The sequence below is a fragment of the Aegilops tauschii genome, chromosome 2 (genome assembly GCF_002575655.3).
Source record: "Aegilops tauschii subsp. strangulata cultivar AL8/78 chromosome 2, Aet v6.0, whole genome shotgun sequence".
Lineage (NCBI taxonomy): Eukaryota > Viridiplantae > Streptophyta > Magnoliopsida > Poales > Poaceae > Aegilops > Aegilops tauschii.
In genome coordinates this window covers 563025545-563097633 of record NC_053036.3, presented here as the reverse complement: position 1 = coordinate 563097633, position 72089 = coordinate 563025545, and the positions used below count along the sequence as shown (strand labels likewise).

Below are 72089 nucleotides of genomic sequence, written 5' to 3'. Positions count from 1 at the left end.
ATCAAACGAGTAGTTAAGTAAATAGGTACTATTTGAGGACTCTCTCTTATTAAAAACTTTCAGATCTAAGTAATTTATTAAAACAGCAAGCAAAACAAAACAAAATGACATTTCAAGGATAGCACAACTCATGTGAAGAAGCAAAAACTTGGGTTCAACCGATACTAACTGATAATTGTTGATGAAGAAAGGTGGGATGCCTACTGGGGCATCCCCAAGCTTAGGTGCTTGAGACTTCTTGAAATATTAGCTTGGGGTGCCTTGGGCATCCCCAAGCTTGAGCTTTTGTGTCTCCTTAATTCATCTCATATCACGGTTTTCCTAAATCTCAAGAGCTTCATCCACACAAAAACTCAAAAAGAACTCGTGAGATAAGTTAGTATAAACCAATGCAAAAACCTTATCATACTCTACTGTAGCAAATCACAAAAATTATTATTCAACATTGCATACTAAATACCTCTGCATATTTAATACTCCCATCCTCAAATAGAATAATTAAACAAGCAAACATATGCAAACAGCGCAAACATAACAACAATCTTCCAAAACAGTACAGTCTGTAAAGAATGCAAGAGTATCAATACTTCCCTAACTCCAAACATTATGAAATTCTACCACATTGTAGAAAATTTATCAGAGCTTATTATGCAAAAAGTATCAACATTATATCACATTCTGACTTTCCTCGGGAATTTTTGCAACATCGATAAACTTTGTGTTTTCAAACAGCAACATGTAGACTTGTAAAATGAGCATAGTAAAGGCTATCCTTGACATTTTTATTGAAATAAAAGATGGAAAACATTATTATAAATATCAGCAAGCAAATCCTAACAAAATAAATTGACGCTCCAAGCAAAACACATATCATGCGACGAATGAAAACATAGCTCCAAGTAAGGTTACCGATAATGTTGGAGACGAAAGAGGGGATGCCTTCCGGGGCACCCCAAAGCTTAGTTGCTTGGATCTTCCTTGAATATTAACTTTGGGTGCCTTGGGCATCCCGAAGCTTAGGGTATTGTCACTCCTTATTCTCCTCATATCGACATCTCACCCAAAACTTGAAAACTTCAATCACACAAAACTTAACGGAACTTCGTGAGATAGGTTAGTATGATAAAGAGCAAACCATTTCACTTTGGTACTGTAAAGGACAAGATTCATAATTGTTTCCACACAATGCCTACTGTAGAATATCATTTCCACAATTTATATTGAGCAATATAAGCCATAGAAACTAGAAAGCAAGCAAACTATGCATGAAAAATAGAATCTGTCAAAAACATAACAGTCTGTAATGATCTGGATAACTACCATACTTCTATTACTCCAAATATTATGAAACAATTAGGACCACATGAGAAATTTGCATATTAAACTTCTGAAAAAATAAACAACTCAAAATCACTCTTCTGTTAAAAATGAGACTCATTTTCGTGAGCACAAAAGTTTCTGTTTTTCAGCAGGGTCAAATCAACTATCACCCAACATGATCCCAAAGGCTTTACTTGGCACTTTATTGAAACAAAAGCAATAAAACATGATCATTACAGTAGCATAATCATGTGAAAACACAAAAACAGTAGGTAAAAGTGTTGGGTTGTCTCCCAACAAGCGCTTTTCTTTTATGCCTTTTAAGCTAGCCATGCTGATTTCAATGATGCTCGCATAAAAGATAAGAATTGAAACATGAAGAGAGCATCATGAAGCATATGACTAGCACATTTAGGTCTAACCCACTTCCTATGCATAGGGATTTTGTGAGCAAACAACTTATGGGAACAAGAATCAACTAGCATAGGAAGGCAAAACAAGTGCAACTTCAAAACAATCAACACATAGAGAAGAAACTTGATATTATTGAGATATGTAAGAGCATAAGTTCCTTCCTCATAATAATTTTCAGAGACATCTTGAATGGATTCAAAAGTATAACTATCACAAACAACACTCTTTTCATGATGCACAAGCATAGAAGATTTATCACTCTTTTTGGCATACATGTCATCATAATAATCATCATCGATAGCAACTTCATTGTCGTAATCAATTGAAACCTCTTCCAAAATAGTGGATGTATCACTAAATAAAGTCACGACCTCTCCAAATCCACTTTCATCAATATTTTAATAAGATTCAACACCCTCCAAAATAGTGGGGTCACTACTACCTAGAGTTGACACTCTTCCAAACCCACTTTCATCAATGTAACCATCATAAATAGGAGGCATGCTATCATCATAATAAATTTTCTTGTCGAAAGTAGAAAGAGTCAAAGATCATATTCATCAAGCAAAGCATCCGCAAACTTAGGACAAGCATTATTTCCAGCAAATAAATCTTCAAACATGTCATACTCATTAAACATATCATCCCCAAGCTTGTGGTATTGCATATCATCACAATCATTCTTATCAATAGCATGAATGGCACCAATAGTATAGCAAACATTATTATCATATTCTTCCAAGCAAGTGCCAAAAATATTTCCAAGATTATAAGAAGTATCATTATCTTCCACAATAATTTTTGATTCATTTTCATGGGGCACAGCAATAATAGGAGCAACATTATTTGGGAGAGATACCTTTTTACCTCTATTCTTTCTTCTTTTCTTCTTCTTCTTCACATCATGTGTGGGTTCAATTAATTTTTTCGAGCTCCTTGTTGAAGAGATTGATTGGATAGGAAGTTCCTCCTTGTTACCTAATTCATCATAATAAACACTAGGATGGTATTGGGAAATATTTTCCCTTTCATTAGTACTCTCTTCATATTCCATTTGTTTTCTAGTCTTTAGGTAGTTGGCAATATAAGGATTCTCAACGCAATTTACCACACAAAACATATACATTTCCTCTAGATCAAAATCAAGAAATCTCTCAAGATTAAATTTTGGAATATCCTTAGTTATACGTTTCATTTCTTCATACCCCAAGAGAAGACTAAGCTCTTTATGATGCTCAAGGGTAATCAAGTTGTCACAATTTTTGGACACTATTTGATCATGAAAGAATCTGCATTGAAGATTTAAATGACCATGTTCATTGCAAAGTTCACAAGGATGGCGAAAAAATTAAATCTTTCAGCACAATCATCTAGCCTCTCTTGCAACCTTTTTATTTCTAAATATTTATGCTTCTTACAAAATCTATCTTTCCTTTCCGGTGTGCAAAGGCACTCCCAATTCACTCCACAAAAAGTGACATGCTTATAAGAAACATTTTTGTCATGACTTGTGCAATCATCATTAGCATTTTGGATATTCAAAGAATTCATACTAACAACATTGCAATCATGCTCATCATTCAAATATTTTGTGCCAACAATTTTATTGACTTCTTCTTAACAATTGAGCACAATTTTCCGAACCATCATTTTCAAGAAAGATATTATAAAGATGATCAATAATATGATGCAACCTCAATTCCATTTTTTTGTAATTTTCTTTTACAAACCAAACTAGTGATAAAACAAGAAAGTAAATGATTCAATTGCAAGATCTAAAGATATACCTTCAAGCACTCACCTCCCCGGCAACGGCGCCAGAAAGGAGCTTGATGTCTACTACGCAACTTTATTCTTGTAGACACGTGTTGGGCCTCCAAGCACAGAGTTTTGTAGGATGGTAGCAATTTTACCTCAAGTGGATGGCCTAAACAATTTTCCCTCAAGTGGATGGCCTAAGGTTTATCAATCCGTGAGAGGTGTAGGATGAAGATGGTCTCTCTCAAACGACCCTGCAACTAAATACAAGAAATCTCTTGTGTCCCCAACACACCCAATACAATGGCAAATTGTATAGGTGCACTAGTTCGGCAAAGAGATGGTGATAAAAGTGTAATATTGATGGTAGAAATATATTTTTATAATCTGAATAAATAAAAACAACAAGCTAGCAAATATTAAACGGGCATAAAAACGGTATTGCAATGCTTGAAAATGAGGCCTAGGGTCCGTACTTTCACTAGTGCAATCTCTCAACAGTGCTAACATAGTTGGATCATATGATTATCCCTCAAAGTGCAATAAAGAATCACTCTCGAGTTCCTATTAGCGGAGAACAAAAGATAGGAATTGTTTGTAGGGCACGAAGCTACCTCAAAGCTATTCTTTCCGTTTGATCTACTCAAGAGTTCGTACTAAAATAACACAAAGCTATTTTTTCTGTTTGATCTATCCTAGAGTTCGTACTACAATAACACCAAAGCAAATTCATATTCATAATACTCAATCCACACAAAGAACTATAAGGAGACACCAAAGTTTCCGTCAAAGAAAAACGTGCATCAACCCCTATGCATAGATTACCCCAATATCACCGCGGGAATCCGCGAGTTGAATGCCATAACACATATCAAGTGAATCAATAGGATACCTCATTGTCACCTCAAGTATTCATATTGCAAGACATATATCATGTGTTCTCATATCTGAATATTCAATCCGACAAGACAAAACTTTAAAGGGTAAAGATTCAATTCATCATAACAAGAGTATAGAGGGGCGAAACATCATATGATCCAACTATATTAACAAAGCCCATGATATAGATCATGAGAGAGAGAGAGAGAGATCAAACACATAGCTACTAGTACAAACACTCAGCCCTGAGGGTGGACTACTCCCTCCTCATCGTGGTGGCCGCCGGGATGATGAAGATGGCCACCGGAGATGATCCCCCCTCCGGCAGGGTGCCGGAACGGGTCTAGATTGGTTTTCGGTGGCTATGGAGTTGCGGCGGCGGAACTTCTGATATAGGTTAACCCCGAAGGGTTTCGGAATATTTGGGAATTTATAGTACAAAGAGGGGGTGCGGGAGGCCACCGAGGTGGGCACAACCCACCTGGGCGCGCCAGGCCCCCCTCGGGGCACCCCCAGGTGCTACTCTGGCCCATTGGGTTTCTTCTGGTCCATAAAAAATCTCCGTGTAGTTTCGTTGCATTTGGACTCCGTTTGGTATTGATTTCCTGCAATGTAAAAAACAAGCAAAAACAGCAACCGGCACTGGGCATTGGGTCAATTGGTTAGTCCCAAAAAAACATAAAGTTGCTATAAAATGATTGTAAAACATCCAAGAATGATAAAATAACAAAATGAATACTTAATAAATTATAGATACAATGGAGACGTATCATGCGCCGCCGCCGCCGCCTCACCACAGGGGCTTCGCTGCGCGGCGTCCTCAGCGACGGCGGCGGTAGTGGGAGGTGATGGAGGGGGAGGGCTAAGGGCGGTTGGACGGGGACTCCCCGGGGGTGGCGCGGCGCCGCCGCCTCGAGGTCGGGAGGTCAGGGAAGGTCACATATTTTAAAATGTGAATTTACTCATTTTACTTTGTATGTAGTCTGCATTGGAACCTCTGAAAAGACTAACATTTAGGAACGGAGGGAATAGCAAAAGAACGTTGTAGTTAAGTCATAGGAGTAGGGGTAAGTATGGGCATCTATAATTTACGCAAGGATCCGCTGTGCCACTTGTCCGGAACGAGGGCATCAAATCTACCTAAGGATTTCTTAAAAAGAAAATCTACCTTTGGATTAAACTAATGCAAACGTCTTAGTGCTGGTAACTAGGTTCCAGCACCTTAAGAAAGAGGTAATATCACCCGAAGTCATAGAACTTGCGTTCGCCGTTCAATTTGGTATTAAAACTTTAAAAATACGGATTTGTGGTTCTTTAACTTGCGTTCCCGTGCAAATACAGTCACTTCGCTCGTATTCAGACGTGTCCCGTGCTTACGTGGTGCACCAACGTGGCTATGGCCCACTGTAAGAGACTAGAACTGCTCAGTGCAAAATGCGCATTTTTTTGCATAATCACCCCTCTGTACTTAATTAAACAGAAGCCCCTCAATAACATGTGTGGGTCCCACTTGTCAGCATGGGTGGTATGAGAAATGGAAATAAAAAGAGGGCATTGGGGTACTCGAACAGCCGACCTCATATACAACCTCATATACAACGCATGCAGTAGCCAACCACTACACCAACTACATACAATGACTATTTAGAGATACACTTGATTTTATATTGTACGTAGTTCTTTTTCTAGATTCCTCTTTTCTCTCTTTTTTTGGAAAATCTTGCCTTTTTGCCAAAAGAATTCAAATGAAAAAAACAGCATCAAAATATATAATGATTAACCCATAACGTACAAAACTTTTCCACGAGCAAGATTTTTTATTCGATTCCCTTTTTTCAGATGGGGCTGGAAAATCCGTGATTCAAAATATCTCAAAAATTCCAGTTTTTTCACCTAAATTTTTGAATTCAATTTTTTTAATGTCTAAGTTTATTTAGTTTGACAAACAATTTAAAAAAGTTATCAGAAATTTAGTCCGGGAGAAAAAAATAGGAATACGATTAGTTATCATGGCAAAATTATAAAATTTTGTGTTTCTCTAAATATGCAGTGACAGGTATTTGGTGTTGTGGTTAGCTCGTGCACTGACACGCTCGATGTTTTTTTTAACACAGTACAGATGCAAACGCTCATATACACACGCATACACTCACCCCTATTAACGCATACACGCACACCCTATCCCTATGAGCACCTCCGAAGGACTGAGCCGGCATATCATCTTGAAATTTACGAAGTTAGCGTAGGCACCTCATCATCGACGGCAACGCCTCCTCTCACTGAATGCGCATCGTCTGAAATACTGAAATAAATTCAGAAATAAATGCGAGCACCAAGACTTGAACCCTGATGGGCTAGGGATACCACTTTCCCTCTAATCATCCAACCACAGATTGGTTCGCGACACGCTCAATGTTGAGAGATCGATTCCGTCGTTCCCCTTTTTTTCTGCCAAATTATCCATCCGCCCAAAGATCAATCTCACACACTGACAAGTGGGCCCTGCGTAGATTAGCCTAATTAACTGTTCAGCCTAACCCATTGTTAGTATCCCATTGACTAGTGGCCCCATCCCTAAATTACCCATTAGACATATGGGCCTATTTAACGGCCTTTTGTGTGTCGTTAAATAAAGTTTAGCTGTAGATGTTCAACGTGAATCGGTGGTGGTGTGGGTTGTACGGTATCCGTTTTAGTAACAGGTCGTGGGTTTGAACCTCACTGTCCCATCTTTTTAATTATATTTGAGGCCTGTTGTGCACAATTAAATAAATCGTAAGGTGTTTTTCTACAAAAAATTCCGGTGTGCTAGAGTCACCCAACGCCATGTGTAGTCTAGCCATTGACAGGCGGGCCTCCGCTAGGCTGGCGCACCATGTGAGCAGGCCATACAGCTAGATACAAAAGGAAGCACCGTATTTGCATGAGAACGCAAATTGAATGACCACAAATCCGTATTTTTTAAGTTTTGACATCAAATTGAACAGCAGACGTAAGTTATATGACTCCGTGTGATATTACCTCTTTAAGAAACATACATAGTGGAGGCACACATGGTAATGACAAGAGATGGCACAAAAGAAGTGTATCACTCGTGTCCTTTTCAGACGAAGAAAAATAAGCACAAAAGAAAAGCAGAAAATATGTGGGTGCACTTTTTCACCGGTCGGTGCTCCATACAGGAGGGACGTGCCGTGCATGCGCGCCACGGCGCCACGCAGCACCTTGGTACCACCAGCCGAGTCACTAGGAGCTTGGCACGCGTACACATCTTGTGTGCGCAATCGAACGAATCATCGTCAGCCTGTCACACAGCAGCGCCCCACATGCAATACAAGCCGTGCATCTGGCCGCTGGAGATTTGGTCCGCTGAAAACTTTGGGGAGAGGGATGCGCGTTGTTTAACCGGGAGGCCTCCGGCAAAATTTCGGTGTTTTGACCCTTTTGTCAAACAAAATCCAGATTTAATCCTAGTTTGAATTTTTTTTTAACATCTGACCTTTTTGCTATCGCCAAAGGACACGGCGGTAGGATCACGCAGGCTACCGCCAGGGCTTCCGGCGGTGGCATGGACAGCCCACTGCTGTTAGCTAACGGTCAGTGCAACACCCTACCGCCGCAGGTCTTGGCGGTAGGCTGCGTGATCCTATCGTCAAAGGTCTTGGCGGTAGGGTCCTGTGGGTTTAGATTTTTATAAGTTTTATTGAGTGTTTGTTTTGTCACAAGTTTCACATAGTTTCACAAATAGCAAAATGTGAGCTCATTGTTTCACATACAAGTTTCACATTTGTTCATCAACTAGGTTCATCACATAGTTTCACATATTAATAAAGGTTCCATATAGCAAATATCAAACAGTTTACACATAGATTCATAAGTACGAAATAGAAAATAGTAAACTTGTCCACATAGTTTGACAACCCCTACTAAAACATAGATGCATATCCAATAGACATGTTTATAGGTTGGGTAAACCTCCCCCCCCCCTCGTATGTTAGGCCTGGCTGTGGAGACAGATACGGCAGCGGATCCACCGGTTCAGGCGGAGGCGGAACGCTGGTCGGCATCCGACCGTTCAAGCACTCCCACCTTGCCTTGCCAGCTGGAGTTTTCGCCTCCGCCCTTCCCCAGCTGATGATATCGAACGCCGATGCACTTGGGGGCGGCATTTTGGCTCTCTCCTCCGCATTGCTCTCGAAGTAGATCCTCCGGCCCAAATTGTGCAGCTCCCAGTTGGAGTGTTGCTTGGCAACTTCAATGGTCGCTTCCCGGCGTTCACGGGAGATAGTTGGATCTCCCTCCATCTCTGCAATCACTCTCTTCCACTCCTTCACACTCAGCGACCAACACTTCACATCGTCGGCGATCCGTTCTGCCCTCTCGTGCCACCGCACTGCCCTCGTCTCCTGTAGGAACTCGTCTGAAAAAGCGGTCACCCGCTACAGAAGCTCGAGGAAGGACTCATACAAGTACGGAAGTGGCAAGCCGGACGGGTCGTGTTGGAGATGAATGGGCGATGGTTGCGCCACTGTTGCAGACCTAAATATATGGATGAATAACAAAAGTTCATCATTAACTAAATAAAATGCATATATCAAGATGGGTCAAATGCAATATCATATCATATCATATCATATTTACTCCACTATTTGCATCATATAAATTTTGCTTACTCCAATATTCATCATATCATAAATTTTGTTAGCACAAAAATTGAGAAGTTGATGGTTCAACATTTGTTAAAAAAATCTAAACCTAAACCTAGGGTTCATCAACTAGGGAGGGTTCCTCATATGGTAAAAAAAACTAAACCTAGGTTTCATCAACTAGGTTCATCACATTGCAATCATCTAGGTTCTAGGGTTCATCATATCAACTAGGGAGGGTTCCTCATATGGTCAAAAACAACTAAACCTAGGGTTCATCAACTAGGTTCATCACATTGCAATCATATAGGTTCATTATATTAACTAGGGTTCATCATATCAACTAGGGATCCTCATGATTTTGAACATGAACATGAACCTTTTTAGGCTATAAGAAAGCGGATTGATTTGACTCAAACTAATTGGGGGATTGGAGGAGCTTACCTTCCTCTTTCCGAAGCCATCTCGATCCGCAAAATCTGTGAATCAACGAAGAAGATCGGAGGGGGAAAGTGGAGGAGATGAGAAAATGGGCGAGAGGAAGAAGAAGGCGGCTGGGTGGGTGGGGATAAGGGGTTGGGGTGGGGTGGGCGGGGCGGTTGGGTTTATAAATGCCCAAACCCTACCACCATAGGGCGCGGCGGTAGGGCGGGAGCATGTGCTAAGTTTCTGTGACCAGAAAAACGAACAGCTCAACGGTAGGGTAGCACACCCTACCGCACCGCCGAGGGCCCCGGCGGTAGGGTGTGCAACCCTACCGCTGAGCTGTTCGTTTTTCTGGTCAGAGGAGGAGGCGTGGGGGGAGGCACCCTATCGCCGGGTGTCATGGCGGTAGGATGTACAGACCTACTGCCTTAGTGTGTGGCGGTAGGGTGGCCCAGTGTGCATTTTTTGCAGCTTCTAACTTCTTTTGGCTTCAATTTTTGGCAGACAACATTTAAACAGCATATGTATGACATATGAAGCACACAATGTATGATATATGAAGCACACACCTCAAATCTATAAATAAGGTAGGTTGGATACATAGCAAATAGACATCCATAACGGTTTTCACCAAGTTATACACAGCAAATTACTGAAACAGTTTCACGAGCAAATCCATATAGTTCACAAAGCAAATATGCAAGTTTTTAGTTCAACGACACCGCAGCAACTTCAGTCCTTCCTTCCCCTCTTCGACTTTCGGTCCTCGTTATCCTCGGATCGCTTCTCAGCCTTCGTCTTCTTGCGGGCCGTGGGACGTTCTTTCTGAAACGGGGATGGACTCTTCCAATCCTTCTTCGGCACATTCCTCTTCTCACGCTGGGTTGGCTGAGTTGCTGGAGGTCCGTCTTCATCATCGTACTCCTCCTCCTCCTCATCGTCCTCTTCCTCTTCCTCACCATGTTCTTCTTCTGCGCCCTCTTCTTCATCTTCCTCTTCGTCATCATTGTCGTCGCTCTCCTCCTCGTCATCTTGAACCGCCCTAGACGACGAGGCTGCATGGCTCGATGAAGCGAGGCTACGCATCGGTGCAGGAGGAAAAACATCCTCGATGTTTGTAGCGTGCTACCTCTTGAGAACTGCGTTGGTTTTCCCTTGAAGAGGAAAGGGTGATGCAGCAAAGTAGCGTAAGTATTTCCCCTCAGTTTTTGAGAACCAAGGTATCAATCCAGTAGGGGGCCACGCCCAAGTCCCTCGCACCTACACAAACAAATAAAAACCTCGCAACCAATGCAATAAAGGGTTTGTCAATCCCTTCACGGTCACTTATGAAAGTAAGATCTAAAAGATATGATAAGATAATATTTTTGGTATTTTTATAATAAAGATGCAAAGTAAAACAAAAGGCAATAAAAATAGCTAAGTGTTTGAAGATTAATATGATGGAAAATAGACCCGGGGGCCATAGGTTTCACTAGTGGCTTCTCTCAAGAGCATAAGTATTACGGTGGGTGAACAAATTACTGTTGAGCAATTGATAGAATTGAGCATAGTTATGAGAATATCTAGGTATGATCATGTATATAGGCATCACGTCCGTGACAAGTAGACCGACTCCTGCCTGCATCTACTACTATTACTCCACACATCGACCGCAATCCAGCATGCATCTAGAGTATTAAGTTCATAAGAACAGAGTAACGCTTTAAGTAAGATGACATGATGTAGAGGGATAAACTCATGCAATATGATATAAACCCCATCTTGTTATCCTCGATGGCAACAATACAATACGTGCCTTGCTACCCCTGCTGTCACTGGGAAAGGACACCGCAAGATTGAACCCAAAGCTAAGCACTTCTCCCATTGCAAGAAAGATCAATCTAGTAGGCCAAACCAAACTGATAATTCAAAGAGACTTGCAAAGATAACCAATCATACATAAAAGAATTCAGAGAAGATTCAAATATTGTTCATAGATAAACTTGATCATAAACCCACAATTCATCGGTCTCAACAAACACACCGCAAAAGAGGATTACATCGAATAGATCTCCACGAGAATCATGGAGAACTTTGTATTGAGATCCAAAGAGAGAGAAGAAGCCATCTAGCTAATAACTATGGACCCGAAGGTCTGAGGTAAACTACTCACACATCATCGGAGAGGCTATGGTGTTGATGTAGAAGCCCTCCGTGATCAATGCCCCCTCCGGCAGGACGCAGGAAAAGGCCCCAAGATGGGATCTCACGGGTACAGAAGGTTGCGGCGGTGGAATTAGGTTTTCGTGGATGCTTCTCCTGGTTTGGGGGTACGTAGGTATATATAGGAGGAAGAAGTACGTCGGTGGAGCAATGTGGGCCCCACGAGGGTGGAGGGCGCGCCCCCCTTCCTCGTGCCCTCCTGGTTGCTTTCTTGACGTAGGGTCCAAGTCCTCTGGATCACGTTTGTTCCAAAAATCACGTTCCCGAAGGTTTCATTCCGCTTGGACTCCGTTTGATATTCTTTTTCTGCGAAACACTGAAATAGGCAAACAAACAGCAATTTGGGCTGGGCCTCCGGTTAATAGGTTAGTCCCAAAAATAATATAAAAGTGTATAATAAAGCCCTTAAACATCCAAAACAGAATATAATATAGCATGGAACAATAAAAAATTATAGATACATTGGAGACGTATCAAGCATCCCCAAGCTTAATTCCTGCTCGTCCTCGAGTAGGTAAATGATAAAAACGGAATTTTTGATGTGGAATGCTACTTAGCATAATTTCAATGCAATTCTTCTTATTGTGGCACGAATGTTCAGATTTGATATGATTCAAGGCAAAAGTTTAATATTGACATGAAAATAATAATACTTCAAGCATACTAACAAAGCAATCATGTCTTCTCAAAATAACATGGCCAAAGAAAGTTGTCCCTACAAAATCATATAGTCTGGCTATGCTCCATCTTCCCCACACAAAATATTCATATCATGTACAACCCCGGTTTTAGCCAAGCAATTGGTTCATACTTTTTAACGCGCTTCAGCCTTTTCAACTTTTACGCAATACATGAGCGCAAGCCATGGATATAGCACTATGGTGGAATAAGGTATAATGATAGGGGTTATGTGGGAAGACAAAAAAGGAGAAAGTCTCACATCAACGAGGCTAATCAACGGGCTATGGAGATGCCCATCAATTGATGTCAATGCAAGGAGTAGGGAGTGCCATGCAACGGATGCACTTAGAGCTATAAGTGTATGAAAGCTCAAACAAAAAGAAACTAAGTGGGTGTGCATCCAACTTGCTTGCTCACGAAGACCTCAGGCATTTGAGGAAGCCCATCATTGGAATATACAAGCAAAGTTCTACAATGAAATTTCCCACTAGTATATGAAAGTGACAAAATGAGAGACTCTCTATCATGAAGATCACGGTGCTACTTTGAAGCACAAGTGTGGTAAAAGGATAGTAACATTGTCCCTTCTCTCTTTTTCTCTCATTTTTTTAATTTGGGCCTTTTCTCTCATTTTTTTATGGCCTCTTCTTTTTTTTAGTCCGGAGTCTCATCCCGACTTGTGGGGGAATCATAGTCTCCATCATCCTTTCCTCACTTGGGACAATGCTCTAAAAATGATGATCATCACACTCTTATTTACTTACAACTCAATACTTAGAACAAAATATGGCTCTATGTGGATGCCTCCGGCGGGGTACTGGGATATGCAATGAATCAAGAGTGACATGTATGAAAGAATTATGAACGGTGGCTTTGCCACAAATACAATGTCAACTACATGATCATGCAGAGCAATATGACAATGATGGATCGTGTCATGATAAACGAAACGGTGGAAAGTTGCATGGCAATATATCTCGGAATGGCTATGGAAATGCCATAATAGGTAGGTATGGTGGCTGTTTTGAGGAAGATATAAGGAGGTTTATGTGTGATAGAGTGTATCATATCACGGGGTTTGGATGCACCGGCGAAGTTTGCACCAACTCTCAAGGTGAGAAAGGGCAATGCACGGTACCGAAGAGGCTAGAAAATTGCGGAAAGGTAGGTGTGCGTATAATCCATGGACTCACATTAGTCATAAAGAACTCATATACTTATTGAAAAAAATTATTAGCCCTCGAAGCAAAGTACTACTACGCATGCTCCTAGGGGAAGGGTTGGTAGGAGTTAACCATCGCGCGATCCCGACCGCCACACAAAGGATGACAATCAACAAATACCTCATGCTCCGACTTCGTTACATAATGGTTCACCATACGTGCATGCTACGGGAATCACAAACTTTAACACAAGTATTTTTCAATTCCACAATTACTCAACTAGCACAACCATGATATTACCACCTTTATATCTCAAAACAATTATCAAGCATCAAATTTCTCATGATATTATAATTAAAGAAAATTGCCATGCTGTTTTAAGACTCTCAAAATAATATAAGTGAAGCATGAGAGAACAATAGTTTCTATAAAACAAATCCACCACCGTGCTCTAAAAGATATAAGTGAAGCACTAGAGCGAAACTATATAGCTCAAAAAATATAAGTGAAGCACATAGAGTATTCTAATAAATTCCAATTTATGTGTGTCTCTCTCAAAATCTGTATACAGAAAGTATGATTGTGGTAACCGAACAAATAAAGACTCAAATAATACAAGACGCTCCAAGCAAAACACATATCATGTGGTGAATAAAAATATAGCTCCAAGTAAAGATACCGATGGAAGTAGACGAAAGCGGGGATGCCTTCCGGGGCATCCCCAAGCTTTGGCTTTTAGGTGTCCTTAGATTATATTGGGGTGCCATGGGCATCCCCAAGCTTAGGCTCTTGCCACTCCTTGTTCCATAATCCATCAAATCTTTTACCCAAAACTTGAAAACTTCACAACACAAAACTTAGCAGAAAATCTCGTGAGCTCCGTTAGTGAAAGAAAACAAAACACCAGTTCAAGGTACTATAATGAACTCATTCTTTATTTATATTGGTGTTAAACCTACTATATTCCAACTTCTCTATGGTTTATAAACTATTTTACTAGCCATAGATTCATCAGAATAAGCAATCAACACACGAAAAACAGAATCTGTCAAAAACAGAACAGTCTGTAGTAATCTGCAACTAACGCAAACTTGGGGAACTCCAAAAAATCTACCAAAATAGGAAGACCTAGACAATTTGTTTATTGATCTGCTTCAATTGGAATCAATATTTTATCACGTTCTGGTGATTTTTAACAATTGTTTTCGTGAACAGAAAGTTTCTGGAATTTTCAGCAAGATCAAATAACTAACATCCAAGAAGTTCCTATAGGTTAAACTTGGCACAAACACTAATTAAAACATAAAAAAAATCTAACCAGAGGCTAGATCAAATATTCATTCCTAAACAGCAGCAAAAAGCAAAAAAAAAACTAAAAATAAAATTGGGTTGCCTCCCAACAAGCGCTATCGTTTAACGCCCCTAGCTAGGCATAAAAGCGAGGATAGATCTAGGTATTGCCATCTTTGGTAGGCAATCAATAAGTGGATCTCATAATAGATTCATATGGTAGTTTAATTTTCTTTCTAGGAAAGTGTTCCATGCCTTTCTTTAAGGGAAATTGAAATCTAATATTCCCATCCTTCATATCAATAATTGCACCAATCGTTCTAAGGAAAGGTCTACCAAGAATAATAGGACATGAAGGTTTGCAATCTATATCAAGAAAAATAAAATCTACGGGCACATAATTCCTATTTGCAACAATAAGAACATCCTTAATTCTTCCATAGGTTTCTTAATAGTGGAATCCGCAAGGTGCAAGTTTAAAGAGCAATCATCAAATCCACGGAATCCTAGCAAATCACACAAAGTTTTTGGAATCGTGGAAACACTAGCACCCAAATCACACAAAGCAAAGCATTCATGATCTTTAATTTTAATTTTAATAGTAGGTCCCCACTCATCATAAAGTTTTCTAGGGATAGAAACTTCCAACTCAAGTTTTTCTTCATAAGATTGCATCAAAGCATCAACGATATGTTTGGTAAAAGCTTTATTTTGGCTATAAGCATGCGGAGAATTTAGCACGGATTGCAACAAGGAAATACAATCTATCAAAGAGCAATTATCATAATTAAATTCCTTGAAATCCAAAATAATGAGTTCATTGGTATCTAAAGTTTTAACTTCTTCAATCCCACTTTTATCAATTTTAGCATCAAGATCTAAAAACTCCGAATTTTTGGAACGCGTTCTAGGTAAAGGTGACTCATATTTAGTCCCATCATTATCAAGATTCGTATTGCAAAACAAAGATTTAATAGGGGACACATCAATAACTTTTAGATCTTCATCTTTATTTTCATAGAATCTAGAAGAACACGCCTTCACAAAGCAATCTTTCTTAGCACGCATCCTAGCGGTTCTTTCTTTGCACTCATCAATGGAAATTCTCATGGCTTTGAGAGACTCATTGATATAATGCTTAGGAGGAATAGATCTAAGTTTCAAAGAATCAACATCAAGAGAAATTCTATCAACGTTCCTAGCCAATTCATCAATCTTAGGCAACTTTTCTTCAAGCAAAGCATTGAAATTCTTTTGCGAATTTATACATTCTTTAACACTAGTCTCAAATTCAGAGGGAATCTTATTAAAATTTCCATAAGAGTTATTATAGGAATTACCATAATTATTAGAGGAATTACTAGGATATGGCCTAGGATTAAAGTTTCCTCTATACGTGTTGTTACCAAAATTGTTCCTACCAACAAAATTCAGATCCATAGATTCATTATTATTCTCAATCAAAGTAGACAAAGGCATATCATTAGGATCAGAAGAAACACTCTTAGTAGCAAATAATTTCATAAGTTCATCCATCTTTCCACTCAAAACATTAATTTCTTCTATCGCATGCACTTTTTTATTAGTAGATCTTTCAGTGTGCCATTGAGAATAATTAACCATAATATTATCTAGGAGTTTAGTAGCTTCTCCTAAAGTGATTTCCATAAAAGTGCCTCCCGCGGCCGAATCTAAAAGATTTCTAGAAGCAAAATTCAATCCGGCATAAAATTTTTGTATAATCATCCACAAATTCAAACCATGTGTAGGGCAATTACGTGTCATTAATTTCATCCTCTCCCAAGCTTGTGCAACATGTTCATGATCAAGTTGCTTAAAATTCATAATATCGTTTCTAAGAGAGATGATCTTAGCGGGAGGAAAATACTTAGAGATAAAAGCATCTTTGCACTTATTCCAAAAATCAATACTATTTTTAGGCAAAGATGAAAACCAAGCCTTAGCATGATCTCTAAGCGAAAAAGGAAATAGCTTCAACTTAACAATATCATTGTCCACATCTTTCTTCTTTTGCATATCACACAAATCAACGAAGCTATTTAGATGGGTAGCGGCATCTTCACCAGGAAGGCCGGCGAATTGATCTTTCATGACAAGATTCAACAAAGCAGCATTGATTTCACAAGATTCGGTTTCGGTAAGAGGAGCAATCGGAGTGCTAAGAAAATCATTGTTGTTGGTATTGCTGAAGTCACACAATTTAGTATTGTCTTGAGCCATAGTGACAAGCAAACAATCCAACACACGAGCAAATAGGAAGCAAGCGAAAAAGAGGCGAGCGGAAAAGAGAGGGCGAATAAAACGGGAAGGGTGAAGTGGGGGAGAGGAAAACGAGAGGCAAATGGCAAATAATGTAATGCGGGAGATAAGACTTTGTGATGGGTACTTGGTATGTTGACTTTTGCGTAGACTCCCCGGCAACGGCGCCAGAAATGGCTCGTTGACGGGAAATCAAATCTTGACTTGGTGTGAGACTCCCCGGCAACGGCGCCAGAAATCCTTCTTGCTACCTATTGAGCACTGCGTTGGTTTTCCCTTGAAGAGGAAAGGGTGATGCAGCAAAGTAGCGTAAGTATTTCCCTCAGTTTTTGAGAACCAAGGTATAAATCCAGTAGGAGGCCACGCCCAAGTCCCTCGCACCTACACAAACAAATAAAAACCTCGCAACCAACGCAATAAAGGGGTTGTCAATCCCTTCACGGCCACTTACGAAAGTGAGATCTGATAGATATGATAAGATAATATTTTTGGTACTTTTATAATAAAGATGCAAAGTAAAATAGAAAGCAATAAAAATAGCTAAGTGTTGGAAGATTAATATGATGGAAAATAGACCCGGGGGCCATAGGTTTCACTAGTGGCTTCTCTCAAGAGCATAAGTATTACGGTGGGTGAACAAATTACTGTTGAGCAATTAATAGAATTGAGCATAGTTATGAGAATATCTAGGTATGATCATGTATATAGGCATCACGTCCGTGATAAGTAGACCGACTCCTGCCTGCATCTACTACTATTACTCCACACATCGACCGCTATCCAGCATGCATCTAGAGTATTAAGTTCATAAGAACAGAGTAACGCTTTAAGTAAGATGACATGATGTAGAGGGATAAACTCATGCAATATGATATAAACTCCATCTTGTTATCCTCGATGGCAACAATACAATACGTGCCTTGCTGCCCCTGCTGTCACTGGGAAAGGACACCGCAAGATTGAACCCAAAGCTAAGCACTTCTCCCATTGCAAGGAAGATCAATCTAGTAGGCCAAACCAAACTGATAATTCGAAGAGACTTGCAAAGATAACCAATCGTACATAAAAGAATTCAGAGAAGATTCAAATATTGTTCATAGATAAACTTGATCATAAACCCACAATTCATCGGTCTCAACAAACACACCGCAAAAGAAGATTACATCGAATAGATCTCCACGAGAATCATGGAGAACTTTGTATTGAGATCCAAAGAGAGAGAGGAAGCCATCTAGCTAATAACTATGGACCCGAAGGTCTGAGGTAAACTACTCACACATCATCGGAGAGGCTATGGTGTTGATGTAGAAGCCCTCCGTGATCAATGCCCCCTCCGGCAGGACGCCGGAAAAGGCCCCAAGATGGGATCTCACGGGTACAGAAGGTTGCGGCGGTGGAATTAGGTTTTCATGGATGCTTCTGTTGGTTTGGGGGTACGTAGGTATATATAGGAGGAAGAAGTACGTCGGTGGAGCAACGTGGGCCCCACAAGGGTGGAGGGCGCGCCCCCTACCTCGTGCCCTCCTGGTTGCTTTCTTGACGTAGGGTCCAAGTCCTCTGGATCACGTTTGTTCCAAAAATCACGTTCCCGAAGGTTTCATTCCATTTGGACTCCATTTGATATTCTTTTTCTGCGAAACACTGAAATAGGCAAAAAAACAGCAATTTAGGCTGGGCCTCCGGTTAATAGGTTAGTCCCAAAAATAATATAAAAGTGTATAATAAAGCCCTTAAACATCCAAAACAGAATATAATATAGCATGGAACAATCAAAAATTATAGATACGTTGGAGACGTATCATAGCGCACCCAAGCAGGCCCACAAGCCGGCGTGCTATGTTGACGTATTTCTGCAATGATAATGAAACAATATGAACTTCTCGAATGTCCAATGATAACAAAAATCAACTCCGTATTACCTTCACCGTTTCCCTCAACTTGTTCTCACTAGCTCGAGTCCCAGGGATAGCACTAAGCGCATCAGAGGCATGAAAAATGCTTTTGTTCAGCTCCGATGACTGCAAAGTAATAAAATGAGTGAATAGCACTAAAAGCTGGTTTCATCCAACCGTCGGTTCAAAAGAGGTAAAAACAACATACCACTCTGTTCATAAGGGGTCCGTACTCCCTAAACCCGCCTTGAAGCTGTCTGATGCTCTCGTTGTAGGCTTCATTCTCTGAGGTGTCATCGAACAGGTCTTCGGCATCTGCTTTCGTCCACTGGGGCCTCAGACGCAGACGATGCTTGATGCCATCATCGTACCACAACATGTGATCCTCGTACTCGTCCCAGTCAATCACTCTCCTCTCCGTGTCTTTGCGTCCTTTCCACTCGTTCCATTCCTTCATGTATCTCGCATGTTTGGCTTCCCAATCCGTGATTGATTGATTCTTCTGCCTGCTCATCCTGCAATGCATAAGAAAGAATGTAAAACACCCTTCTTGTATGAATGTAAAGCATCAAAACAAGAACTTAGAATCGATGAGGATGGCTTGTGGTACTCATTGGTGTAGGTCGTAGCCACCGGTATCGTGGCCGGCTGGTGGTGTGTGTTGCGCCTTACCAAATTGTGCGGCAATGCGCTGTGGCAAGTGGTACTCCACGGCATAGACACAAATCATGGGCACGATGCACCGGAAGAGAAGCCGGTCCTGCTTGCACATGCTGTTCAGCTCGAACCCCCACTCTCGATCATCACTATACGGCCGCCAAGTAACCTATAACCAAACAATGTTAAGCTCAAGTGAAAGTGTTATCGAAACAATGGTAAGATCAAGTGAAAATGTAGTTCTTATACCTGGAAAGGTGTGAGAGCATCAAGCTCGTTGCTGAAGACCTTGTACAAGGCCTTCGATTCGCCCGTGTAGACACGCACCACGTCCCAAGCGTATGCGACGGTCGGGTTCCGATCATCTTCGTCATCTTGGCCATAGTCTGTCATTGCACGCGAGCGCAGCTTCTCCGGACGGCCCACCGGGATTCGCTCCCACATCCAAATGGAGAGGCCCCATACACATCCGGGTTAGAGCAACTGCTATGTTCTTCATGGTGGGGGCGGCTGGGTGGGGGGAGAAGGGGGTGCGGGCGGCCGGCCCGCGGTTTATATATGTCCACACCCTACCGCCAGAGACTCCGGCGGTAGGTTCAGACATCCTACCGCCAGGCGAAGCGGCGGTAGGGTGTGATGGAGGGGGCACGCAGGCCATTATCGTTGCTGACGTGGACAAGTTTGCTACCGCCGCAGGTCTCGGCGGTAGGCTATAGGATCCTACCGATGTGCCTCGTGGCGGTAGGGAAAAGGGTCAAATCACGAAAAACTTTCAAACTGGGGTCAGATATCGATTTTTTTGACAAAAGGGTGAAAACACGAAATTTTTCCAGGGGCTACCAACTGGTCTCACCATTGGGGCTTCCTTGCACGCTTCGGACCAAGGGGGATGCACCTTGCAGGCTGCAATTAGACTTGCACACGCCTGAAGAGTGAAGATTCCACCGACGGTAGGAGTGTGTGAATATACAAGGGGAAAATGGCATCTTGCATTGCAGGTCAGGCGGGCAGGCTTCGTTGGAGGGAGCAGCTTTGTCGAGATCTGCGCCCACTTTGTTTAGCAGTGAAGCATTTGCATGTAACGTTGGAGTCTACAAGGGCGTGTTTGGTTCCAGTTTGGAACAGTAGTCGCATTGCATACCCTTCTCAACCCAGCCTGGTTGAGGAAAAACAGGCCCTAATACGCCATATGCAACTTGTTTGGTTGCCTGCATCCCTAGTCCCAGCATTAGGTAATACGCAAGTGCACTTTGTTTGGTTGGCTGCATTGGCCCTAGCGGCACATGAACATGACGCTTGGTTGCATACGGTGTACATGTTGTGCTTACCTTGTACCCTAGTTGGTGAGCTTACCCACACCTAGCACACCAACGCCACAGCATAGCAATGGTGACGAACTGGGCGAATATGATGAAGTTCTTCAGCTTCAGGCCGAACTGACGATCCACCTTAGCAGCTTCCACTTTGATAGCTCCAACCTTGGCACTGTCGACATTGCTGCCTCCGTGCTTTCGCACCCAGGCGGAGTAAGCTTGTTCTGCTGCCTGCCTAGTCTTGAACCCTCTATAGTTGCTGCTGCTATACGATGCCACTTGTGCATTTGCTTCTTCCCATGAACTATAAACCCCTGGAACCTCACTGATGAACACGGCATACCACTTGCCCTAGAAATGCACAAGAGCAAGAGTAGAAGCAGCAAATCAATGGAGCACAAGTATCAAGCAAAGTAGCACACAAAGAACAATGGAGCAGAAGAGAAGTAAAGCATGCATGATCATACGGCATAGCAAGTTCAACCTAGCACTACCTTGGTGTTAACCTACCACCACATCCAAAAGAGGGTGTCGTCCTACCACCGCAAGTTCACCATCAGCGTGAGGGGTTAGTATATACCACCTCACCAAAATATACAGACCATCAAATAGTTTTTGAGCCCTAGCTACACAAAATGTATGTCATCATCGTCATCGTCGTCGTCGTCGCCACCGCCATCGCCGTCGGGGATCATGCACACTCACAGGCAGCACTACTCTAGTAGTAGTGCTTGCCTAGCCAGCTCCTGAGCCACAACAGCCTGTGAGCGTCGGCCATGGCAACGAACCCAACACCCTGGGCCTTGTTGTCAAGCAGGTGGCTGAGAGCTGCCATGAGAGCCTCGTCGCTGAATCCGCCCTGGGTCATGACAGCGCCATACAGGTCAGGGTGGACGTCGAGGGGCTTGCACTCCCTGATGGCTGTTGCCACCTCCTTCACCGCCTCAGTCATGCTGCAAAAGACATTGATCTCCTCATCTCTTCCTCTTCCTATCATGGACGGGGTCAAATGGCTTGTCGAAGGGCTTCGCAACGGGCTTGTCAGGGCCATCAATATCCTCAACGTCCGGTGTCCCAGGGAAGTCTGGCATGGGAGAACCAAGAGGCTCACCCGAGCCCATGGCATGCTTCCCAGTTGCCAGCCCGAAGGAGAAGATGTACTGCATCAAGTTGTAGTTCTGGATGGGTGTGTTGAGGAACTCAGCGTCCCTTGGGTGGTCCTAAGAATGAAACACAAGTTTTGTAGTTGCGATTAGGATTAGGCAATGGTGGACAGTATGAAAAGGAAGAGGGCTGTGAGCTAACCGCGACATGGCCGGCGTAGTGGTCTACCTCCAGAACTATGGAGCAAGTGTTCTCATCCCATGAGGCGCCGCTAAGGTCTCTCAGCTTGGACACTTGGATCCACCGACTTCTCCACTTCCTCAGGTGGTTGTACACCTGGGTGGCAGACACCTCTTGCCCACAGAACTCGAACACCTGCTTCGCAACGGTGTTCAAGTGCACCTCCTTGAAGCCCTTGTCAGTCCTAACTCCACTAGAGATGAGCTCACATATCTTGTTCAGCACGACCGTGGACTTGAACGGCTGCCACTTCATGTTGTTTGACCTACCATCCTTCTTTGCATTTGCTGCTGCTAGCTTGATTGTAGCGGTAGCAGCAGCAGGAGTTGGCTCAACGAGCACTACTGGCACATAGAGGGAATCAGACTCGAACACCTCTGAATCAGGTGCCATCTGGGCCATAGGCTGCGAGTCCTCGACAAACGATGGAGAAAACTGGCTGTCGGACACGACAAGGGCCTGACTAAGATCTTGCGTCTGTGTGGTCATGTCCTACAATCGTAGCACACATTGACAGTGAGCATAGCACACAACATACCGGACAATCCATGAAAGCAGGAGCATACATGTACATGGTTCATCACTATCATAGCAAGCACATGCTTCATCACTATCATACTAAGCATACCAGACAATCTATGAGCAGGAACATACATCTACAACAAACACCATGCTACAAATGGACCACCAATAGCTACAAATCACAGATCTAAGCATGATTCAACACAAGCACAAGGTTCAACTTTAAACTATACTACTAATCTAGCCTACCACATGGTTGAACATCTAGCCCTACTACAAATTGCAACCGCAGCATAGCAACCAACCATATCAGCTCACAGATCAGACCACTAATCAACCATGCATCTAAATCAAACCCTAGCGGCAGCTCAGATCTAGCTAGAAGGAACAGAGAGAAAGGGGGATTGAACTCACAGAGGCCATGGCTGCAGCTTGAGGACGAGGGGGGACGGTGGTCGAAGATGAACGCCGGCTGGTGAAGGAGCTCTGACACCGTGGACCGCCGGCCGATGAAGATGCGCCGCTTACCTGCTCGTCGGTGCCGATGTGCGTCGGCGGGAAAGCGCGAACGGAGGAAGAATGGTGGCGGGAGTTGGGGCGGTGAGGGAGGGGCTAAATAGGGGTGGAGCGCCGGGAGGTAAGCCGAAATCCTCCCGCCGATTTTTCGGTGACGCGGGCGAGCTCGCGCCATCTCCCCTGCTCGCACGAGGGGAGAAGCGCGTCGCCCTCCCGTGCCTCGCTCGAGCCAGGCTCGCGAGCTACTACCTATTCGTGCGTTTCCCCTGGGCCTGGTCTGGACGTGCTTTAAGTTTCGTGCGATGCGGGCCGCACCGTGAATGCAGGAAACCAAACGGGCCAAATTCTTCCCGCCCGGGCCAGGCTGGGCCTAATGCGGGCAACCAAACACGCCCCGAGTATTCTTGCTTGACAAACCGTGACTGGTGTAGATTTTAGAATGGTTGCGCCCATGCCTACAAAATTTCTGGTAAGAATTGTTTTTCTGTAATGACTCCAGAATGGTGTTTGTTGTAGTCTCGTAGAGTGGGGATTGCTAGTACTACAGTAGTATAGTGCGTAAGAGCATATACCGGACTTAGACAAATACGGTCCCCCAAACGCCCGCGGACGCGTCCGGGCGCGTCTGCGGGCAGTGACCAGGCATCTCATACTAGATTCTCAAATCCATATAAAGACATGCAAACTAAAATAAACCTACGTACTACGTCGACAACCTAGCTCTCATCATCAGAGATGTCAACGATCTCCGTGCCCGGCTCCGGCAGCATGGGCGGCAGCTGCAGCTCTAGCTCCTCCGGCTGCTCCGCTCCGGCCTCCTCCACCTCTATCTCCGCGTCAAGTTCGGCGAAGAGTGCATCGGACTCCACCCGCTCCCGCCGGAGGAACGCCGGGTTGGCCTCCACACAGGCCTCATACTAAATGGACTCTAGGATGGCCTGCTGCTCCTCATCTCATCGGACTGGGCGATCGAGAACTCCGCCTCCGCCTACTCCATGCTGGAGCCTGGCAGCTGCAGCTCTGGCTCCTGCTGCTCCGCCGCCATCGCCTCCTCCACTACCATCGGTGCAATCTCCTCCTGCTCCACTTCCATCGGAGCCATCTCCTCCTCCTCCTCTTCCCCAGGCTGCTCCTCCTCCTCCGACTCTGGCGAATCCGGAGGCAGCCCGGCAGTGATGCAGGCGGCGTGCGTAGCTTGCCTCGTCCGGATCTCATGCTGGATCTCGTAACGACGCTCCGGCGTCAGCATGGCGTAGTAGGTGATCTTGCTCCAGACCATGGCGGAGTGCCGGAGCGTGGGCGGAGCATCGGACCGTGGGGAGAGCCCGGAGCGGGAGAGGGAGGAGGTGGATGGGCTCGGACTGGCGGCGCGAAGAGGGGGAGGTGGATGGGTTAGGGTTGCGGGACGCCAGCCGGCTTAAATAGCCAGATTTGGTCTTGGAGGTCCAGCCGGAGCGGCACCACGCGGCGTTCACACCGCGACGACGGACGCGACGTCCATCGGATACCGGGTTTCTGGGCGTTCCCGCATGGGACCCCACCGTTAGACCGACGTGGCGGGCTGCCCGGCCGTCCCGGGCTGGATATGATGGGTGCCGGTCAGCCACGGCATTTGAGGCCCGTTTGCGGCGTCCGTCTGGGTTGAAAAAACGTGACCGGTCAGTGACCAGGCGGCCCGCCCGGGCGTATGAGGTGGGTTTGAGACGCCCGAATGGAGATGCTCCAAGTTTTTCTTCGACGCGGAGAGTGTCGACACTATGGTTTCTTTAAGAAGGATGGCCACCGGCCTCTGCATCTCGGAGATCCATGCAGCCACTTTATTAATTATTCATGAAGACATTACAAAGTAATACATCAATATGTCTAAAATCGCCATCTTGACAACGTATGTCGCTATTCCGATCCTTTGATGAAGGGGTGCAGAAAATGTGACCCGTATACCCAGACTTCTCACCTAGCTTACATCTAAAGTCGGAGGGCCTGACCAAGCAACATAGCGGGCCTGGGGCACAAACCGGTTCGACACACTCATAGGTCGTCGCCATCATCTTCCATTAATCCATCTTCAGAGTAGGTAATGAAGCATCGACCTTGTCAGGTCTGCCGTCACGCCCCCATGGCGAGACAACGCCTCCTTCCTACGCGCTTTCATCATCATGCATTTGTCGCCAAGACTTTGTTGCGCCTCGCCGCTGAGACTCCACGACGTTGATGCATCACAGGGAACACCGCACAACCGCAGATGTCGTCGACTGGTCCCTCAAGCCTATGCAAACCTCCAAGAATGACCCCCTCAAGAGGGGTACGACACATGAGCGCTGCCGTCATCCGATCGACTGATCTAGGGTTTCACCTGGAGGTACCGGATAGAGGTTTAGAGCTTCTTCACGACGATGCCTTCAAGAAGAGGATGATGCAGAAAAACGCCGGCATCGCTGACATTGGCAATGTGCCAATAGTAGAGTTTTCGCCCGGATCCACTTGAAGACCCTCCATCCAGCATCGTGTGCACGGGACCACCACCGACCACCGATGCTGCGCATGGAACAGGACGCACCGGCCGGGTCAGATATGACCATAAACAGGCCCACCATGCCACCGCCGCAGTTTCGAGGTCAGGTCAGATCTGACCCGCCGCAGCCATGGGCATGCAGCCAACGTACAGCGGACCACCCCACTATCACCGTCCCGATGAGCATGCCACTGCCGTGACCCGCCGCTGATGCAGCACCGATCCCCGCGCCCGCTGCCTGGTGAGACCGCCCCCACCGGTCTTGCAGAGGCGCGAAGAACAGGGCCCGTCCGCCGGCCACCGCAAGGGGCTTTGCCCCGACAGCCCCGGCCGGCGGCGCAGGTGCGGGGAAGGTGGTGAGGAGACGAGGGGAAGGAGATGGGCGCCGCCGTCTGAGTCGCCCGCGGGGGGTGGGGGCGACGCGGGTGTCGGTGTCAAAACCGGTGGATCTTGGGTAGGGGGTCCCGAACTGTGCGTCTAGGATCGATGGTAGCAGGAGACGGGGGACACGATGTTTACCCAGGTTCGGGCCCTCTCTATGGAGGTAATACCCTACTTCCTGCTTGATTGATCTTGATGAATATGAGTATTACAAGAGTTGATCTACCACGAGATCGTAATGGCTAAACCCTAGAAGTCTAGCCTATGAGTATATGGTAATGAATCTGTCCTATCCGGACTATTCTCTCCGGTTTATATAGACACCGGAGAGATCTAGGGTTACATGAGGTCGGTTACATAAGAGGGAACCTTCATAATCGGCCGCCTAGCTTGCCTTCCACGCCAAGTAGAGTCCAATCCGGACACGGGTATAGTCTTTGGTCTTCGTGTCTTCATAGCCCATCAGTCCGGCCCACCAGATAACAGGCCGGACGCCCGAGGACCCCTTAGTCCAGGACTCCCTCAGTAGCCCCCGAACCAGGCTTCAATGACGAGGTGTTCGGCGCTCGGATTGTCTTCGGCATTGCAAGGCGGGTTCCCTTCTCCAAGTAATATATTCGGCTGTTGACTCGATATTGTTCTCCTCGGCTTCTGCGCGCTAATAACTTCGTCTTCCACGTGTCGAGCGAATGCGGAAAGTCAGGGTATTTTTGGAAATAACACCCCGCCCACACAAGGCTGAACGCCTATTTAATGGAACTGGATCTTAGATCCAAGCGATACCGTGCCGAGAAAATCCCCAGAAACTGCCAGGAGAAGCCATTCCAACATGGCTAGCATTCCCAGTTCTTCCTCCCGCTCAAGCCCAAAGAGAAGCGAGTGGGAGAAGTGTTCTGTGACTAAGAGTCAGCTAGCAAAGCTGCAAACGCATGGATTTCTTCCTCCTGCGGATTTGGTCCCTGTCCGAGCAGGGTCGGTCTCCTTCAATGGCGTGACTCAGTCGGAGGACTTCCCCAACCCATCCGGGAGGGAGCGAGTGTGCTTCGTCCCCTATCTGCTGAGGGGCGTCGGATTTCCCGTCCATCCGTTCCTCCGTGGGCTTTTGGAATATTACGGCCTCCAGCTGCACAACTTCACTCCCGCCTCCATCCTGCACATCGCCGATTATGTTGCTTTATGCCAGCTATTCCTGGGTGTTGAAGCCTATTTCGAGCTGTGGAGAAAGTTGTTTTGTCTTGTCCCGCGTAACCATGAGGGGTCAATATTTGAAGTGGGCGGAGCCAAAGTGTGGCGCATCGCCGATATCGGATACCCGTCTGGCACACCAAGGAGGGCATCTGAAGAATGGCTTTTCGAGTGGTTCTACCTTGAGGACGTTGCGCTTCCCGACCCAGTTCGAAAGGGTCTCCCTGAATTTGCAAGCGTTCCGCTAAAGAAACGCCACAGTTGGCGCCCCTGGAGCCTTGAGGAGGATGACAGTGCGGAGGTTCGTCAGCTCTTGGGTGAGATAAAGACGCTCACCTAGTCCGGATTAACAATGGTTGAGGTAATGGCGACCTCCATAATGCGAGGGGTTCAGCCGCTTCAATACAGAGGGCTCCCAATGTGGCACTACAACGGGGAGGACGACGCCACCCGCCGTGGTCGAAAAGGTCCGGGCACCCCCGCCGCTCTGGCCAAAATACTGGCCGAGCTGTTCAAAGGGGAGGAAGAGGAATTTCTTCTAATCAATCGCAGAGAGGGATATTCTATGTATAATCCTCCCAGCTGGGTAAGTCCCAATCCTTCTGCTTTACTCGTTTTGCTTCCTGGATTACCTTTGACAAGCTTCTAATCCGTTTATAATCAGCATTGGCGAAGAATCACCGAGGAGTTTTATAGCCCCGCCCCACAGCCTGAGGTCCACAAGCGAGAGCTGGATCTCGGGTATGAAGAAGATCCGGATATATTTGTGGTACTCGCGGAAGGGGTGTTTTACCAGGCGAGCTACGATGGCACGGAAGTGGCCATTATCGCTGATTACCCTGGTCTTCTTCCAGCTTCCCACGTAAGTCGTTGAGCAAAAACCTCTCTTGAAAGAGCTTCCTCGCACTGCTTTACCCATCGCACTGTCTTGTGCTCCACAGGGGAGGCGTTCGGCGCGTCACACTACTCCAGGGGCGGCTCCAAAGAGAGCGGCTCCGACGCCTAGCTTGGCCTCTAAAAGGAAGGTCGGTGAAGTCACGACCGGTCCCTCGTCAAAGAGGTAAGGATTTAAAGGTATACTTCAACAGTCACATCCAACTATAACTTGTATGCTTGTTTGACACCAAGAAAAAGGTTCACCGGACTAACTCCGAGGGTCCGGCCAGCCGTACCCCCCACGCCCAGGATTTAGACCCCGTTGGAAAGGCGGGAGCCAACATAGGAACAGTGCCGGACTGTCCTTCGGCCGAGGGTTCGGAGAATATGTCCGTCACCAACTCGGAAGTAGAGAGCGCCATGAATCATCGGCGCTGCAGGGCTGTTTTATGAGACCCTGAGTTTTCGGAAGAGGCATTCAATGCCTTCAGCTCGGCCGATGCGTATATCCAAACTGCTCGAAACGGGCTTAGTAGAGCCACGAAGCAGTATTTAACAGATGTGCGGGTAAGTTTTTTTGTCCGAATAAGATAACCATATGCCAGTAGCCCCCGGGACTGAAAGCAATTGGTACAACTGACTTAAGGACCGTTGTATTGCCAGGTTCTTACAGAGAAGAACGACCTACCACCGAACTGGAAAATTTGAAGAAGTTGTCTACTGGTAACGTTCCCCTCTAGTGAGGAATAGTGAATGTATACCAACTGTGCTTAGTACTGCCACTGATCGCATAATAGGGTCACCTGATCAATTGAAGAAGGAGTTGAAGATCGCCCAAGAGGTAGAAAAAGAGGCGAAGAGGCAACACGCCGCAGGCGAGCGTGTGCTGACCCGCGTCAGGGACGAGAAAAACAAGCTGCAGGACTCCAACACTAAGTTGGGTGAAGAATTGAAGGATGTGCGGGCCCACCTATCCGACTCACTAAAGGAGAACAAGAAACTGCGAGGTGGCATGTTCAGTATGTTTCCGAATGTGTTTATTTTTAGTGGTTCGGAGAGAAATGAAACTGATATAGCCATGCTTGCAGGTATATTAATGGGCCGTGCTAAAGAGGAGGTGTCTGGATCATCGAGTGATCTGCTGCTCAAGCGGTCACAGGTGCACGAACAGGGGAGGCTGGTGATGCGGAGTGTTGCCAAGGCTCTATGGCCCTCCGCCTCTCCTCCAGGAAGTATGGAGGAGCTTGTAGAGCGGTTCAAAGGAGCGCGGCGGCGTATCCGGTTATGGAAGATGTCAGCCTGCTGAGAGGGTGCGCGAGAGGCTTGGGCCATGGTGAAGACTCGGTATACCAAGCTTGATCCTAATCACATGGCGCGTGTCGGACCGGTAGGGCCGAATGGGGAAGAAATTCCCGTTAGTTTAGTATATGACCAGGTAGAGGTGGCCGCCAAATATTCCCAACAGGATTGTAAGTTGGATCGCCTATTGGATGGTACAGAGGAGGAAGTGTTTGAGTCCAAGTGAATATGTACTTTCCTCACCGTGTGGAATTCTAGCTGAATTGTATATCATTTGTCATGGCAGACCTTTTCGCTTCAACCTCCGGACTCAAGGGTACGGAGTCTTTCCGGATACCCTCACGGCCGAATAGGCCGGGGCATGCCTGGAAAACTAGGCGTAGGGGTCATAATTGCTTGAACAGACAAGTTGTATTCTGCTAGTTATGTTATATTACATTTGATTCGTAAGAAACATCTTCTAGAGAGAATAGTTCCGTTAAGGGTTCCTTTCCCTGGGTGTGCATGCATTAGTAGACATGTCCGAATTGTGATGTGAAAATCACAGTATGTATAACGTCTGGGGGTTCACAATAGACTAAGTGCAAAAGAGACTTTTCATCCACCGACCGAATATTCCCTTAAGAACGCTAGCTTTCGGCTTCACCCAGTCTGAGGTACACATCCGGATGACCCGACAGTAACAATCACAGATGTGCTCCCTTTACCACCTAGCTGAACAATCGGGAACGTAGGGGTAAGCACAGGAGCCAGGCAACCCAGCTTGGCCAAAACTTAAGTCATATTAATGCATATAATGGTGAAGAAAGGACATGCGGGAAAACACGCATGTGTGATGAGCTTGATGCACGGAGAATAATATTAACAAGCTTCTATTAGAGAAGCCCCCAGGTATAATGGGCGTACATATGTAAAGATGTGTACGTCAGCAGTGTTCAGTCAAGCCGAATGAGTGCTTTAAAGCGAAAAAAATTGTGTAAAAGGGAGAAAGAGTAATGGAAACTATAGGGGAGAAGGAGACTAACAAAGAGTTCGGTGCTAGGCATAGAACCTTCGGAGTCTGGCCGCGTTCCAGGGGTTCGGCTCGAGGCGATTGTCTCAGGCGTCACGAACACGGTATGCTCCTCCGGTGAGAACTTCGTCGATTATGAAGGGACACTCCCATTTGGGCTTTAGCTTGTCCTTTTTCTTCTACGGTAAGCGTAGAACGAGTTCGCCAACATTGTAGGTCTTGGCCCGTACCTCTCTGCTTTGATATCTTTGAGCCTGCTGTTGATAAAATGCTGAACGGGCTTTGGCGACATCGCGCTCTTCCCCCAGGGCATCTAGGCTGTCCTGCCGATCCAACTCGGCCTCTTTCTCCTCGTACATACGCACTCGAGGTGAGTCGTGTATAATATCGCAGGGCAACACGACCTCTGCACCGTACACCATGAAAAAAGGTTTGTATCCGGTAGTACGGTTGGGCGTGGTCCGCAGCCCCCAGAGTACGAAGTCGAGCTCCTCGACCCAATGTTTGTCTGATTCTTTTAAAGAACGCACTAGTCTGGGTTTGATGCCACTCATAATAAGACCATTGGCTCGCTCGACTTGACCGTTTGTTTGCGGGTGGTAGACAGAGGCGTAATCGAGCTTAATGCCCAGATTAGCACACCAGGTTTTCACCTCATCGGCTGTGAAATTCGAACCGTCATCAGTGATGATGCTGTGCGGTACACCGTAACGGTGTACCACATCGGATATAAATGCAATCACCGGTCCGGATTCGGCCGTTTTAACCGGTCTAGCCTCTATCCACTTGGTGAATTTGTCCACCATGACCAACAGATATTTTTTCTTATGGCTTCCCCCTTTAAGGGGTCCGACCATGTCCAAGCCCCGGACCGCAAAGGGCCATGTAATGGGGATTGTTTGTAGAGCGGTTGGGGGCATATGGCTTTGGTTGGCGAAGAGTTGCCATCCGACACAGCGTTGGACAAGGTCCTGTGTGTCTGCCCGGGCCGTGGGCCAGTAAAATCCTGTACGGAAGGCCTTGCTGACAAGTGCCCGGGCTGCGGCGTGATGTCCGCCGAGACCGGCGTGAATTTCTGCCAAAAGTTGCCGCCCCTCCTCCTCGAAGATACACCTTTGAAGGACTCCGGTGGTGCTTTTCTTGTAGAGCTCTCCTTCGTGAACTTTACAGGCTTTCGAACGCCGGACTATGCGGCGAGCCTCGTTCTGATCTTCTGGGAGCTCCTTCCTGTTAAGATAGGCCAAGAACGGTTCGGTCCATGGGGCAATTACTGCCATGATTATGTGGGCCGATGGTGTTACTTCGGTGGTTGAGTCTCCGATGATATCGGTGTGTTCGTTATCTGTGTTTGTGTTCGGAACGGGACTGTCGTTGCTATCTCCCCCTTGCCATACCACGGATGGCTTAAAGAGCCTTTCGAGGAAGATGTTAGGTGGGACGGGGTCGCGCTTAGCGCCGATGCGAGCAAGGACGTCTGCTGCCTGGTTACTTTCGCGGGCGATGTGATGAAATTCGAGCCCCTCGAACCGAGCCGACATCTTCAAAACGGCATTGCGGTAAGCTGCCATCTTTGGATCTTTGGCATCAAAGTCTCCATTGATTTGGGATATTGCGAGGTTTGAATCCCCGCGCACCTCCAGGCGTTGTATGCCCATTGATACGGCCATCCGGAGGCCATGTAGCAAGGCCTCGTATTCGGCTGCGTTGTTGGAGTCCGTGCATAATATTTGGAGTACGTACTGGACGATGTCTCCTGTGGGGGACGTTAATACGACGCCCGCCCCTAGCCCTGCCAACATCTTGGAGCCGTCAAAATGCATCACCCAGTTGGAATACACGCCGTACTCTTTGGCGAGTTCGGCTTCTGTCCATTCGGCGACAAAGTCGGCCAGTACCTGGGATTTGATGGCTCTGCGTGGTTTGTACGTGATGTCGAATGGCACGAGCTCAATGTCCCATTTGGCAATCCGGCCCGTTGCATCCCGGTTGTTAATTATATCATTGAGGGGCACTCCGGAGGCCACCGTGATAGAGCACTCCTGGAAGTAGTGCCGCAATTTTCGGGATGCCATGAAGACTGCATATGCTATTATTTGATAATGAGGGTACTGGGATTTGCATGGTGTGAGGACGGTGGATATGTAGTATACCGGCTTCTGGAGCGGGAATTTGTGTCCTTCCTGTTCTCGTTCGACGACGAGTACGGCGCTCACCACCTGGTGTGTTGCTGATATGTATAAGAGCATTGGCTCGCCGGCGTTTGGCGCGGCCAGGATTGGGTTGCTCGCCAGAAGGGCTTTTATTTCTTCTAGTCCGGTCGTCGTTGCGTCTGTCCACTCAAAGTTGTCGGTGCGCCGTAGAAGGCGATAGAGTGGCAGCGCCTTTTCTCCCAATCTGGAGATGAAGTGGCTTAAAGCTGCCACGCACCCAGCGAGTTTTTGGACCTGCTTGAGTTCGGTTGGCGTGGCCAGTTGTGACAAAGCTTGGATTTTGGCTGGATTTGCTTCAATTCCTCTGTTGGAAACGATGAAGCCCAATAGTTTACCGGTGGGGACGCCGAAGACGCACTTTTTCGGGTTAAGCTTGATGTCGTATGTGCGAAGGTGGTCGAATGTGAGACGCAAGTCGTCTATTAGTGTTTCGACGTGTCTGGTTTTGATGACGACGTCGTCCACGTAAGCCTCCACTGTTTTGCCGATCTGTTTCTCAAGGCATGTTTGGATCATGCGCTCGTAGGTGGCGCCGGCGTTCTTGAGCCCGAAAGGCATGGTGTTGAAGCAAAATGGCATGTATGGTGTAATGAATGTTGTTGCGGCTTGATCGGACTCCTTCATTTTGATTTGATGGTATCCGGAATATACATCAAGGAAGCATAGCGAGTCGTGACCTGCGGTGGCGTCAATGATTTGATCAATGCGGGGAAGAGGGAAGGGATCCTTAGGGCAGGCCTTGTTAAGGTCTTTGAAATCGACGCATAGTCGCCAGGATTTATCCTTCTTTGGTACCATTATCAAGTTTGCCAGCCAGTCCGGATGTTTAGTGTCTTTGATGAATCCGGCCTCGATTAGTTTGGCTAGCTCCTCCCCCATAGCTTGTCGTTTGGGTTCGGAAAAGCACCGCAGAGCTTGCTTGACCGGCTTATATCCCTTTAGTATGTTGAGGCTATGTTCGGCCAACTCGCGTGGGATTCCTGGCATCTCGGAAGGATGCCAAACGAATATATCACAGTTTTCGCGCAGGAAGTCTCGTAGCGCGGTGTCGACTGCAGGGCTGAGCTGTGCTCCGATAGACGCTGTCTTCTTCGGGTCTGTTGGATGGACCTGAAATTTGACTATTTCTTCTGCTGGCTTGAAGGAAGTGGATTTGGGTCGTTTGTCCAGGATCACATCGTCCTTATTCACGGTGGAGCGTAGTGCGCTTAGTTCTTCGGCCGCAAGGGCCGCAGACAATGCCTCGAGGGCCAAGGATGTGGTTTTATTCTCGGCGCGGAGGGCTATGTCCGGATCGCTGACGAGGGTGATTATTCCATTAGGTCCAGGCATTTTTAGGTTCATATACCCATAATGAGGTATGGCTTGAAAGCGCGTGAAGGCCTCTCGCCCTAACAGGGTGTGGTACCCGCTGTTGAAAGGGGCCACCAGGAAAGTTATTTCTTCGGACCGGTAATTTTCCGGCGTGCCGAACACCACATCGAGTGTAATTTTTCCTGCACACCGAGCTTCCCGGCTGGGAATGATACCTCGAAAGTTTGTGCTGCTTTTCTCGATGCGGCTCCTGTCTATTTCCATCTTGTGGAGCGTGTCCTCGTAAATGAGGTTTAGTCCGCTGCCGCCGTCCATGAGGACTTTTGTAAGTCGAAAGCCATCCACGATGGGACTGAGGACTAGGGCAGCTGGCGCTCGGACTGTTCTGTATTTAGGTTCGTCACTAGCGTTGAAGGTTATGGTCGTGTCGTTCCAGGGGTCAATTGCAGCGACCTGGCAAACTTCGGCAAGATCGCGCAGGGCCCTTTTACGCTTGTTGTTTGAAGCGAATGTCTCGAAGACTACCAATACTCTATTGCCGTCGTTTGCTGGAGGGTGTTGTTCTGGGGTGCCCTTGGTAAGGATGTCCTCGCCGCTCTTGGCTACCTGCCGGAGTATCCAACATGCTCTGAGGCTGTGGGTCGCCCTGGTATCCAGGGTCGTGTGTATTTTGCACGGGCCATTGAGCCATCCCTCCAAAACGGTGCCGTGCACCGCAATAGGTTTATGTTTTTTGACTGTTCCTCTGGGCGTGCCACGGGGGTGCACCCTTTTCGCTAGTGAGGGGAGCCGAGATGATTCCCAGCCAGCTGCCTGAATTTTCCAGGCGCTTTCCATCGCGTTGTACTTTTGTACAATGGTTGCTAGGTCAACGAACTTTGATGTGCGGCGGCGATTGATGGCGTTAAGGATACCTTTGTCCGCGCAGTTGTTGCAGAATGTTGCTATCGCGTCTTCGTCGCGGCAGCCTTTTACCTTGTTTTTGACAAGGAGGAATCTGCCCCAGAAGTGGTGGACCGTTTCATGAGGCTGTTGTTTGATGCCTCTGAGAGCATCTATGTCCGGGTGGGTGGGTGGAATTGAATCCGAATCCCGACCTGGTTTTGAATCCGGAGTTTGGAGGTCTACCGGGACGGATAGTTCGGGCTCCGGGATATCGACTGATTTTTTAGGCTCGTCATTCGACTTTATGTTCGGAGGAAGAGACATGACCTTCTGCCGGAAAGTATCCGGCTCTTCAAGATCGGTGATCCGAACATAGTTCGTCTTCAATATAGTGGAAGAGTTGCTCCGCTCCTCGACTACCGCTATCTGATGGGTGATCGGTGGAGTTTTAATTTCTCTCTGGTCGGGTTTAAGCCCGACCCGATCGTAGTCCGTAGCGACCCCCAAGGCGGCCATGCGATCCAGGAGTTCGTTCAACGACGACAACTCCACTGGATCCATGCGGGCGGAGTATTCGGGATCAACGCGGAGGTGATTGTTGATGACTTGAGAGGTCATCGTCGGCTTAAGGGCCGAGCCGGCGGTCATGACGAAGCCGCCGAGACGGAGGGTCTGACTTGGGGCCAGGGCTCCTCCGGAGATGATATTATCCTTGACAACAAGGCGAGCCATCAACCCTCTTAGCGACGTCACAGAGGAACTCTGAGTGAAAGCACCAATGTCGGTGTCAAAACCGGCGGATCTCGGGTAGGGGTCCCGAACTGTGCGTCTAGGATCGATGGTAACAGGAGACGGGGGACACGATGTTTACCCAGGTTCGGGCCCTCTCTATGGAGGTAATACCCTAATTCCTGCTTGATTGATCTTGATGAATATGAGTATTACAAGAGTTGATCTACCACGAGATCGTAATGGCTAAACCCTAGAAGTCTAGCCTATGAGTATATGGTAATGAATCTGTCCTATCCGGACTATTCTCTCCGGTTTATATAGACACCGGAGAGATCTAGGGTTACATGAGGTCGGTTACATAAGAGGGGATCTTCATAATCGGCCGCCTAGCTTGCCATCCACGCCAAGTAGAATCCAGTCCGGACACGGGTATAGTCTTCGGTCTTCGTGTCTTCATATCCCATCAGTCCGGCCCAACAGATAACAGGCCGGACGCCCGAGGACCCCTTAGTCCAGGACTCCCTCAGCGGGGGCCGGGGTCGAAAGGTGACCCGATTTAATGGTGTCGACACATGGTGTACGATGTGTTAGTGGGTCACTGCCTGCCTGTCGGTGACTGGGCACATCTTCCGTAGCACGTCCACGCTTTCCAACCAGCCATTGAGCGAAGCTCACACAATCTCCGGTGACTCGGCGATAACTAGTTACACATATGTATAATGCATCAAAGAAACAAGAGAAACACCGAAGGTTCAAAGAGTTTGCAAATTGACGTGTTATCATTTTGAGGTAAATACACATACACTGACGGTGCTAAAACTTGCGGCCAACGATCAGTTTGGTACCAAAACTAGAAGAACTTGCATAGATGGCCATTTTGGCACATCAATACCTCAAAATAGAGTGCTTTTTTGGACGAGTGGGATCTCACGAAAAGATTAAAACAGAAAAGTCCTTGGTTTAGCGACTTTGGAGAGGGCTCACATGAGGCAAGGCTTCAGTATTACCAATCTAAAAGAGGGCAATATTTTCATCTCTGCATCAACCATAGAAGAAGGGAAAAAAATATCCACCATCTCAACCATAGCCCAGGGTGGGTTACCATTCATGAACACAAGAAGGTTACCGTCCAGAGGCATTCACCACTATCATGAAGAAAAATTGGTTAATGCTTTGAAAATAGCAAATAAACTCAAAAAGTGGCCGAATTTAAGCATGAACTTTGCAACGGTGTGTATTTTAAACCTAGTAAAAGATTCAACTTTCCGTCCTTGTTTGGATGTTATTTTGAACCAAAAATGCAGAAACAAAAGTGGTGGGCCCTTAGTGTCACCACTTCGACAACACATATAGTCCATTTGGCGGTTTCTCAATTTTAATTCGACCCTTTTCTCCTCTCACGCCCCGACCCCCCGACCACTTCGCTCTTGCCGCCATCGCCAAGGTGTTCCTCGGCCTATCTGCCATTGCGACCGTCACACACATCTCCACCACCTTTGCTCGTCGTCGTCCTCCATCGTCGCTGCGCTCTTCGGCATCCCCGTGCGCCGACTGTTCTCCATTGCCTCATCTCTTCCGCCAACGTCGCAATTTTTGTTTGGCAATCCAAACGGATAAAAAAACACAAATCATCTATCTGTTTGGGTTGACCGGTTGAAGTTAGTTCTTTTTCATTGCCATGAACTGTTTACAGTGACAGTGCTCTATAGCACAGTGTGCACGCAAAAGGACAAAACCAAACAGGATCCAATCATTTAGGGGACAAAACCAAACAGAGTGGGCAGACATGCGACCCAAATTGAGGATAAACAAATTGTGAATCATGTCTGATTGCTCTCTTCAGATCCATGGTGTTTACTTTTCTGTTTTCATTTCTAATCAAATAATTCATCGGCACATGACAGATCGACCGAGAACAACTGAACAAGTACAATTTACTCCCATCCGGGCAGCTTAATTAGCTTGTCATGGACACATGCGGGAAGCTACAGGCACCTGTGCTTCGTGCCGCCTGATGCTGCCCTGCCTCTCGTAGGCGGCGCCAAAGCTAGAGCACCGGCCGGAGAGGGAGACATCAGACAACGCCTCCCAAGAGACATCGATGGTTCTTCAGAATACAGATGTTGTTTTCTTCAGAATCCAGATATTTTGGATCCAAACAATACTTTCCGGGGCCGGCCGGCTAGCTCGCGATGGACACCTTCCTGGACTGCCGCTGCCCACGGTGGCACTCCGCCTCCGCCGTGAACCGCTGCAGCCTCCGGGCGGCCTGCCTGGCGCAGACAGCGTCGAGGTGCATCTGCTCGTGGCGGCACTCCTCGCTGCAGAAGGGCGTGTCCCCTCTGTACATGAAGACGTCGCTGTCGCGCGCCAGCGGCTTGGCGCAGAGCGCGCACGCGTCCAGCGCCGGCATGCCGGGCTCGCCCACCGGCTCGGCGTCGAAGAAGAAGGCGCAGGCCACCGATGCCGCCATGGTATATGGTTGGAGACGGAGGCTTCTTCTAGCTAGCTCGGACTTGTGCTCCAGAGGGCGGGGGAAGAGGTGGGTGAGTTTGGTGCAGCGGTGCGAAGCGGGAGGCCGGGTATATATGGGGGGAGCGGAGCACGGGATGGCCATTATTGGTGCACTGGCGGCCTGCAAACCATGGTCCGGTGCGCGGTAACCATGGACGAAGTCCGGCATGCCCGGGTGTATTGCGGTGGTTGGCTCGATGGCTAGCGTGGGCCACCGCGACGAGAACGACAAGGGCGGAGTTATGCTTGACGTGGACGGGGTGGTCCCGACAAACGGAGAGGACTCGAGGCGTCTCTGCAGAGTGTCCATGTCGACCTAGAGAAAAACAGGCGATCGATTAGGACACATGAAATACTACGAGCAATTGCTCCGCTTTTTCCTGCAGAAGAACGCTGTGGATAAGTGCAAGCATTGGCGTCAATAATTACCGCACAAGCGTGAAGCCTCCATGTATCCCTGTGCCACTTGTCGGGAACGAGGGCGTCAAATCTACTCTCGTAGCTTTGGATTAAAGTAACTTGAACGTCTTGGTGTCGATAATTAGGGTTCCAGTACTAGAACAAACAAGCGCAAGCGACAGGCACGGAGACACCGCACATGGTTTAGCCACGCTAATGACAAGCTACAGCAAATGCACATACACGCACCTGGTAGCACTACTATGATTCGTGCCCTTTTCAGAAAAGAAATAAAACGAAAAGAAAACCAGAAAAGAGTTTGATGCCGTTTCCTTTTCACCCGCCGGTGCTCCATCCGGGAATCTTTGGGGCTGTGCCGGTGCATGCGCGCCACGGCGCCAGGTCGCACCTTGTGTACAGTAGCCAAGACACTGGGAAAAGGAAACCAAGACATTGGGAGCTTGGCACGCGTAAAGTTCTTGTCTGCTCAATCAAAACGAACCACCTTGTCACACACACAACACTTGAGATCCACTCCTAGTACGCTGAAAACTTTGGGGAGAAGGATGCGTTGTTTAACCGAGAAGCTGCCAGCTGGTCTCGTCGTCAGAGTCGCCGTGCAGGTCTCGGAACAAGGGGGTGCACCTTGCAGCTGCAGGCCGTAATTAACAGTCGCACGCCTGAAGATTCCACCGATAGGTTTCCATGCCACGGGTAGATGGCATCTCGCATCGCCGATGTCAGGCGGGCAGGCTCCGTCCTAGGGGGCAGCTCTGTCGAGATCTGCGCCCAGTTTGTTTAGTCCCTGGCTTAACACTTAGCAGTGAACTAGTTGCACGTAATCTCGTTCGGCAGAGATGATGGACAGTGGTAGTAGCACGCTCGCCTCCAGAATTTTCTGAAGAACTCTTTTCCCTGTGATGATGACGACTCCAGAGTTTGATTGGTGTGGGGGCTGCTAAAAGCGGTTGGGTTTTGTTTAAAGCGGCGAGTGTCGACACTCGACACAATGATACGACGTGCTCCGTATGCAACCGAGTCACGGCACATCTCTTCCGTTGCACGTCTACGTCTTCCAGCCAGGCCATTGCTCGCTCACCCTAGTCCAATTCGGTTTGGGCTTGCGGGGGAGGGGAGGGGGGCGCCTCCACCTGGCTGCTGCCTCCTCTCTTCCACTAAGGCCCATGAAGGCCCATTAGCCCCCCGGGTTCCGGTAACCTTCCGGTACTCCGGAAAATACGAGATACACTTCGGAACCATTCCGGTGTCCGAATATAACCTTTCAATATATCAATTTTTATGTCTCGACCATTTCGAGACTTCTCGTCATGTCTGTGATCTCATTCGGGACTCCGAACAACCTTCGGTACATCGGATCACATAACTCATAATACAAATCGTCATCGAACGTTAAGCGTGCGAAGCCTACGGGTTCGAGAACTTTGTAGACATGACCGAGACACATCTCCGGTCAATAACCAATAGCGGAACCTAGATGCTCATATTGGCTCCTACATATTCTATGAAGATCTTTATCGGTCAACCCGCATAACAACATACGTTGTTCCCTTTGTCATCAGTATGTTATTTGCCCGAGGTTCGATCATCGGTATCATCATACGTAGTTCAATCTCGTTACCGGCAAGTCTCTTTACTCGTTCCGTAATATTTCATCCCGCAACTAACTCATTTGTCACATTGCTTGCAAGGCTTACAGTGATGAGCATTACCGAGAGGGCCAGAGATACCTCTCTGAAACACGGAGTGACAAATCCTAGTCTCGATCTATGCCAACCCAACAAATACCTTCGGAGACACCTGTAGAGCATCTTTATAATCACTCATTTACGTTGTGACGTTTGATAGCACACAAAGTGTTCCTCCGATATTCGGGGGTTGCATAATCTCATAGTCTGAGGAACATGTATAAGTCATGAAGAAAGCAGTAGCAATGAAACTGTAACGATCATAATGCTAAGCTAATGAATGGGTCTTGTCCATCACATCATTCTCCTAATGATGTGACCCTGTTCATCAAATGACAACACATGTCTATGGTTAGGAAACGTAACCATCTTTGATAAACGAGCTAGTCAAGTAGAGGCATACTAGGGACACTTATGTTTTGTCTATGTATTCACACATGTACTAAGTTTTTGGTGAATACAATTCTAGCATGAATAATAAACATTTATCATGAAATAAGGAAATAAATAATAACTTTATTATTGCCTCTAGGGCATATTTCCTTCAGTCTCCCACTTGCACTAGAGTCAATAATCTAGATCACATCACCATGTGATTAACACCAATAGTTCACATTACCATTTGATTAACACCCAACGCTATGTGACCAACACCCAAAGGGTTACTAGAGTCAATAATCTAGTTTACATCGCTATGTGATTAACACCCAAAGAGTACTTAGGTGTGATCATTTTTTGCTTGTGAGAGAAGTATAGTCAACGGGTCTGCCATATTCAGATTCGTATGTATTTTGCAAATTTCTATGTCTACAATGCTCTGCACAAAGCTACTCTAGCTAATTGCTCCCACTTTCAGTATGTATCCAGATCGAGACTTAGAGTCATCTGGATCAGTGTCAAAGCTTGCATCGACGTAACCCTTTACGACGAACCTTTTGTCACTTCCATAACCGAGAAACATATCCTTATTCCACCAAGGATAATTTTGACCGCTGTCCAGTGATCCACTCCTGGAACACTATTGTACCCTCTTGTCAAACTCATGATGACGTACACAATAGGTCTGGTACACAGCATAGCATACTTTATAGAACCTATGACTTAGGCATAGGGAATGACTTTTCATTCTCTTTCTATTTTCTGCCGTGGTCGGGTTTTGAGTCTTTACTCAATTTCACACCTTGCAATACATGCAAGAACTCCTTCTTTGACTGTTCCATTTTGAACTACTTCAAAATATTGTCAAGGTATATACTTTGTCAAAAGTCTTATCAAGCGTCTTGATCTATCTCTATGGATCTTGATGCTCAATATGTAAGCAGCTTTACCGAGGCCTTTCTTTGAAAAACTCCTTTCAAACTCTCCTTTATGCTTTCCAGAAAATTCTACATCATTTCCGATCATCAATATGTCATTCACATATACTTATCAGAAAGGCTGTAGTGCTCCCACTCACTTTCTTGTAAATACAGGCTTCACCGCAAGTCTGTATAAAACTATATGCTTTGATCAACTCATCAAAGCATATATTCCAACTCCGAGATGCTTGCACCAGTCCATAGATGGATCGCTGGAGCTTGCATATTTTTTTTAGCACCTTTAGGATTGACAAAACCTTCTGGTTGCCTCATATACAACTCTTCTTTAATAAATCCATTAAGGAATTGTAGCGACCCGGCCCGAATGGATCGAAGTCTCTGTGCTTAAGTGTCATCCCTGGATCGGTATGCTGACACACACAGTACTCGAGGATTTATAACAGAGGTAAATCACATGTATAAAAGTAACGTAAATACTATTACCTCAATCCATATAGTGGAAGTAACTGATGATAGATTGAATGGAGTGTGACGAGTAGAACTATCAGGAGTTATGAGTGCGAATCATCTTCATCAACAGTACAAGGCTGCTACCTCTTTAGCATGCGTTGGTTTTCCCTTGAAGAGGAAAGGGTGATGCAGCAAAGTAGCGTAAGTATTTCCCTCAGTTTTTGAGAACCAAGGTATCAATCCAGTAGGAGGCCACACGCAAGTCCCTCGTACCTACACAAACAAATAAGAACCTTGCAACCACGCGATAAAGGGGTTATCAATCCCTTCACGGCCACTTGCAAAAAGTGAGATCTGATAGAGATGATAAGATAATATTTTTGGTATTTTTATGATAAATATTAAAAGTAAAGATTGCAAAATAAAATAGATTGGAAACTTATATGATGGAAGATAGACCCGGGGGCCATAGGTTTCACTAGTGGCTTCTCTCAAGATAGCATAAGTATTACGGTGGGTGAACAAATTACTGTCGAGCAATTGATAGAAAAGTGCATAATTATGAGAATATCTTGGCATGATCATGTATATAGGCATCACGTCTGCAACAAGTAGACCGACTCCGGCCTGCATCTACTACTATTACTCCACGCATCGACCGTAATCCAGCATGCATCTAGAGTATTAAGTTCATAAGAACGGAGTAACGCATTACGCAAGATGACATGATGTAGAGGGATAAACTCAAGCAATATGATATAAACCCCATCTTTTTATCTTCGATGGCAACAATACAATACGTGTCGTTTCCCCTTCTGTCACTTGGATCGAGCACCGCATGATTGAACCCAAAGCTAAGCACTTCTCCCATTGCAAGAAAGATCAATCTAGGAGGCCAAACCAAACTAATAATTCGAAGAGACTTGCAAAGATAACCAATCATACATAAAAGAATTCAGAGAAGATTCAAATGTTGTTCATAGATAATCTTGATCATAAACCCACAATTCATCGGATCTCGACAAACACACCGCAAAAAGTGTTACATCGAATAGATCTCCAAGAAGATCGAGGCAAACTTTATATTGATAATCAAAGAGAGAGAAGAAGCCATCTAGCTAATAACTATGGACCCGAAGGTCTGTGGTAAACTACTCACACATCATCGGAGAGGCTATGGTGTTGATGTAGAAGCCCTCCGTGATCGATGCCCCCTCCGGCGGAGCGCCGGAAAAGGCCCCAAGATGGGATCTCACGGGTACAGAAGGTTGCGGCGGTGGAAATAGGGTTTCGTCGTGCTCCTGGTTGGTTTCGGGGTACGTAGGTATATATAGGAGGAAGAAGTAGGTTGGTGGAGCCACGAGGGGCCCACGAGGGTGGGGGCGCGCCCAGGGGGCAGGCGCGCCTCCATGCCTCGTGGCCTCCTTGTTGATTTCTTGACGTCCACTCCAAGTCCTCTGGATCACGTGTGTTCCAAAAATAACTCTCCCGAAGGTTTCATTCCGTTTGGACTCCGTTTGATATTCCTTTTCTGCGAAACACTGAAATAGGCAAAAAAACAGCAATTTGCACTGGGCCTTGGGTTAGTAGGTTAGTCCCAAAAATAATATAAAAGTGTATAATAAAGCCCATTAAACATCCAAAACAGAATATATAATAGCATGGTATAATAAAAAGTTATAGATACGTTGGAGACGTATCAAGCATCCCCAAGCTTAATTCCTGCTCGTCCTCGAGTAGGTAAATGATAAAAACAGAATTTTTGATGTGGAATGCTACCTAGCATATTTCTCAATGTAATTTTATTTATTGTGGCATGAATGTTCAGATCCGAAAGATTCAAGGCAAAAGTTTAATATTGACATGAAAATAATAATACTTCAAGCATACTAACAAAGCAATCATGTCTTCTCAAAATAACATGGCCAAAGAAAGTTATCCCTACAAAATCATATAGTCTGGCTATGCTCTATCTTCATCACACAAAGTATTTAATCATGCACAACCCTGATGACAAGCCAAACAATTGTTTCATATTTTTGATGTTCTCAAACTTTTTCAATCTTCACGCAATATATGAGCGTGAGCCATGGACATAGCACTATAGGTGGAATAGAATGGTGGTTGTGGAGAAGACAAAATGGAGAAGATAGTCTCACATCAACTAGGCGTATGAATGGGCTATGGAGATGCCCATCAATAGATATCAATGTGAGTGAGTAGGGATTGCCATGCAAAGGATGCACTAGAGCTATAAGTTTATGAAAGCTCAACAAAAGAAACTAAGTGGGTGTGCATCCAACTCGGTTGCTCACGAAGACCTAGGGCATTTTGAGGAAGCCCATCATTGGAATATACAAGCCAAGTTCTATAATGTAAAGTTCCCACTAGTATATGAAAGTGACAACATAGGAGACTCTCTATCATGAAGATAATGGTGCTACTTTGAAGCACAAGTGTGGAAAAGGATACTAACATTGTCCCTTCTCTCTTTTTCTCTCATTTTTTTGTTTGGGCCTTCTTCTCTTTTTTTATGGCCTCTTTTCTTTTTCTTTCGTCCGGAGTCTCATCCCGACTTGTGGGGCAATCATAGTCTCCATCATCACTTCCTCACTTGGGACAATGCTCTAATAATGATGATCATCACACTTTTATTTACTTACAACTCAAGAATTACAACTCGATACTTAGAACAAAATCTGACTCTATGTGAATGCCTCCGGCGGTGTACCGGGATATGCAATGAATCAAGAGTGACATGTATGAAAGAATTATAAAGGTGGCTTTGCCACAAATACGATGTCAACTACATGATCATGCAAAGCAATATGACAATGATGATGCGTGTCATAATAAATGGAACGGTGGAAAGTTGCATGGCAATATATCTCAGAATGGCTATGGAAATGCCATAATAGGTAGGTACGGTGGCTGTTTTGAGGAAGGTATATGGTGGGTGTATGATACCGGCGAAAGGTGCGCGGTATTAGAGAGGCTAGCGATGGTGGAAGGGTGAGAGTGCGTATAATCCATGGACTCAACATTAGTCATAAAGAACTCACATACTTATTGCAAAAATCTATTAGTTATCGAAACGAAGTACTACGCACATGCTCCTAGGGGGATAGATTGGTAGGAAAAGACCATCGCTCGTCCCCAACCACCACTCATAAGGAAGACAATCAATAAATAAATCATGCTCCGACTTCATCACATAACGGTTCACCATACGTGCATGCTACGGGAATCACAAACTTTAGAACAAGTATTTCCCAAATTGACAACTACTCAACTAGCATGACTCTAATATCACCATCTTCATATCTCAAAACAATTATCAAGTATCAAACTTCTCTTAGTATTCAATGCACTTTATATGAAAGTTTTTATTATATCCATCTTGGATGCCTATCATATTAGGACTAATTTTATAACCAAAGAAAATTACCATGCTGTTCTAAAGGACTCTCAAAATAATATAAGTGAAGCATGAGAGATCAATAATTTCTATAAAATATAACCACCACCGTGCTCTAAAAGATATAAGTGAAGCGCTAGAGCAAAATTGTTTAGCTCAAAAGATATAAGTGAAGCACATAAAGTATTCTAATAAATTCCGATTAATGTGTGTCTCTCTCAAAAGGTGTGTACAGATAGGATGATTGTGGGGAACTAAAAAAGCAAAGACTCAAATCATACAAGATGCTCCAAGAAAAACACATATCATGTGGTGAATAAAAATATAGCTCCAAGTAAAGTTACCCATGAACGAAGACAAAAGAGGGGATGCCTTCCGGGGCATCCCCAAGCTTAGGATTTTGGTTGTCCTTATATTTTACCTTGGGGTGCCTTGGGCATCCCCAAGCTTAGGCTCTTGCCACTCCTTGTTCCATAATCCATCAAATCTTTACCCAAAACTTGAAAACTTCACAACACAAAACTTAACAGAAAATCTCGTGAGTTCCGTTAGCGAAAGAAAACAAAACACCACTTCAAGGTACTGTAATGAACTCATTCTTTATTTATATTGGTGTTAAATCTACTGTATTCCAACTTATTTATGGTTCATAACCTCCGATACTAGCCATAGATTCATCAAAATAAGCAAACAACACACGGAAAACAGAATCTGTCAAAAACAGAACAGTTTGTAGTAATCTGGACCTAACGCAAACTTCTGGAACTCAGAAAAATCTACCAAAATAGGAAGACCTATATCATTTGTTTATTGAACTACTGCAATTGGAATCATTATTTTATCGCATTCTGGTGATTTTTAACAATTGTTATCGTGAGCAGAAAGTTTCTGACTTTTTCAGCAAGATCAAATAACCATCATCCAAGAAGATCCTATAGGTTTTACTTGGCACAAACACTAATTAAAACATAAAATCACATCAATCCAGAGGCTAGATCAAATATTTATTGAATAACAGCAAGGAAAAATATTGGGTTGTCTCCCAACAAGCGCTTTTCTTTAAAGCCTTTTAGCTAAGCATTGATAATTATAATGATGCTCACATGAAAGACAAGAATTGAAGTGCCAAGAGAGCATCATAAAACATGTGACAAACACACTTAAGTCTAACAAACTTCCTATGCATAGGTATTTTATAAGCAAACAAATTATCAAGGTGAACAAAAATAGCATATGCAAGGAAGAAGAAAGGAACAATAGCAATCTCAACATTACGAGAGGTAATTTTGTAACATGAAAATTTCTACAACCATATTTTCCTTTCTCATAATAATTAAATGTAGGATCATAATCAAATTCAACAAAATAGCTATCACATAAAATATTTTCAATGCGATCCACATGCATGCAAAGTTGACACTCTTCCAAAATAGTGGGATTAATATTAACTAAAGTCATGACCTCTCCAAACCCACTTTTATCAAAAATACCATAAGATTGAACATTCTCCAAATATGTGGGATCTAAAGTTGACACTCTTCCAAACCCACTTTCAATAATATTGCAAACATTATTATCAATCTCATATTCATCATGGGGCTTAAATAAATTTTCAAGATCATAAGAAGAATCACCCCAATCATGATCATTGCGACAAGTAGTAGACATAGCAAAACTAGCATCCCCAAGCTTAGGGTTTTGCATATTATAAGCACAATTGAAATTAATAGAATTTATACTATCATCATTGCAATCATGCTTTTTATTCAAAGATTCATCGTGAATCACTCCATAAAGTACTTCATCACAATTTTCAGATTCACGAATTTCAAGCAAAACTTCATAAAGATAATCTAGTGCACAAAACTCACTAGCAATTGGTTCATCATAATTGGATCTCCTAAAAAGATTAGCAAGCAGATGAGGATCCATAGATCTTAGGTTCTCTGTTTAGCAATAAATAAACAACTATCCAACCAAACGAGCAAACGAGCCAAGTAAGATATCAAAGCAAACGAAAAGACGAACAGAAGGAGGGCGAATAAAATGGCAAGGGTGAAGAGGGGGAGAGGAAAATGAGAGGCAAATGGCAAATAATGTAATGTGAGGGATAAGAGTTTGTGATGGGTACTTGGTATGTCTTGACTTGTGTGTAGACTCCCCGGCAACGGCGCGATAAATCCTTCTTGCTACCTCTTGAGCATGCGTTGGTTTTCCCTTGAAGAGGAAAGGGTGATGCAGCAAAGTAGCGTAAGTATTTCCCTCAGTTTTTGAGAACCAAGGTATCAATCCAGTAGGAGGCCACACGCAAGTCCCTCGTACCTACACAAAGAAATAAGAACCTTGCAAACAACGCGATAAAGGGGTTGTCAATCCCTTCACGGCCACTTGCAAAAGTGAGATCTGATAGATATGATAAGATAATATTTTTGGTATTTTTATGATAAAGATTAAAAGTAAAGATTGCAAAATAAAATAGATTGGAAACTTATATGATGGAAGATAGACCCGGGGGCCATAGGTTTCACTAGTGGCTTCTCTCAAGATAGCATAAGTATTACGGTGGGTGAACAAATTACTGTCGAGCAATTGATAGAAAAGTGCATAATTATGAGAATATCTAGGCATGATCATGTATATAGGCATCACGTCCGCAACAAGTAGACCGACTCCTCCCTGCATCTACTACTATTACTCCACACATCGACCGCTATCCAGCATGCATCTAGAGTATTAAGTTCATAAGAACAGAGTAACACATTAGGCAAGATGACATGATGTAGAGGGATAAACTCAAGCAATATGATATAAACCCCATATTTTTATCCTCGATGGCAACAATACAATACGCGTTGTTTCCCCTTCTGTCACTGGGATCGAGCACCGCATGATTGAACCCAAAGCTAAGCACTTCTCCCATATCAAGAAAGATCAATCTAGGAGGCCAAACCAAACTGATAATTCGAAGAGACTTGCAAAGATAACAAACCACACATAAAAGAATTCAGAGAAGATTCAAATATTGTTCATAGATAATCTTGATCATAAACCCACAATTCATCTGATCTCGACAAACACACCACAAAAAGAGTTACGTCGAATAGATCTCCAAGAAGATCGAGGAGAACTTTGTATTGAGAATCAAAGAGAGAGAAGAAGCCATCTAGCTAATAACTATGGACCCGAAGGTCTGTGGTAAACTACTCACACATCATCGGAGAGGCTATGGTATTGATGTAGAAGCCCTCCGTGATCGATGCCCCCTCCGGCGGAGCGCCGGAAAAGTCCCCAAGATGGGATCTCACGGGTACAGAAGGTTGCGGCGGTGGAAATAGGGTTCCGTCGTGCTCCTGGTTGGTTTCGGGGTACGTAGGTATATATAGGAGGAAGAAGTAGGTCGGTGGAGCCATCAGGGGCCCACGAGGGTGGGGGCGCGCCCAGGGGGCAGGCGCGCCTCCCTGCCTCGTGGCCTCCTCGTTGATTTCTTAACGTCCACTCCAAGTCCTCTAGTTCATGTTTGTTCCAAAAATAACTCCCCCGAAGGTTTCATTCCGTTTGGACTCCGTTTGATATTTCTTTTCTGCGAAACACTGAAATAGGCAAAAAAAACAGCAATTTGCATTGGGCCTTGGGTTAGTAGGTTAGTCCCAAAAATAATATAAAAGTGTATAATAAGGCCCATTAAACATCCAAAACAGAATATATAATAGCATGGAACAATCAAAAATTATAGGTACGTTGGAGACGTATCAAAGGCAAGTTCACACTTTGATCATATCCCTTTATTACCCAGTTTTTATGCATTAGTTTCAATCCTCAAACACTGCATGGTTAGGATTTGATAACATGTGGGTATTGGGAAGTAGGTTATGAGGTAGGGACCTATTGTCTTTTATTCAAACCTTGGGAGTTACTACGTTATGCTTACTTTGCTATGCTATGCTATGCTCGTAGACGTGGTTTGGTTTGAGTAATTCATGACAGATGTGAGCATTACTATGAACTAAGGGATTACTTAAGGCGGCTACTTTAATACACATCTGGGTGGATTGGTTGGGGCACCCTGGAGCACCCAGTGGTTTGCCCGGGCACCTGGAGAACCCAGTGCTTGCCCAAGGGGATCCCGGAGTACCTGTGTGATTACCCTATGAGGCTCAAAGGGATCATAAGATTATTCATGCTAGAAACTTCCGTGTGCAGCCACAAGCTATTATGGGCTCTGGCATAGTTGAGTATGTTGTGTGACCTCTTTCAGTGGTAGGCTAGCAGATGTAGGGGAAAGTAGGTGGTACTGTCTACCCAGAGTAAAGAGTTAATTCTTTGGAAAGACTGTGTCTTGGTCATCCATTTCTCAAACGCCATGAAGTGCGAGAAATCCAACAGAGGAGATCGAGTCTTGCGGGGAAAAGTGTGCAAACCTCTGCAGAGTGTACAAACTAATCACGATTAGCCGTGTCCTCGGTTATGGACATCTTGAGTATCTGGTATTTGAATTATTAGTTGATCTCATCACCCTATTTAATGAAATTGTTGGGTTATTAATAATTTGGGATTGAGTTGGAGGAACCTTCTCAATAATTTTCAACGAACTTTGTAGTAAATAAAATATATTTCTTTGTTGTAGGGAAAAATTGGCTTTATGCAAAATTAAACTTAGAGCCTCCACCAGCGATATATGCATGTAGTGATAGCCATTATTCAGCATTGCTCTACAGTGTGAAATTTGCCAATACATTCAATGTATTGACCTACATGGCTGCAACGTCTCATGTTGCAGGAATCTTACGACGAGTAAGTGATACGTTAGGGTTACGTTGTCTACACTCAACTTTGCCGTTGGTGTTGTTGGGACTCCACAACTTTGTTGTTACTTCCTCTATATGGATTGAGGTAATAGTATTTACGTTACTTTTATACATGTGATTTACCTCTGTTATAAATCCTCGAGTACTGTGTGTGTCAGCATACCGATCCAGGGATGACACTTAAGCACAGAGACTTCGATCCATTCAGGTCTGGTCGCTACAGGAATGCAGTTTTGTTATCCATCTGCTAGATTTCATAAAATGTGGCAATTGCTAACATGATTCAGATAGACTTAAGCATCGATACGAGTGAGAAAAATCTCATCGTAGTCAGCACCTTGAACTTGTAGAAAACCTTTTGCGACAATTCGAGCTTTGTAGATAGTTACACTACTATCAGCGTCCGTCTTCCTCTTGAAGATCCATTTATTCTCAATGGCTCGCTGATCATCGGGCAAGTCAATCAAAGTCCACACTTTGTTCTCATACATGGATCCCATCTCAGATTTCATGGCCTGAAGCCACTTTGCGAAATCTGGGCTCATCATCGCTTCCTCATAGTTCGTAGGTTCGGCATGGTCTAGTAACATGACTTCCAGAACAGGATTACCGTACCACTCTGGTGCAGATCGTACTCTGGTTGACCGACGAGGTTTGGTAGTAACTTGATCCGAAGTTTCATGATCATCGTCATTAGCTTCCTCACTAATTGGTGTAGGAATCACTGGAACTGATTTTTGTGATGAACTACTTTCCAATTTGGGAGAAGGTACAATTACCTCATCAAGTTCTACTTTTTCCTCCCACTCACTTCTTTCAAGAGAAACTCCTTCTCTAGAAAGGATCCATTCTTAGCAACGAATATCTTGCCTTTGGATCTGTGATAGAAGGTGTACCCAACAGTCTCCTTTGGGTATCCTACGAAGACACATTTCTCCGATTTGGGTTCGAGTTTACCAGGTTGAAGCTTTTTCACATAAGCATCACAGCCCCAAACTTTAAGAAACGACAACTTAGGTTTCTCGCCAAACCATAGTTCATAAGGTGTCGTCTCAATGGATTTAGATGGTGCCCTATTTAACGTGAATGCAGCTGTCTCTAATGCATAACCCCAAAAACGATAGCGCTAAATCAATAAGAGACATCATAGATCGCACCATATCTAATAAAGTACGGTTACGACGTTCGGACACACCATTACGCTCTGGTGTTCCAGGTGGCGTGAGTTGCGAAACTATTCCACATTGTTTCAAATGAAGACCAAACTCATAACTCAAATATTCTCCTCCACGATCAGATCGTAGATACTTTATTTTCTTGTTACGATGATTTTCCACTTCACTCTGAAATTCTTCGAATTTTCAAATGTTTCAGACTTATGTTTCATTAATTAGATATACCCATATCTGCTTAAATCATCTGTGAAGGTCAGAAAATAACGATACCCGCCGCGAGTTTCAACACTCATCGGACCACATACATCGGTATGTATTATTTCCAACAAGTCTATTGCTCGCTCCATAGTTCCGGAGAACAGAGTCTTAGTCATCTTGCCCATGAGGCATGGTTCGCAAGCATCAAGTGATTCCAAGAGCCCATTGGCATGGAGTTTGTTCATGCGCTTTACACCAATATGACCTAAATGGCAGTGCCACAAATAAGTTGCACTATCATTATTAACTTTGCATCGTTTGGCTTCAATAGTATGAATATGTGTATCACTACGATCGAGATTCAATAAACCATTTATATTAAGTGTATGACCATAGAAGGTTTTATTCAAGTAAACAGAACAACAATTATTCTTTGATAAATGAATAACCGTATTGCAATGAACATGATCCAATCATATTCATGCTCGACGCAAACACCAAATAACATTTATTTTAGGTTCAACACTAATCCCGAAGGGAGTGTGCGATGGTGATCTTATCAACCTTGGAATCACTTCCAACTCACATCATCACCTCACCCTTAACTAGTCTTTGTTTATTTTGCAACTCCCGTTTCGAGTTACTACTCTTAGCAACTGAACCAGTATCAAATACTGAGGGGTTGCTATAAACACTAGTAAAGTACACATCAATAACATGTATATCAAATATACCTTTGTTCACTATGCCATCCTTCTTATCCGCCAAGTATCTAGGGCAGTTCCACTTCTAGTGACCATTTCGTTTGCAGTAGAAGCACTCAGTTTCAGGCTTGGGTCTAGCTTTGGGCTTCTTCATGGGAGTGGCAACTTGCTTGCCATTCTTCTTGAAGTTCCCTTTCTATTCCTTTGCCCTTTTACTTGAAACTAGTGGTCTTGTCAACCATCAACACTTGATGCTTTTTCTTGATTCCTACGTTCGCCGATTACAGCATCGCGAAGAGCTCGAGAATCATTTTCGTCATCCCTTGCATATTATAGTTCATCACGAAGTTCTAGTAGCTTGGTGATAGTGACTAGAGAACACTATCAATCACTATATTATCTGGAAGATTAACTCCCACTTGATTCAAGAGATTGTAGTACCCAGACAATCTGAGCACATGCTCACTGGTTGAGCTATTCTCCTTCATCATGTAGGCAAAGTACTGTCAGAGGTCTCATACCTCTCGATGAAGGAAATATGCCCTAGAGGGAATAATAAAGTTATTATTTATTTCCTTACATCATGATAAATTTTTATAATTCATGCTAGAATTGTATTAACCGGAAACTTATTAGTACATGTGTGAATGCATAGACAAAACAGAGTGTCCCTAGTATGCGTCTACTTGACTATCTTGTTTATCTAAGATGGTCATGTTTCCTGACTATAGACATGTGTTGTCATTTGATGAACGGAATCACATCATTAGGAGAACGACGTGATGGACAAGACCCATTCATTAGCTTGGCATAAATGATCGTTTAGTTTTATTGCTACTGCTTTCTTAATGACTTATACATGTTCCTCTGACTATGAGTTTATGCAACTCCCGAATACAGGAGGAACACCTTGTGTGCTATCAAATGTCACAACATAACTGGGTGATTATAAAGATTCTCTACAGGTGTCTCCGAAGGTGTTTGTTTGGTTGGCATAGATCGAGATTAGGATTTGTCACTCCGAGTTTCGGAGAGGTATCTCTGGGCCCTCTCGGTAATACACATCACTATAAGCCTTGCAAGCAATGTGACTAATGAGTTAGTTGCGGGATGATGCATTACGGAACGAGTAAAGAGACTTGCCAGTAACGAGATTGAACTAGGTATCATGATACCGACGATCGAATCTCGGGCAAGTAACATACCGATGACAAAGGGAACAACGTATGTTGTTATGCGGTTTGACCGATAAAGATCTTCATAGAATATGTAGGAGCCAATATGAGCATCCAGGTTCCTCTATTGGTTATTGACCGGAGATGTGTCTCGGTCATGTCTACATAGTTCTCGACCCCGTAGGGTCCGCACGCTTAACGTTCGATGACGATTTGTATTATGAGTTATGTGATTTGATGACCTAAGTTTGTTCGGAGTCTCGGATGAGATCATGGACATGACGAGGAGTCTCGAAATGGTCGAGAGGTAAAGATCGATATATTGGAAGGCTATATTCGGACATCGGAAAGGTTCCGAGTGATTCGGGTATTTTTCGGAGTACCGGAGAGTTACGGGAATTCGCCGGGGGAAGTAGTGGGCCTTAATGGGCCATACGGGAAAGGAGACAAGGGCCTCAAGGGGTGGCCCCCCCCCAGGGCAAGTCCGAATTGGACTAGGGAGGGGCGGCGCCCCCCCTCTCTTTCCTTCTCCCTCTCCTACTCCTTCCCTCTCTCCCCTCTTGGAAAAGGAAGGGGACTCCAACTAGGATTGAGAATCCTAGTTGGACTCCCCCTATAGGCGCGCCCCTTCTAGGCCGGCCTCCTCCTCCTCCCTCCTTTATATACGTGGCCAAGGGGGCACCCCAAAGCACAACAGACAATCTCTTAGCCGTGTGCGGTGCCCCCTCCACAGTTACACACCTCGGTCATATCGTCGTAGTGCTTAGGCGAAGCCCTGCGCCGGTAACTTCATCATCACCGTCGCCACGCCGTCGCGCTGACGAAACTCTCCCTCGGCCTCAACTGGATCAAGAGTAAGATGGACGTCATCGAGCTGAATGTGTGCTGAACACGGAGGTGCCGTTCGTTCGGTGCTAGGTTCGGTCGGATCGTGAAGACGTATGAGTACATCAACCGCGTCGATAAAATGCTTCCGCTTTCGATCTACGAGGGTACGTGGACACACTCTCCCCGCTCATTGCTATGCTTCTCCTAGATAGATCTTGCATGATCGTAGGAAAATTTTGAAATACTACGTTCCCCAACACTCAACACGGGCATGAGTCTGAAATACTAATTTCAACTCTTGGAACATATTATATGCTCCATGACGTTCAAAACATTTTTGAAGTCCCGGTTTTAAGCCGTAAAGCATGGTGCACTAAACTATCAAGTAGTCATCATATCGAGCTTGCCAAATGTTCATAACGTTTGCATATACTCCTGCAATAGGTCTGTCACCTAGCGGTGCATCAAGGACATAATTCTTCTATGCAGCAATGAGGATAATCCTCAGATCACAGACCTAGTCCGCATCATTGCTACTATCATCTTTCAACTTAGTTTTCTCTAGGAACATATCAAAAAATAAAACAGGGGAGCTATATGCGAGCTATTGATCTACAACATAGATATGCAAATACTATCAGGACTAAGTTCATGATAAATTAAGGTTCAATTAATCATATTACTTAAGAACTCCCACTTAGATAGACATCCCTCTAGTCATCTAAATGATCACGTGATCCAAATCAACTAAACCATGTCCGATCATCACGTGAGATGGAGTAGCTTTCAATGGTGAACATCACTATGTTGATCATATCTACTATATGATTCACATTCGACCTTTCAGTCTCAGTGTTCCGAGGCCATATCTGCATATGCTAGGCTCGTCAAGTTTAACCCGAGTATTCTGCGTGTGCAAAACTGGCTTGCACCCATTGTATATGAACGTAGAGCTTATCACACCCGATCATCACGTGGTGTCTCAGCACGAAGAACTGTAGCAACGGTGCATACTCAGGGAGAACACTTATACCTTGAAATTCATGAGAGATCATCTTATAATGCTACCACCGTACTAAGCAAAATAAGATGCATAAAGGATAAACATCACATGCAGTCAATATAAGTGATATGATATGGCCATCATCATCTTGTGCCTTTGATCTCCATCTCCAAAGCACCGTCATGATCACCATCGTCACCGGCTTGACACCTTGATCTCCATCAAAGCATCATCATCATCTCGCCAACTATTGCTTCTACGACTATCGCTACCGCTTAGTGATAAAGTAAAGCAATTACATGGCGATTGCATTTCATACAATAAAGCAACAACCATAAGGCTCCTGTCAGTTCCCGATAACTTTTACAAAACATGATCATCTCATACAACAATTTATATATCACCACGTCTTGACCATATCACATCACAACATGCCCTGCAAAAACAAGTTAGACGTCCTCTACTTTGTTGTTGCATGTTTTACGTGGCTGCTACGGGCTTAGCAAGAATCGTTCTTACCTACGCATCAAAACCACAACGATTTTTCGTCAAGTGTGTTGTTTTAACCTTCAACATGGACCGGGCGTAGCCACACTCGATTCAACTAAAGCTGGAGAAACAGACACCCACTAGCCACCTGTGTGCGAAGCACGTCAGTAGAGCCGGTCTCATGAACGCGGTCATGTAATGTCGGTCTGGGCCGCTTCATCCAACAATACCGCCGAATCAAAGTATGACATGCTGGTAAGGAGTATGACTATTATCGCCCACAACTCTTTGTGTTCTACTCGTGCATATAACATCTACGCATAGACCTGGCTCGGATGCCACTGTTGGGGAACACAGTAATTTCAAAAAATTCCTACGATCACGCAAGATCTATCTAGGAGATGCATAGCAACGAGAGGGGAAAGTGTGTCCACGTACCCTCGTAGACCGAAAGCGGAAGTGTTTTATCAACGCGGTTGATGTAGTCGTACGTCTTCACGATCCGACCGATCTCAGCACTGAACGTACGGCACCTCCGTGTTCAGCACACGTTCAGCTCGATGACGTCCCTCGTACTCTTGATCCAGTTGAGGCCAAGGGAGTATTCCGTCAGCACGACGGCGTGGCGATGGTGATGATGAAGTTACCGGCGCAGGGCTTCGCCTAAGCACTACGACGATATGATCGAGGTGTGTAACCGTGGAGGGGGGCACCGCACACAGCTAAGAGAAACTTTTATGTGCCTTTGGGGTGCCCCCCTCCCACGTATATAAAGGGGGGAGGAGAGGAGGCCGGCCCTTGGTGTGGCGCGCCCAAGGGGGGGAGTCCTACTCCAAGTAGGATTCCCCCCCCCCTTTCCTATTCCTACAAGGAGAAGGGGGGAAGAGGAGGAGGAGAGAAAGGAAAGGGGGGCCGCCCCCCAAACCCTAGTCCAATTTGGTTTGGGCTTGGGGGGCGCGCGCCTCCACCTGGCTGCTGCCTCCTCTCTTCCACTAAGGCCCACGAAGGCCCATTAACCCCCCGGGGGGTTCCGGTAACCTCCCGGTACTCCGGAAAATACCCGATACACTTCGGAACCATCCCGGTGTCCGAATATAACCTTCCAATATATCAATATTTATGTCTCGACCATTTCGAGCCTCCTCGTCATGTCCGTGATCTCATCCGGGACTCCAAACAACCTTCAGTACATCGAATCACATAACTCATAATACAAATCGTCATCGAATGTTAAGCGTGCGGAACCTACGGGTTCGAGAACTATGTAGACATGACCGAGACACATCTTCGGTCAATAACCAATAGCGGAACCTGGATGCTCATATTGGCTCCTACATATTCTATGAAGATCTTTATCGGTCAACCCGCATAACAACATACGTTGTTCCCTTTGTCATCGGTATGTTACTAGCCCGAGATTCGATCGTTGGTATCATCATACCTAGTTCAATCTCGTTACCGGCAAGTCTCTTTACTCATTCCGTAATACTTCATCCCGCAGCTAACTCATTAGTCACATTGCTTGCAAGGCTTATAGTGATGAGCATTACCGAGAGGGCCCAGAGATACCTCTCCGAAACACGGAGTGACAAATCCTAGTCTCGATTTATGCCAACCCAACAAATACCTTCGGAGACACCTGTAGAGCATATTTATAATCACCCATTTACGTTGTGATGTTTGATAGCACACAAAGTGTTCCTCTAGTATTCGGGAGTTGCATAATCTCATAGTCTGAGGAACATGTATAAGTCATGAAGAAAGCAGTAGCAATGAAACTGTAACGATCATAATGCTAAGCTAACGAATGGGTCTTGTCCATCACATCATTCTCCTAATGATGTGATCCTGTTCATCAAATGACAACACATGTCTATGGTTAGGAAACGTAACCATCTTTGATAAACGAGCTTGTCAAGTAGAGGCATACTAGGGACACTTATGTTTTGTCTATGTATTCACACATGTACTAAGTTTCTGGTTAATACAATTCTAGCAGGAAAAATAAACATTTATCATGAAATAAGGAAATAAATAATAACTTTATCATTGCTTCTAGGGCATATTTCCTTCAAATGAAAGTACCAAATGTTCAAACAAACCGCAAATTGGAGTGTCGTCCTTTCGAGTTAGAAGTTCTACATTTTTTTCAACAGTCTTGGCTAGTTTACTGATCATAAAATGGTTTTCCTTTTACCTCAAGGAAAGCTATAACTATTCATATGAATCTGTCTGAAATGTTTTTCTATATAAAAATAATAATTGTCCTCACTTCATTAGTACTATTCTTTTCTGTATTATATAGGTATAAAGTTTCTCTTTATCCGTTCTAAAACATAGTAGTGTGTTTGAGTTTTACTGTACATGATGGAAAGATAAATAGTCAGCACAAAGGAAAGGCAATAGGATGCAGAACGATGAACAAAAAAATCACATTCCAAATATATATCTTAGCCTTCTTCTTCCACTGATAAAATAAAACTGCTTTTACAAACACCTGTCAAAATAAAAACACCTCTTTTTTCCGAGGCAATTTTACAAACACCTTTTTTTAGGGATAAACCAAGCTTTATTCATCAAAAGCCATAGATAGTGGAATACATCTTTGGTCGTGGGGTTGGCCTAGCCAAATGTGACGCCCCGGACCCAAAGAAAATGCATGCTTGGCTAATCTATGTGCCTCAACATTAACGGCACGACCTTCAAAAGTAAAATTACAAACCAAATTTAAACCTAAGCTATGAACCTCAGCGATGATAGCACCGTTCGCTCCAAGGCTTCCGTTGTTGATAGCTCCAACTGCTCCCTTGGAATCTGATGCAACAATCATACTCTGGATATTAAGATCCTGTGCCAACGCTAGCGCCTCCCTGCAGGCTATTGTCTCCAAAATTTCAGGATCGTCGACACCTGCGACCACAAGAGCTGAACTTCCAAGATATGCTCCCATTTCATCACGGCAGACAGCTGCCGCTGCACCTCCTAGCCCCTTACGGCAGGCAGCATCGACATGAATTTTTGCATGGCCCGCTGGTGGTGATTTGGGGCGTCGGTTGGTTGCAGTGACCACCCGAGCAGCTTGCTGATTCTGAGAAATAGTGGGTGCAGCCAGCATGGCGAGCTCCTGAAGATACCTGTTGATGAAACCGTTTATGTTTTGAGGGCTTTGGAATATACCTTCATGTCTCGCTTTCCGTCGTGCCGCCCAAATAGCCCATAGAGTAACCGAGAGCTTCACGAAGGACTCATGCGGTAGTGACATCATGAGGGTAAACAACCATTGTTTAGCTTTCGGTTCTATGTTCGTTGCAAGTGTTTGTGCCAGTTCTTCATCAACAAGGGCCCAAGTGCACCTTGACATAGTGCATTCCAAGAGGGAATGTCTCCATGAGTCTTGGGCGCCGCAAATGCCACACGCGCTGGAAACTGTCATGTGTCGGTGAGCTCGTACATCATTGGTCGGTATAGGCTGTTTTGATAATCTCCAAAGGAACATGCGAACCTTCCCCGGTACTGCAGTTTTCCATAGCCTTTTCCACTGCACCTCTTCTGACGCCGTGTTGGAGGGTCCAGCCCTGTTCTCCAACCACACTTCCCGCCTTTTTCTCGTGCTTACTAGCATGCGGTACGCCGACTTGACTGTAAACATTCCATTCTTTTCATGGCTCCAACTCCAGAAGTCCTCAACATTCATTGTGCACAACGAGATACCCAAGATAATTTTAGCATCCATGTTCAGAAATGTTTCCTGCACCCTCTGTCGGTCCCATGTTGCGGAGGTCATATCAATCAGTTCCGACACCAAGTTTGGTGGGTCGTTTGACAAGCTGCCATAAGGCCTCATCATCTCTGTTCGGGGCAGCCAATTGTCCTCCCAGATTCTCGTGGTCGCTCCGTTTCCGATGCGACGTACTACGCCCTGTTTAAGGATATCTCTGCCCTCAACAATTTCTCTCCACACTTGGCTCGGGCAGCTACCAAGTTGGGCAGTCAAGATTGCTCCATTGGGGTAGTATATACCTCTGAGCAAACGTGAACACATACTCTCCGGGTTTTGCAAGATGTTCCACGCCTGTCTTGCAAGCATCGAGAGGTTAAAAAGCTCAAAATCTTTAAAACCCAGACCCCCATGCCTTTTGGCTGAGTCATCTCCTTCCATGAGACCCAGTGAGGTTTCATCTTCCCTTCTTTACTACCCCACCAGAACTTCCTAATCAACTTGTTGAGATGTTCACACAAACCTCGGGGAAGCTTAAAACACGACATTGAGTAGACAGGTACCGCTTGAGCTACTGATTTGACAAGCACTTCTTTACCTGCAGTGGACATGGTAGTCTCAATCCATCCTTGTACTTTGCTCCATAAACGATCTTTGAGGTACTTGAAAGAACCATTCTTGCTGTTTCCTATGTCAGATGGCATTCCCAGGTACTTTTCATTAAGGGTTTCATTTGGCACATTTAACAGAATCTTTATATCATTCCGAACACTCTCTGGAACCCCCTTGCTGAAATAGATTGATGACTTCATATTGTTTATTCTCTGACCCGACGCTTGACAATAATATTCCAGAACTTGGTTCACCTCATTAGCACCCGCACTATTTGCCTTAAAGAACAGCAAGCTGTCATCAGCGAATAAGAGATGATTAACTGGTGGAGCCAACGGTGCCTCCTGTAACCCCTCCAAGTTGGATGACTCACTTCTCGATTTTAACAGGCACGACAGGCCCTCTGCTGCTATCAAGAACAAGTACGGGGAAATTGGGTCCCCCTGTCTGATTCCTGTGGATGGTTTAAAACCTTCAAGCTTCTTCCCATTAAACAAAACAGAAAAATTGACTGTGGTAACAAGGCTCATGACAATGCTTACCCAGTTTGCAGTAAAGCCCAACTTAAGCATAATAGCCTTGAGGTAATCCGACTCAACTCTGTCATAAGCCTTCATCATGTCTAGCTTCAAGGCACATGATTTGTGTTTCTTTGCTTTATTCCTTTTCATAAAATGCAGACACTCATAGGCCATGATAATATTGTCAGTAATCAACCTACCTGGTACAAAGGCTGATTGTTCCTCTGAAATTATATCTGGCAAGATTACCTTAAGCCTGTTTGAAATTACCTTCGAAGCAATCTTATAAAGTACATTGCATAAGCTGATAGGCTGGAATGGGACAAGAGTGTGGGATTTTTCACCTTTGGGATCAGAACCAAAGTAGTTTCGTTGATGCTCTCCGGTGACTCTCTTCCTTCCACTATTTTAAGGACTGCCTTGGTGACCTCATCTCCGCACACATCCCAGTGGCGCTGAAAGAAATGAGTTGGGAAACCGTCGGGCCCCGGAGCCTTTGTGGGGTACATTTGAAAGAGTGTGGTTTTGACCTCTTATGCACTATATGGAGCATTTAAGTTGTCGTTCATCACTGCCGTTACCTTCCGAGACACCGTGTCTAGCACCATGTCCATGTCATGAGCACCTTGCGACGTATACAGTTCTTTGTAAAACTCTGTGGTCAATGTTTCCATCTGGCCCGTCTCCAAAGTCAACTGCCCATCCGGTCACTGGAGGGATTTTATCTGGTTCTTTCTCATACGGCAGCTAGCCCGGAGGTGGAAAAAATAGGTATTTTTATCCCCATGCATAAGCCATTCTATTCTAGCTCTCTGCCTCCACAAAATTTCTTCCCTGTGAAATAGTTCCACAAGGTTGTCCACAGTCTTTAATTCAGCCAATGAGGGAGCAGATCTTCCTCGGGAATCACGCATCTCCTGTAGCTGGCGCTGGAGTTAGCGAATCTGCTGCCGGACATTCCCAAAATGGACCCGATCCCAATGTGACAGATCGCCCGCCAAGTCCCTGAGCTTGTCCCCCACTTGCGCTACTGAATCGCTCGGGACTTGTGCCCATGCAGCATGCACTACATCCACCAACGCTGGGTCGCGCTCCCAACACAATTCATACTTAAATCTCCTGGGGGGCCGCCTGCATGCATGCATGTTCTTTAGTTTCAGGTAGATCGGTACGTGATCTGATGACACCGCCTCCTTATGCTCGGTGATTGCGTCCGGGAAGGCGACGCACCAGGTCATATTGGCCGCGCATCTATCAAGCCGCACTTTAGTAAACGTTCCGCCAGAAACTTTTTTCTCAAAGGTCCAGCTTCTTCCAATGAACCCGATATCCGTCAGGCCACACGTGTCCCAAGCCTCCCGAAAAGCGTCCATTTGGGCTTGGCTTCGATTACCCACACCGTCATGCTCATGCGCTTGAAGTACCTCATTAAAATCACCCATCACGACCCAAGGTAAGTTGCTAGAGCCAACTATCCCCTTGAGCATATCCCAAGTCTTATAACGCTGATTTACTTGGGCTTCACCATAAACGAAAGTCGCTCTTATTTTTGTGTCAACCAGTTCATCAACAATCACATCTATATGATACTCAGAGTAACCAACAACCTCAAGCTTTATTTCATCATTCCAAAAAATTCCTAGTCCACTACTTCTACCTCGACTGCTTACAGCAAAACTTTTATTAAAACCTAATGCTCCTACCATATTCTCTACTCGAGAGCCCTCAATTTGTGTTTCAACAATGCATAAGATTGAGGGGGCAAGTTGCCTCGTGAGGTCACGAAGCTCTCGAACTGTCGCGGGTTTGCCAGCCCCGCGGCAGTTCCAACACATGAGACTCATTGCGCTAGGCGCGACTCCCCATGGGAGGCCGCCAAACGCGCATCATTGGTTTTTTGGGGAGCTGCAATCTTTGCCTGAGCTTCAACTTGGCCTGAAGGATTCTGCTTGACTCTTTTAGGATCTTGTTTCGATGGTGGATTGGACGGCAATTCAGGAGGTGGCATGAGGCAGGGCAAACTTTTTTTCTGCAAAAGTGACGGTGTAGCTAGAGACACCCTTGGGTCAACAACATGGACTGCACTCCTCTTTCTATTGCGATCTCCCTCTTCCATAGCAATATCTGACCGAGAGTTCTCTGGATCATCTTGAGCATTGGGCTCGAAGGGGTTTTGCTGATAAGTTTCCCTGCCACGTCCTCTACCAGCTCGACCTCTTCCTCGGCCTCCTCTGGTGCTGTTCCCTTCTCCTGGACCCCTTCCTGGGCCTCTAAACCAAGAAGCTCTAAGATCCTTGAAAACCATCACCTTGGGTGGGTGCACACCATCACCGCATTCCTTGAACAGATGTCCCAAATTACCACAAACAGCGCACCAATCTGGCAATCTCTCGTATTTAACCCTAAAGATCTCCCTGTGGAGCACCTCCTTCCTCCTTACGACCAAAGAGACAGCATTCTTCAGCGGTTTAGTGACATCTAGCTTTATCCTTACACGGACAAAGTTCCCTTCAAAGTCCTGTGATTTTGGTTCGGCATAGATGAAATCACCCACTGTTGACGCTAATGCCTTAACTTTAGAGAAAAAGCCATCCGGGAGATCATGGATTTGCATCCATATATCGATCTTATCAAGATTCACCATCGAGGGTTTTGTGTAACCATCATATTGGGCAAGAATTACTGCTTTACCTTTGAAGGTCCATGGCCCTTCTTCCATAACACGCTCCCAATCTCCAAGACAAGAAAACTGCAGGGTGTAAAGATTATCCTCAAGTGGCCGGATCTTCACCTCCTGAGCCAGATCCCAGGCCGCCCTCATATTTTTGTAGAACCAATATTGGTTGTACGTCTTGTCTGTAAAAACCCTAGCGACCGCCATCCATCTGGTGGCCTCCTCCGGTAGCTCGGTGTCATCGATCACCACGTCCTCAAGATCGTCCTCCTTCAAACCCAATTCTGCCATCATCGCCTCAAGATCGGATGCGCCCGAACCCTGACCTAAGTCCTCCGTCGCCATTAGATCACTAGCCCGTGGTTTCAGTCCGCGGGCGGTATGGACCCCAGCGATCCCTTCCCCCAACCCTGGTTGGGTCCTTGCGGCCCCGGCTATCGGCGCTGATGGGAGAAAGAGGGGGGAAGTCGAGTCTCAACGGTGGCGGACGAGAGTCGCCGCCGAGAGGAAGTAAACCCTAACGAGAGGGAAGCATAAACGCTGGCGAAGTCTCAGTACATCATTGGTCGGCATAGATGAAATTGTACATTTATGCCGAACCAAAATTACAAACACCTGCTAACACCATTGTACATTTAGGACTAGCTCAAACTTGACATTCTTGGCCTGCGTTTGTAAGGTCTGAAGAAGCCTAGCCCGTGGAATGTGTACCATTGAGATCATGATGATGATGCGTCATCGTATCGGAAGTCGGCCCGAGTAGGCCAGCTTGGGGGCCCTAGTTATGTTATGACATGGGCTGATTAACCTGGCCCATGGCCTTACAATAAGGTGGACCTGGAAGACTTTGGTTAAGTAGACCGACATCTAGGAGGATACCTCTGAACCGACTAGGATCGTGTAAGCCTAGACCCCGGTAACCATAGAAGTCGGGGCTAGGCTAGATGTCGAGATACAGAATCTTAGAGCTATTGCTCAATCCCTCGATCGTTGTAACACCTATGCACAGGCAATATACATGAGCCTGATTTGGGTTTTACCTCTTCCACGAGGTTCTGAACCTAGGTATGCTCTCCCTTCTTTCCCATCTGATCTACTCGTCTGCCCATAGTACCTATCGAGGGATCCAACAGAAAGATCGGGCCAGATGCAGATGTGTGGAATGTCTAGATCTATCAAGAAACATGGAGGTTCCTCAACAAAAAATCAAGAAACATGGGGTGAGCCACACGAGTGAGTATTTTTGTCTCCCAAATCCATTGAGCTTGGAATTTGCAAAATAATCAAAAAGCAACCTTTTATGTTTCAGAAACATCTAAAAAAAATTACACACGCAATTGGAGACGTATACTAAAACTATGTAAAAACTACGGGATATTATGAAATAGGTATGATGTGAGCTACATAAAAAATCATGCAGTTTTATACTGTAGTGAATACACTTCACTGAAGAAGTACACAAATTTTTCCCATGTGTAGCTCATATCAAAACATGAAACTCCAAAAACAAGTAGCGCGCACATATATCAAAACATGAAACTCCAAAATTTTGAATCTTTCAAAATCACGCTCCATGAAGCCTCGGAGGCTAAACCGCAGGCGCACCCTACACGTAAGCAAAACAACATAATTCCGGCCATCAAGGGAGATGGAATTCCCAGCTCTAAAGCCAAAAGTAGGATCAACACATGCCATGTGCTCGGAGGTTTACAACATGGGTCATGATGCACTCACTCCGATCTTGCGACAAGGATTGCAATATGGATCATGTTAACCTCAGAGCTTTGCAACATGAGTCATGTTGCGCTCGGGGATTTTCATGACGGGTGCTTTGCAACATGACGAGTGCTTTACAAGATGAGTCATGTTACGCCTGGGAGGTTTGCAACATGGCCGACATGTTGCCCCTCCCACCCTCATAGTACTGGTCGCATTAGCGCAAGTCGGCTTGCAACACCACCCAACATGTATTCCCGTTGGCGGGGCCGTCAGCTCTGGCTTGCAACATCTCATGCCCAGTGTTCTCCGCCGACTCGCCGTGTCTAAGAAGACACGACGAGACTGGTTCACAGCACTGGTTGTCAAGTCTCGTCGTATCTTCTTGGAGGATACTCATGGCGAGGAAAATCCATGGTAGCTTGATGAAGGGAGGACGAGGGGGGATCGAGAAGGTGGACGATGGCTTAAATGAGGCCAACAAGGGGATACAATCGATCAGGTGGAGATGAAGGGAGAGCGGTGTGCGGGGCCAACAGCGCCACATGGCGCGTGGTGGATGCTTCGCTTTTTGTTTTCAGCCGGTTGAGGGGCAGCTTTTCCCTTTAGTTTTTGTCCATCGTGTTTAGCAATCAGATTAGTTTCGGGATTCAAGATTCGACGCCCCAAATCTTGAACTATTTGCAGTTTCAAATCGTGCGGCAAACATCCAAATGGTTTAGTTTTTAAAATCTCAATCGAGCTAACCGGATCCTAAATCACGAACAGAAAGAGGATTGCACAAGGCATGTTGTATGTCGATTCGCTTGAAAGTTTACCGAGCGAGAGTGCTATTGCAAATGAGCTTGTACAGAAGTGACAATAACGCAGAAAGAAAAAAACTGAGGGGCAGACATGACCGCCTCAAAGTTAAACCGCGGGGAATCTTGTTTGCTTGACTTTCTTCAGATCCAATCCAGCCCCTTTTCCGCTGCGTTTATGCCCAAATCACTTGACAGGCGGCACATGCAGCGCCGGCCTGCCGTGAGCGACTCCTGCGACCCGCCCCTTGCTTCTTCAAGCATGGCAAGTCTCCTCGACCTCGCGCGCTGCTCGATCAGCTAACCACGGACACCAGCGGCTTGGTGCACGGAGATCATGCTGGCTCAAGCATAATAACCTTTCTTCGTCAGGCACGTATGTCGCTTGGCACTCTCGCCGGTTAGCTCGAGACGGACACCCCCTGGCGTGCACGCCCGGACTCTGCTCCCGACGAGAACCGCTGCAGCCTCCGGGCGGCCTGCCTGGCGGAGACGGCGTCGAGGTGCATCTGCTCGTGCCGGCACTCCTTGCTGCAGTAGGGCGTGTCCCCCCTGTACATGAAGACGTCGCTGTCGCGTGCCAGCGGCTTGGCGCAGAGCGCGCACGCGTCCAGCGCCGGCATGCCCGGCTCGCCCACCGGCTCGGCGTCGAAGAAGAAGGCGCAGGCTACTGATGCCGCCATGGTGTTGCTGTAGCCTGTATGGTTGGGAAGAGACTCAAAATGGCTTTTTCTAGCAAGCCCGATCTTGAGCTGCTACAGAGCTAGAATTCACAGTTCGCTGCTGCTCTTGGCGGGGGGAAGAGGTGGGTGAGATCAGTGCAGCTGCAAAGCGGGAGGGTGGATATATATGGGCGAAGGGAGCACGGCAACCCTATTATTGGTGCACTGGCGGCCAGGAAACCATGGTCCGGTGCGCGGTATGGGCCTAACCATGGACGAAGGGAGACGCTCGACTTGTTTATTCCAGCATGCCTGGGTGTGATGCGGTGGTTGGCTCGATGGCTAACGTGGGCCCCGACGAGAACGACGGCGACGACGGAGTTATGTGTGACGTCGACGGGGTTGGCCCCGAGTTCTTCTTTATGCAAACGGAGAGGACTAGAGGAGTCTGTAGAATGTCCATGTCGACGTCGACGTCGACGTAGAGAAAAACCAGATGATCTCGTAAATACACTGATAGCACTGTGGGTGATCGACTGAGACTGCAAATACGAGCGCTTGATCCGCTTTTCCCAGCAAAAGGGCCATCTCAAGTCAATAATTAACACGAGCATCCGCTGTGGCACTTGTCGGGAACGAGGGCATCAGATCTACTCTCTTTTTTTGGTGGGTAACATCAGATCTGCTCTAGCTTTGGATTAAAGTAAAGAGGACGTCTTAGTGCTGATAATTAGGGTTCCAGCACTTTAACAAACATACACAGGGCCGGGGACAGGCCGGAGTGGCCCGGTGGCACCACACATGGTATCATTCGTGCCCTTTACACGAAAATTAAACACAGAAGAAACGAAAATTAGACACAAAAGAAAACCAGAAAAGAGGTTGATGCCACTTCTTTTTCACTAGGCGACGCTGCTCCGTACGGGAATCACAGGGAAGTGCACTGCATGCGCGCCACGGCGCCGGGCAGCACCTTGTGAACAGTAACCGGGACACTGGGAAGTCGGCACGCATACACATCTTGTCTGCGCAATCAAACGCACATGAGCTTGGCACGCCCACAAGCAACGAGCCGGTACGGGTGCCAGCACGACTCAGGTCAGGGGGGGTGCACCTAGCAGCAGGCTGCAATTTACAGGTGCACACGCCTGAAGATTCGAGCGGGGCAGTAGTTTTTGGGGTTGACGGTCGTGGTGCGAATATACTAGGGGCCAATGGCATCTTGCATTGCCGGTCAGACGGGCAGGCTTCGTCCTGGGGAGCAGCTCCGTCGAGATCTGCGCCCAATTTGTTTAGCGCCTGGCTTAACAGTGCAGCAACTGCACGTAATCTTTGGAGTCTGCAAGTGATCTTGCTCAGCAGACAGTGATTCGTGCAGAACACTTTGGTAGTGTAGTAGAGTAGCTGACGCGCACGGTGGGAAATGGTTGCACGCTCGCCTCCACAAATTTTTTAAGCACCCTTTTCTATGCGATGACTCCAGAATTTGATTGGTGCTGGTCACAGAGTGGGGACTACAGCTAGTCAGCTAAAGCGGTTGGTTTTTGTTTGACACGGAGAGTGTCGACATATCGATACGACGTGCTCCGTATGCAACTGAGTCACCGCCTGCCTGGTGCTGATCAGGCTGGGCACATCTTCTGTTGCATGTCCACATCTTCCACTTCCAGCCAGACAAATTGCCCCGCTCACGCAATTTCCACATTTCCAAGTGACTCGGCGATGACTAGAGCATAAGTGATACACCACCAACAAAGGAACAAAACAAAAGTATGAAATGTTCAGACAAACCGCAAATTGGAGTGTCATCCTTTCCACTTGGAAGTTCTTAATTTTTTCAGCAGTCTTGGCTAGTTTACCGATTATAAAAAAGGTTTTCCTTTTACCTCCAGGAAAGCTATAACTATTCATATGAATCTGTCTGAAATATCTTTTCTATATGAACAAAGAATTCTCCGCACTTCATTAGTATTCCTTTCTGCATTTCATAAGCATAAAGCTTCACTCCATCCGTTCTAAAACATACTCCCTCCGTTCCTAAATATTTGTCTTTTTAGAGATTTTAAACGGAGTACCATATACGGATGTATATAGACATATTTTAGAGTGTAGATTCACTCATTTTGTTCCGTATGTAATCACTTGTTAAAATCTAAAATAAATATTATATTATATTACGGAAGGAGTAATATATTAGCCTTCTTTTTTCTCGAAATTGGTTATATATATTATATTATAAAAGTTCATCGGAAGTACAAATCATCTCAAACATAATAAAAATTACATTAAGATTTCTAGACCACCAACGACCAATACTGCTACCAGAGCGCGCCACTGTCGCTGCTCCCCTACCAGAGACAGCTTGACCTCGTCGATGACAGTCAGGAAGTCCTAATACACGTACCCCTAAGAACCAGCGTCCTAGAGCCGCAGTCGTCGTCGTTGATCCTTGCATAGATATGAAGCACCTGACACCAAATCTCATCACATGAGAACCTCATAGCCCGAAGGAGCCGACATGAATTAGAATTAGAGCTCCATTGCCTGCGTCCACACGGACGAACGCAAAGAGGATCGGAGCCCGACAGACAAATTTCAAGAAGAAGCGCCGCCAGCCGCTCGAGCGTCGCACTTGAGAGGACTAAAAAAACCCGAATCTAAACTACTAAACTGAGCGGTGGCACCGGGATTCTCGTCCCCGCCACCGGCCATCGGAGCGGCAGGCAGAGGGAAGCGAAATCAGATTGCTTTTAAAAACGCCTCATTTTTCCTGAGGCAATTTTACAAACTCCTACTAACACCATTGTACATTTAGGACTGGCTCACACTAAAAAACTTTGGGCTGGTTTGTAAATGGCTAGGTCCGAAGAAGCTCAGCCCGTGGAACGTCTAACTCTATGCATGAACACTGTGTGCGATCGCCCCTATGTCTGGCTTATAGCGAGACATAGGGAAGCCTCGCGTCAAGGAGAGCGTCAGATGGGTCGGCCCATGTGAGCGGGACGCCACAACCTCATTTATTTGTTTTTTATTTTCATATTTTTTACCTTTTTATACTTCCAAATATCCTAAATAAAGTTTGCGAAAAACACTTTACAATTAACATTTGAACCAAGCGTTTGTAAAATGTAAAATGTGTATAGATAAAATGTTTCTCATGTTTATATGAAAAATGTATATAAAAAAATACAGTTTGTGTGAAAAAAGTTGATCAAGTATTAAAAAAATATGTTAATCAAAGCATTTGGAAAAAAAAATTCAACAAGTATTTAATTGTTAATCAAACATTATAAAAAAAGTTAAATGTGCATAAAAAAACATTGACCGTGTTATAAAGAAAATGTTAATCTTGTATTAAAAAATGTTAACAAGCATTTGAAAAATGTTAAATAAGTATAAAAAAATGTTGACCATTTATGAAAGAATGTTAATCATGTACTTGCGAAATGTTTATCTAGCTTTTATAAAAATATATATTAAATGTGTATAGAAAAATTGTTGACCATGCACTAAAAAAATGATAATATTGTATTTAAAATTATTTAAACGTGTATTAAAAAGATGTGTTAGATATATAAAAAAGCCAAACATGAATACCAAAAAAATGTAATCATGTATTCAAAAATGCCAAACATGTATATAAAAAATTGTGCTGATCTTCCGGAAAATGTCGAATGTGTACTGAAAAAACATGACATGTATTTAGCAAAAAAAGAATGGATAAAAATCGACAAAGAAACTAAAGAAAGAACAAAACCCAATTTAATCAAAAGGAGATACAAAGAAACACGAAAAAGAAAAGAAAAATTGAAGAAAGCCAATTTGCAAAAGCTGAGAAAAAACAAGAAAATCGATGAAGACCAAGAAAGAAACAAAGAACACTAAGAAAGAAAGAAAGAAAAACATAAAAACAATAAAAGCAAGAAGAAAACCAATAAAAACAAAGAATAACCCATAAAACTGTGAGAACCAAGAAACAAACGTAGAAAATCAAAGAAAAAATAACAAAGAAAGAAAAGATAAGAAAGGAATAGTAAAAAACAAGAAATAAAAAACCAATAGAAACCGAAAAATAAAGATATAAAATCGATGAAGAAATAAAGAAAAACAGAAAGAAAAAAAACGAGAAAACAGTGAGGAAATAGAAAAAAAAAACAAAAAAAAACACTTATGAATGTAACCCAGCCTAGGAAACAAGCAAACTCGACAAAACCCCAAAATCACTAGTTGAGGAGTACTCGTTGCAAAGATCACTCCAACTCCCAGGTTGCGACAACCGGGGAGTTTTCCCTTTTTTCGTAGATCCGTTTATTCAAAAAAAATTATCTCTCAAACCGTGCGTCCAAATCTCAAACCGCTTTCACCGTTGGATTCCTCACGTCGAGATCTACAAAACTAAAAAAAATGTTGATAGGTTTTGATGAACTTTTTCACGAAAAAATGGATGAAAAAAACGTAAAAAACCGGACAAAAAAACCGAACAGGGAGCACGGGTTTTTTCCCTTCCCGAAAGAGGCATGCTCACGAAATCACAACTGTGCCTCTCGCGAAAGTAAAACCATGACTCTCGCGGAAGAAAGAAAAAAGAGAAAACGCGTTCTTTTATTTCGTTTCCGAGGAGGCACGGCCGTGACTCTCGCGGAAGCAAAACCACGACTCTCCAGAAAGGAAAAAAATAGAAAAGCATTTCTTTCGTTTCCGAGGAGGCACGGCCGTGACTCTCGCGGAAGAAAAACCATGACTCTCGCGAAAGGAAAAAAAACACGTTTTTTTCGTTTTTGAGAGGCACGGCCGTGACTCTCGCGAAAGTACAACCGTGCCTCTCGCGGAAGCAAAACCGTGACTCTCGCGAAAGGAAAAAAAACAGAAAATGCGTTTTTTTCCGTTTCCGGGAGGCACGGCCGTGACTCTCGCGAAATCAAAACCATGCCTCTCGCGGAAGCAAAACCGTGACTCTCGCGAAAGGAAAAAAAACGCGTTTTTACGCGCAAATTTTTTTTCCCAATTTTTTTTCATTCAAAAAGCTAAGGATGACCGGTGGAAAACCAAAACATTGAAAAAAACCGTTTAAATAGCCGAAAACGCGTGCAGAAAAATAAAAAAATAAAATACGACGGGAGCGTCTAGAGTGCGACACGTGGCGAATGACTGAGAGTGCGCCAAGTGGCGCTGATAGTTGCTAGGCTCCCGAAGAAGCTTTCGTTAACTAGTGGCTCCCACAAAAACCAGCCAAGAGCCGATAAGAAAAACAAAACGAGAATGGACCGGCCCGGTATAGCTGGGGGTAAAACCTTCGTCGAGACGTGGTCAGGTCTCTTTTTTTGAAAGGAGGCAAAAGACTTGCCTCATTCATTAATTAAGAGGGGGAAAAGGAGTTTAAAATTTGTGTTACAACACCCATCGTGTTACAACACCACTACAAAAGGCCTACTCTCGCGGCATGATAGATCCCAATTTCTTTGCACCCGCGGTGACCCAAGTTTGAGCCTCA

General features: G+C 45.2%; 2 protein-coding genes across 2 annotated transcripts; both read right to left on the bottom strand.

The window, feature by feature from the left end:
* Positions 1-37560: 37560 nt before the first annotated feature.
* On the bottom strand, positions 37561-38426 carry LOC109765773 (uncharacterized). The gene has a single exon (XM_020324548.4). It carries the CDS (start codon positions 38393-38395, stop codon positions 37895-37897), a length of 501 nt encoding a protein of 166 aa, XP_020180137.2. The 5' UTR covers positions 38396-38426; the 3' UTR covers positions 37561-37894.
* Positions 38427-65926: 27500 nt separating this feature from the next.
* Positions 65927-66866, bottom strand: LOC109765772 (FCS-Like Zinc finger 8). The gene has a single exon (XM_020324547.4). The coding sequence runs from the start codon at positions 66617-66619 to the stop codon at positions 66338-66340; it is 282 nt and encodes a 93-aa protein (XP_020180136.1). The 5' UTR covers positions 66620-66866; the 3' UTR covers positions 65927-66337.
* Between the last annotated feature and the right edge of the window lie 5223 nt (positions 66867-72089).

Coding starts and splice junctions, on each gene's coding strand:
- LOC109765773 (XM_020324548.4), bottom strand. CDS start 38,395: ATGCCGGACTTCGTCCATGGTTACCGCGCACCGGACCATGGTTTGCAG.
- LOC109765772 (XM_020324547.4), bottom strand. CDS start 66,619: ATGGCGGCATCAGTAGCCTGCGCCTTCTTCTTCGACGCCGAGCCGGTG.